The 66,679-nt window shown below is 38.0% G+C and overlaps 1 long non-coding RNA gene across 1 annotated transcript; it reads right to left on the bottom strand.

Moving 5' to 3' along the window:
• Positions 1–5,937: 5,937 nt before the first annotated feature.
• Positions 5,938–42,302, bottom strand: LOC117073031. Its single transcript, XR_004433069.1, has 5 exons — positions 42,157–42,302; positions 16,341–16,457; positions 14,498–14,586; positions 7,723–7,888; positions 5,938–7,371 (listed from the first exon to the last, which is right to left on the bottom strand). It is a non-coding gene; the product is annotated as an uncharacterized LOC117073031 (long non-coding RNA).
• Between the last annotated feature and the right edge of the window lie 24,377 nt (positions 42,303–66,679).

Here is a 66,679-nt window from a genome sequence, read left to right as displayed (position 1 = left end):
GTACCTTGTGTAAGTAGGAGGGAGCAGAAAGGTGGAAGGAAAGGTGCCTAGATGTCTCATACATGAGGGTGGTGAGAATACAGGTGAGACTGAGAGATGAGAGCAAGGACAAGAGAGGAGAAGAGTAGGTGACAATAACATAAATTACATCTATATTAAGATACTGAAATATTTAAACTAGTAGACCAACAGCAGAGAGGAATCAGTAGCATAGAGACCTTGAGAATAAAGAGCTCAGCATATTTCATTCTCTTGAAGTTAATTTAAGAAATGCAGAAATCACTCCATAAATATGAGGCCCCAGGTCAAAAGAATAGTTACTTATTGGATGCCTTATGGTAGTCCCCAAAATAGATGTAATCATTACCAGTGCATAAGTCACATAACCTCCTCCAGTCTATTTCCTCACATGTGAAATGGGGACAATAGTAGTATGTACTTAATAGAGTTATTGAGAGATTTTTAAGAGATGATATATGTAAAGCCTTTGGCATGGAATCTGTCATAGAGTGAGAACTCAGTATAGTTTAGTGATGATTATGGGAATGGTAATGAAGATGATGGAAGACATTGAAGAGGATGCCACAGGAATCAAGCTGATGAAATGAGTTTAAATGGAGCAAGAGATAATCAGATTTAAAAATTACTGGGACATTTTCCAGGCTGATGAAAGAGCTATATGATAGCTACAGTTTATTTGCAGATTAATTACCTCCCTTCTATTCCTACACTCTCCAAACATATGGATGAAATAGAAAGTAAAACTAGGAGAAAAGCCAGCACCTGTGTTTTTGGGCTATTCAGTTACAGTGTTGGAGGGAATATCAAGAAATTCTCTTTTATGGGGAATTGTATTTGAGCATCTAAGACAGGTGAGTGTCTATGTTGTTCTTAAAGACTTCTAAAGGTGTAGTTTTTCTCAATAGTTGGGTTCAGGGTCTAATTATCTGGATGTTTAACTTAAACACCATTTCAGTCTGGTTCCGGTCTTCCTGGCAATGCGGAACAGATGGAGTTCTATATAACCCATGACCCATAAGGTTGGAAGATAAGAATAACATCCATGCTACAACCTAGCTGTGCTAAACCAGGCTTAGCACAGATTCCTAAAGGTGAGCTAAAGGTTGTGTGTCATCTGCCTTCAATCAGGGATGTTTGTGGGGAAAATGAGAAGTATGTCATGGTACAATGCAGTCCAGCTGCCTGAAGAACCTCCAGGGAAGAGAATCCAGAGGCAATAATGTGAAGCAGGCAGAGTTCAAGGTGACTCACGTGGCAGCTCTGGATAGGTCCATTCTGACATCAAAATAGCCATCAAAGAGTGGAAGTTCTATGTGGAAGTCTAGTCTGCACAGTCCCTTTGGGACTATTTGGGGTTTGATCCATGGTAGAGCTGATTATAAATTCAGCTATAACGGGACCTCTCATTGCTTCCATTGGCTCCATCAGAGCCTTCTTTTCCAGGCCTTTGTCACTTTTGTGAATCTCCACTGCACTCTCCTGTATTCCTCATTCACCTCTTAAACTGTGAGGAACAAATCTGAACTTATACTTAGAGTCTGACTCAAAACCTGCAGCCCAAGGATCTGTCGCCAGGTGTTATATGCCAATGTCCTATTTCTCATAATTCATCCCAGGGAAATTCTCCCACAGATAAGAAAATAAATAAAACAAGAACACACTTTTCCTGACTCAAATGTATCATGTGTTCCAACATGTGAATGTTTTCCATTTTATTAGTGCTAAATCTCTCATGGTTTGGTTTTATAGTTTTGGGACCCTTAAGCACATAACTTGCACCTGAAAAACAGAGGCGATGTCTTTTTATCTGTATTTCTCTATTGTCTTAAACAATACTAACACTACAGGCAAATAGCAAATGCTTCTTGAGCAAATGAATAAATAAGGTATGAATAAAAGCAACCATCTTTTCGCTTATTCTGATTTTTATTTCAGATCCTAGATCAGAGGCTTGAATTCACCAATCTGTGTACACACAGCTGGATGCAATACCCTTGGTTTTCCCGGTACCATCTGCTCGCTAAATCATCCCCTGAAGGTCAAAAACACTGAACAAAAGAAGCACTGGGGAAAGGGGAAAAGAGGTGGTATGGAAACTGGACAGGTAGAGGTGTTTAAGGAAATGACAGACATTAGCAGATGTCACAGAGATTTATTTCTTTTTCTATGGGGATTTACTCTAGTGACCAAACTCTGTTTCAGTGTTGTTGTTGTTTTTTTTCCCCCTCAGAAAGCACTTGGAGCATTCATCATTTGCTACTTTGTGGGCAAAACTTTCTTTCCTTTCAGATCTTGGACTCAGGGTTTAGAGTTGAAATATTAAGAGGAACAACACCTTGAAGTTTCAGGGACAGAGAAAGTGCAAAGCCTAGGATGAGGAGTTGTCAAAATAAATTCTCAAGGTACCTTTCTCAAAAGCATTCTTTCTCCTACTCACTTCCGGAGCAACCACATCCAGGAAGTGTGAGGAGTGAAGGCCTCAGACCCTCTGTGTGGTGGGAAATACAAGAGATTTGAGCTCTTGGCATAGTGTTTGAGGCCATGTTTTGGAACCAGTGCCCAGAAAACAGGCACTATGTTTTCTTGAGGGAGCATCCTCAGGGTTAAGGCTTTTAGGGTTGCCAAGGAGCAGGGAAACCCATGCTAAGTCATACACTTAGGAAATTCAATAAATCCTCACTGATGAATTCCAGATCACCACTCCCTTCCCAGTCAGAGATGTGCATGTTCCTCAAAATTACTTTTGAAGATGGGAATTGCTTGGAAAGGTTTAAAAGAGGGAAGTCTTCTTAATTTTTTTGGTCATATATATATTTATTTTACAATTAACTATGCCATAATGGAGTTTTTATGATGATTTTGTTTGGATACCACAAATAGAAATATAAGGTAGAAATTATCATTCACCTTAAACAATGGAAAAGCAAGGGACAGAGAGGTCATTGGTAAAGCAACTCTCCACGATCATTTCCATTTAGCACAATTAAAATCAGTGGACTGGTAAATAAGTGTTATGGAGGTTTGTCAGAGAATAGCAGAAATCTGAATTTTTATCTCCATTATGAAATATGTTCATTTTAGTTAGAGTACTGCTAGTTGCTGTAACAGATAAACCCCACAATTTCAGTGGCCTTTACAAGAAACATTTGTTTTTGCTAATGTAACAGTTCATTGTGTATATCACTGGTTGACAGCAGAGTGATGACAGGCACAGTTGCCCCACTCTTATTTAGGGACAAAGGTACAGTGGCTTTGCCATCTTCAATGTGTACCTTCCTTTAGGGATTTTGATCTTTCCAGATTTCAGCATTTGGGATTGTGGTATTCAGTACTGTGTCTTTTGAAATTATGGCCCAAACCCCTCCCAAGGACATCCTGAAAGCTAACACAAGCCTGAGGGTAGGGAAAAAGAAAGGATGGAGGAGGCGTATCTTCTTCTGACACATAACCCTTCTGCTCATATTCCACTGATGAGTATTCATCACAGGGCTTCACCCAAATAGGCATGGAGCTGAGAATGTAGTCACTGTCCAAGCAGCCACCTTCTGGGTAGAACTCTGTACTCCTGAAGTGGGAATCTCGAACCCACTGAGAGATAGCTGGGGAACTCTGTCATGAAAAGAATTAGGAAATTTGTTGAAATGGAGGAAGCAATAAAGTCAAGTTTATGAAGCCATTTTTGAGTTCTGACTCTGCTACCGAAAAGTTGTATAATTTAGTCTTTTGATCAAGTTGCCTCATCTATAAAGTCAAATTCATAACAACAGCTGACAAGATTGCAGTGAAAACTAAATAAAACACTAAACGTGAGTTCTTTTTTTTTTTTTTAAATAAACCAGCTCCTGGTGCTGTGAATAAGCAGAGTAGTTAGTTAGTTGTTATTCTTTTTTAAATAGACTTACTACATATTTTTAGAGGCTTGCTTTTCAAGTCACTGGCTAATTAATAACAAGAAAAATATGTATTCCTTATGCTTATATGATATTTCTTAATTATTACATTAGGAAAGGAAACTGGATTTTTAAAAGTACAATTTGGAAATCTGGGGTTGGGATAATGGAAAGAAAGCCTGATCTCTAATTGCTGCTCTGATACTGGCCAGCTGACCAACTGCAATCTGGTCCCTTCATCTGTCTGGGCTCCAATTTCCTCAGAGGCAAAAAAAAAAAAAAAAAAGGTGGTTAGCTAAATAGTCCTTCCCGATCTGGAATGAGATAATACGAGGAGGAAATTCATCTCAATGACTCATCCACACTATCAGGTTTCAATCATGAGGAGGTCAGTGGAGAAATAACACCCAACATCTAAATTTGGAGATAACATCGTTTCACAATTTGAGGCAAAAAGTGATTCATTTTCTAACCTCTTAATGGAATAAGTAAACACTTATTTACTACTTTTAGACGGGTCTAGTGTTTCAAAAAGGTATTGTTTTCTCATTTGCTCCCCATTTTCTCCCTAGTTTTGTTTTTACATTTTTCTTTTTGAGTGAATAGGGGAAATAGTATATCAAATATGGGTATGGTTGAGTAGACATTATTTCAACAGCAAGTGAGCGTAAGACTTTGACAAAAAATTTTCGCCTTAATAAGTCTGATGTAAAAGATTTGGAAAGGAAGATTTAGGGCAGACAAGCCTCTTATGTGATTGAACTGATTTCTGTGTTCCATGAACAGTGAATAAATAGTGATGAGGACAGTAAAATATGTCAACAATTAACAATTACTAGTGATACTTTATTTTGGTTCTTGCTTTTCTAAACTGTTAACCACAAACATATAAGTATTTAAAACATATATTATTTATTAAATGTATGATCATGCTTATTTAACCAGCAGTATGGTTTCGGCTTAGTCTCATAGCCATAGCCTCTCTGACCATCATTTTCTTTCCTTTTTTTTTTTTTTTCCAAATATCCTTTTCATTGTAAAAATATAACATGACAAAAATTGTCTATTCCAAAAAAAAGAAACATAGACATATATATCTTAATGTATATTTTAAATACCTGAGCAGTCATTGCATAGGTCAAGAAATACAATATAGATATCTTGACATCCAATACAGCAAGTCTCCCAGCTTGTTCTTCAAGAATAGTGGTGTAAGTCTTCTCTGCCCTTTGTCATTCCATTTAAATTTTAGAAAGAGGTTTTTAAGTTCTAACAAAAATCCTGTTGGGACTTTGATTAGGATTGCCTTAAACTTACAGATCAATGTGAAGAGAATGTAATTCTTTATAATATTGGGTCTTCTAATCACAAACACAGAATATTTATCAATTATTTATTGAGGTCTTTGTCTTTTTCTCATAAAGTTTTATAATTATCTTTGTAGAAGTCTGGCATGTCTTTTGTCAGATCTTTTCCTTGGTACTTGATATTTTTTATTTTTATTTTTTTGATATTTTTTAATATTGTAAATTCTCTAAGTTTTGCTCTTTATATTTTGTCATCCAGAAATAAAATTGATTTTTGTATATTGCTTTCATTATCCTGAAAACTTGCCCAGCTATCTTTTTAATTCTAATAATGTAACTGTATATTATTTAGATTTTTTAATGTACAAAACCAAATATCTATAAATACGGGTAATTTTGGCTCTTCCTTTTAAATTCTTATCCCTTTTGGTTTTATTTTCTTGCCTTACAGCACCAGCTAGAACCCTCCATTTCTTGATCTGTTAAATTGGGATAATATTTTCTTTTGGGGTTGTTGTACAATTGTATTAATTAGAGACAGTGTATATAAAATGCCTGGTACAGGGTCAGGAACATGGAAGAGGAGCAATAAATGTCAGCTATTAACTACTCTCATTTTATGATTATTGATGACCTTTGTGCTTTCTGTATTATGCTAAGTAATGAAGATTAAAAAAGAACTAAGAAATGTTTTTTATTTGTAAGAAGCATATAGAGTAGTTGGAGAGACGGAGCAAGCTAATAAAAACACAAGCTAGTATTTGCAAGTCCCAAACCACTGTTAGTAATGGTGCCCTGCTTTAAAGACAGCCAGTGTGACTGGCAGATGTTTCACAATGTACACATCATAGTTAAATAACAGCTACTGCCCAAATTTGCATTTATGGATGGGGCCCTTTTATTTGCAAAAAGTTCTGTGGGAACTTTGTAATAGGTACCATGCTAATTATGTGGGACCAGCCAAACTCTCCCATTTTACGGCGTGAGAATCGAGATGAGAAAATCTGATGTTTTTGTAAGTTGTGCATGAAGGGCTTTGCAGAGGGAAGATAGATATCAGATGTGTTGATACCTATGCTAGTGTTCATCTTTCTGTGTCCCATTAGAGTTCAGGGGAATAAGATTCACCTATGAACTGAGTCTTATTTTTCTGTCTCTTAAAATTCAATTCACTTTTTCTAAAAAGATTGATGGCTCAAATGAACACTGGAAACTGCCTCCACCTTTTATCTCCTTGAATTCATGCCAGAAAAAGCCTCCAGCATGCTCAACTCTAGCTTATCTTTTCTAAAGTTTCTCCCTCCCTGGATGGTGGTAGTGAGTATCATAACTTGTTAACACACAGATGACTCCAGAAATTTCTGCACTTCAAAGTGAATCTTTTATTCACCTGAGTGTTTAACTATGTCAATGTGCTCTCATTATCAGATTTAATTGAATAATTCAACAAGGAAATGTGCCCAGTGCACACATTATACAGATGTGTTTGCCAACATTATCTTGGCTTGCGGGAGAGAGCAACCCTCTGATGCCCTGAGTTATTCAGAAAGGCCATCACAGATGTCAACATAAGATAGAAGAGACAGACATCTGTGGTAATATGTGAATACCAAAATTTGTCCCTAGTTTATTCTTTTATCACATTGACAGGAGGCTGCACTTGTGCTGCAATTGCATAAGTGAACAGCTGGTCATGAGGAAGTTGTACTTATCTTCCCACTGGATATAGTATGTTATTTTTGGCCAACACAAAGCCTGTCAAGAATGGCTATTCTCCAACATGAAGTAGAAGACTTTACATGTATGAAGACCTTGCTAGTTTCCTGGCCTGCTGGTGGAAAACAATTGTAATATTTCTGACCTAATGGGAAGATGCAGATTGCTGTTATATGCTGAAACTTAAACTCCAAGGTCATAATGTGAAGAGGTGAGGCCTTTGAAAAAGTGATCAAGTCATGAGGGCTAAAAAAAGTTTCGGAGAGCTTCCTGACCCTTTCTTCTCTTTTGCCATGTGAGGACACAGTCCTGTTCCCCTTAATTGCCTCTTCTACCATGTGAAGATGCAGTAAGAGGTGCCATCTTGAAGCAGAGAGTGTCTTCACCAGACACTAAATCAGTCGGGACCTTGATCTTGGACTTGCCAGTCTCCAGAACTGTGAAAAAATAATTTTTTTTTGTTTATAAATTATCCAGTCTGTGATATTTTGTTATAACAGCAGAAACAGACTAAGACACAGATAGATTTCCACTGCATTCATCCAAGTGTGGTTGAAAAAACTATATAGTACAAATTATTTTATGTTGTTAATTCATACAGACACTTGGTTGAACTGAACAACCAGATATATAATTTGAATTAAAACTGCTGTGAACCATGTAAAATATTGAGCATGCAAGACTAATTTACTATAAAACTGCTGTATTAGTCAGCTGTTTGCTTCAGTGATGCTGTGTAAAAAAACCACTTCCCAAATCTCAGTTGACTTATACAAACAAACACTTACTTGTTTGCTCTCAGGCCCATGAATTGGGTATGGCACAGCTGGACTTGGCTGGGATAGATTTGGCTAGACTTGGCACCAGGATACAGACTGGGTTTAGGTCTGTTTCATATGTCTCCTCATTCTGGTACTTGCATTGAAGAGGCTGTGGTTCCCTGGAACAGTATCTCTTCAGGATAAAATGCAAGAATGCAAGAGGGCAAACCAAACCATACATGAACATTTAAAGCCTCTGATTGAATGTGATTCACATTATATTCTTTAACATTCCATTAACCAAAGCAAGTCACCTGGTCAAACTAAGCCAGTGACATTGGAAGGTGTCCCTGCTAAAATATATGTCTGGGCTGAAGAGAGAAGAAAGAATGGTGAACAAATAATATAATTTACCATAACTGGTGACTATAAGCCACTGAATGAAGTTAGGCCAACTGGATCATAAGGAAATTCAATCTATCAGAATCAATTTGGTACTTTTTAATGTCAAGATTTTTTAATTCACTTAAAATTGTTATGCCATGTGATTTCCCTTCTATTGGATCAATAAGCTTCTGCGCTTCAGGACTAGAAAATATGTCTTCTAGAACAATAAAGATGCTGCTAGTGTCAAATTATGATTTCTGAATCTCTAGTAAGAAAATACTACAAGGTCAGGCTTTGGTGGGAGAGAAAATGGGTTTCTAAATTCCAAAATTCCCTTTTACTATCAAAAACAGAGCATAGGGGCTGGATGTGGTGGCTCAGGCCTGTAATCCCAGCAATTTGGGAGGCTGAGGCAGACAGATCACTTGAGGTCAGAGTTCAAGACCAGTCTGGTCAACGTCATGAAACTCTGTCTCTACCGAAAATACAAAAAAATTAGCTGGGCATGGTGGCAGATGCCTGCAATCCCCAGCTAATCAGAAGGCTGAGGCAGGAGAACCACTTGAACCTGGGAAGTGGAGATTGCAATGAGTGGAGATTGTGCCACTGCACTCCAGCCTGGGCAGCAGAGCGAGACTGTCTCAAAAATAAATAAATAAAATAAAAACAGATTATAGGAATCTGAATTTCAAATGTAAGATACAGATAGAAAGAGCTATGATAAAACGAAAAGTAAGTTATTAATTGCCTTGGAGGAAGTGACCACCTCTGGGTTTTAGAGGTGGGAGGAACCTAATGAAGGGCAAAGCATTATACAGGTAGGGTTTGGCAACCCCTCTATGTAAAGGGGTAGTGATAGAATCACCAGATGCACAGGGAAATTTTCAAACAGTGAAGCCTATCTTCTGATTTCAAGACCTTTTGAGACGCTTCATGTTCAGTTTGGTGCTAGAGCAACTTGTGTCAGGAAGTAGGTTAGTATATTCAGTGTTTCCCAGAGGAACAAAATCAGTAGGAGATACTCATATATGTATATACTCATGTGTGTTTGTATTAAGAGGTTTATTTCAAGGAATTGACATGTAATTTTGGAGACTGGCAAGTCCAAAATCTATAGGGCAGAATGGGAAGCTGCAAACTGTTAGGTAGGAGCTAATGCTGCAGTCTTGAGACAGAGTTCTTCATTTTTAGAGAAACTTCAAGGTCATCTATGACAAACCCACAGCCAACAAAATACTGAATGGGGAAAAGATGAAAGCATTCCCTCTGAGAACTGGAACAAGACAAGGATGCCCATTCTCATCACTTCTCTTCAACATAGAACTGGAAGTCCTAGCCAGAGCAATCAGACAAGAGAAGGAAATAAAGAGCATCTGATTAGGTAAAAAAGAAGTCAAACTGTCACTGTTTGCTGATGATATGATTGAAACACCTCAAAAACTCTAAAGACTCCTCCAGAAAGCTCCTAGAACTGATAAAAACATTTCAGCAAAGCTTCAGGATACAAAATTAATGTGCACAAATCAGTAGCTTTTCTGTACACCAACAATGACCAAGCAGTGAATCAAATTAAGAACGCAACCCCTTTTTCAATAGCTGCCAAAAATAAAAAATAAAATAATTAGGAATATACCTAACCAAGTTTGTGAAAGACCTCTATAAGGAAAATTACAAAACACTGCTGAAAGAAATCATAGATGACACAAACAAATGGAAACACAACCATGCTCATGGATGGATAGACTCAATATTGTGAAAATGACCACACTGACAAATGTAATCTACAAATTCAACACTATTCTCATCAGAATGCACCATCATTCTTCACAGAATTTTTAAAAAATTCTAAAATGTATATGGAACCAAAAAAGAGCCTGCATAGCCAAAACAAGACAAAGCCAAAAAGAACAAATCTGGAGGCATCACACTACCTGATTTCAAACTATACTATAAGGCCATAGTCACCAAAACAGCATGGTACTGGTATAAAAATAGGCACATAGACCAATGGAACAGAATAGAGAACCCAGAAATAAACCCAAATACTTGTAGCCAACTGATCTTCAAAGCAAACAAAAACATAAAGTGGGGAAAGGACACCCTTTTCAACAAATGGTGATGGGATAATTGGCTAGCCACATGTAGGAGAATAAACTGGATCCGCATCTCTCACCTTATATAAAAATCAACTCAAGATGAATTAAGGACTTAAATCTAAGACCTGACACTATAAAAATTCTAGAAGATAACATTGGAAAAACCCTTCTGGACATTGGCTTAGGGAAGGATTATATGACTAAGAACCCAAAGCAAATGCAATAAAAACAAAGATAAATAGCTGGGACTTAATTAAACTAAAGAGCTGTTGCATGGCAAAAAGAACAGTCAGCAGAGTAAACAGAAGAGTCTTTATAATCTATACATCTGACAAAGGACTAATATCCAGAATCTACAATGAACTCAGACAAATCAGCAAGTGAAAAACAAACAATCCCATCAAAAAATGGGCTAAGGACATGAATAGACAATTCTTAAAAGAAGATAAACAAATAACTGACAAACATATGAAAAAATGCTCAATATCACTAATGATCAGGAAAATGCAAATCAAAACCACAATGCAATATCATCTTGCTCCTGCAAGATGGCCATAATTAAAAAATCAAAAAACAGTAGATGTTGGTGTGGGTGCTGTAGTCAGGGAACATTTCTACACTGCTGGTGGAAATGTAAACTAGTACGGCTACTGTGAAAAACTGTGGCGATTCCTTAAAAAACTAAAAGTAAAACTACCATTTGGTACAGTAATCTCACTACTAGGTATCTGCCCAGAGGAAAAGAAGTCATTATATGAAAAAGATACTTGCACATGCATGTTTACAGCAGCACAATTTGCAATTGCAAAATTGTGGAACCAACCCAAATGCTCATCAATCAATGAATGGATAAAGAAACTGTGGCATACAGAAATACAAAATATCATCTGAGGATACTATAAACACTTCTACACAGATAAACTAGAAAATGTAGAAGAAATGGATAAATTCCTCGACACATACACCCTCCCAAGACTAAGCCAGGAAGAAGTCAAATTCCTGAATAGACCAATAACAAGTTCTGAAATTGAGGCAGTAATTAATAGCCTACCAACCAAAAAAAGCCCAGGACCAGATGGATTCACAGCTGAATTCTACCAGAGGTACAAAGAGGAGCTGGTACCATTCATTCAGAAACTATTCCAAACAATAGAAAAAGAGGGAATCCTCCCTCACTCATTTTAAGAGGCCAGTATCATTCTGATACCAACATCTGGCAGAGACACAACAACAACAAAAAAGAAAATTTCAGGCCTAATCCCTGATGAACATCGATGTGAAAATCCTCAATCAATTACTGGGAAACAGAATTCAGTAGCACATCAAAAAGCTTATCCACCACGATCAAGTTGGCTTCATTCCAGGGATGCAAGCCTGGTTCAACATATGCAAATCAGTAAACATAATCCATCACATAAACAGAACTAATGACAAAAACCACGTGCTTATCTCAATAGATGCAGAAAAGGCCTTTGATAAAATTCAACACCCCTTCATGCTAGAAACACTCAGTAAACTAGGTATTGATGGAACATATCTCAAAATAATAAGAGCTATTTATGACAAACCCACAGCCAATATCATACTGAATGGGCAAAAGTTGGAAGCATTCCCTTTGAAAACTGGCATAAGACAGGGATGCCCTCTCTCACCACTCTTATTCAGCATAGTGTTGGAAGTTCGGGCCAGGGCAATCTGGCAAGAGAATGAAAAAAAGGGTATTCAAATAGGAAAAGATGAAGTCAAATTATCTCTGTTTGCAGATGACATGATTGTATATTTAGAAAACCCCATTGTATCAGCCCCCAAACTCCTTAAGCTGATAAGCAACTTCAGCAAAGTCTCAGGACACAAAATCAATGTGCAAAAATCACAAGCATTCCTATATACCAATAATAGACAAACAGAGCCAAATCATGAGTGAACTCCCATTCACAATTGTTACAAACAGAATAAAATACCTAGGACTATAACTTACAAAAGATATGAAGGACCTCTTCAAGGAGAACTACAAACAACTGCTCAAGGAAATAAGAGAGGACACAAACAAATGGAAAAAACATTCCATGCTCATGGATAGGAAGAATCAATATCATTAAAATGGCCATATTGCCCAAAATAATTTATAGATTCAATGGTATTCCCATCAAGTTACCATTGACTTTCTTCACAGAATTAGAAAAAACTACCTTAAATTTCATATAGAACCAAAAAAGAGCTCGTATAGATAAGACAATCCTAAGCAAAAAGAGCAAAGCTGGAAGCATCATGCTACCTGACTTCAAACTACACTACAAGGCTACAGTAACTCAAACAGCATGGTACTGGTACCAAAACAGATATATAGAGCAAAGGAACAGAACAGAACCCTCAGAAATAACACCACACATCTACAACCATCTGATCTTTGACAAGAATGACAAAATCAAGCAATGGGGAAAGGATTTCCTATTTAATAAATGGTGCTGGGAAAATTAGCTAGCCATATGCAGAAAAGTGAAACTGGACCCCTTCCTTACACATTATACAAAAATTAACTCAAGATGGATTTAAGATTTAAACATAAGACCCCAAACCATAAAAACCCTAGAAGAAAACCTAGGCAATACCATTCAGGACATAGGCATAAGCAAAGACTTCATGACTAAAACACAAAAAGCAATTGCAATAAAAGCCAAAATTGACAAATGGGATCTAATTAACCTAAAGAGCTTCTGCACAGCAAAAGAAACTATCATCAGCATGAACAGGCAACTTACAGAATGGGAGAAAATTTTTGCAATCTTTCCATCTGACAAAAGGCTAATATCCAGAATCTACAATGAACTTAAACAAATTTACAAGAAAAAAAAAACCCCATCAAAAAGTGAGCAAAGGATATGAACAGACACTTTTCAAAAGAAGACATTTATGCAGCCAGCAAACATATGAAAAAAAAGCTCATCATCACTGGTCATTAGAGAAATGAACATCAAAACCACAATGAGATACCATCTCATGCCAGTTAGAATGGCCATCATTAAAAAGACAGGAAACAACAGATGCTGGAGAGGGTGTGGATAAATAGGAATGCTTTTACACTGTTGGTAGGAGTGTAAATTAGTTCAACCATTGTGGAAGACAGTGTGGCAATTCCTCAAGGATCTAGAACTAGAAATACCATTTGACCCAGCAATCCCATTACTGGGTATATACCCAAATAATTATAAATCATTATTCTATAAAGACACATTCACACATATGTTTATTGCAGCACTATTCACAATAGCAAACACTTGGAAGCAACCCAAACACCCATCATTGACAGACTGGATAAAGAAAATGTGACACTTATATATACACCATGGAATACTATGCAGCCATAAAAAAGGATGTGTTCATGTCCTTTGCAGGGATGTGGATGAAGCTGGAAACCATCATTCTCAGTAAACTAACACAGGCACACAAGACCAAACACCACATATTCTCATTCATAAGTGGGAGTTTAACAATGAGTATATGGGCACAGGTAGGGGAACATCACACACCGAGGCCTGTTGTGGGGTGGGGGGCAAGGGGAGGGATAGCATTAGAAGAAATACCTAATGTAGATGATGGGTTGATGGGTGCAGCAAACTACAATGGCACATGTATACCTATGTAACAAACCTGCACATGCTGCACATGTATCCCAGAACTTAAAGTATAATTAAAAAAAAAGAAACTGTTGCACGGTGGCGCATACACACACACACACATCCACACACACATACATATACATATATATGTATTATATATATGATGGAATACTACTCAGCCATAAAAAGGAATGAATTAACAGCATTTGCAGCGACCTGGATGAGATTGGAGACTATTATTCTAAGTGATGTAATTCAGGAATGGAAAACCAAACATCGTATGTTCTCACTGATACGTGGGAGCTAAGCTATGAGTATGTAAAGGCATAAGAATGATACAATGGACTTTGGGGGCTTGGGGGGAAGGGTGGGAGGGGGCAAGGGATAAAAGACTACAAATAGGGTGCAGTGTATACTGCTAGGGTGATGGGTGCACCAAAATCTCACAAATCACCACTAAAGAACTTACTCATGTAACCAAATACCACCTGCACCCCAATAACCTATGGAAAAATAAAATAATTTTCACCTTGAAAAAAGTTTTAATTTTGGGCTTTTCCATATTAAAAAAGTTGAATAATCACATGATTTAATACATAGTCTTTCTTTATTGTGTTTTCTGTATTAGTTTGTTCTCCCACTGCTATAAAAACATAACTGAGACTTGGTAATTTATTAAGAAAAGAGGTTTAATCTGCTCACGGTTCTGCAGGCTGTACAGGCTTCTGCTGCTGAGAAGGTCTCAGGACACTTACAGTCATGGTGGAAGGCAAAGGGGAAGCAGGCATGATCTTCACATAGCCGGCAGGAGAGAGAGAGAAAGTAAAAAGGGAAGTGGATCTCATGAAAACTATCATGAGACAGCACTCCGGGGTGGGGCTGAACCATTAGAAACCATCCCCATGATTCAATTACCTCCCACCAGGCCCCACCTTCAACACTCAGGATCACAATTCAACATGAGATTTGCGTGGAGACACAGAGCCAAACCACATCAGACTTTATAGTCAATGAGATGTAATTAGTAGGAAACTTTGTCTGCAGTTTTATTTACTATCAATAATAAGCACAGTATTAGAAGTACCCAGTTTTTGTATCTGACACATATTGAAGTGATTGCATCATTTGATTTTAGCATATATCACATTTAATTCTGATCACACAAATTTGTGAATGTAATTTTGAAATAAATGAAGATATGTCCAACAGATCTCACTGATAAAAATTATCAATATTTAAAGCAAACAATATAAAAATATATGCTCTATGTATGTGTGTGTGTATGTATAGGTGTACATACAGACACGAATATACATATACTTTAGATATATATGTACAGTGTTTTTATGTTTGTGTATAAATTGTATGTTGTGTATATATGTTGTATAACGTATATATGTTGTATATACATATGTCTAATGTGAATGTGGTATATCTATACAATGGAATATTATTCATCAATTCAAAAGAATAAAGTTCTTAAAAAAAAGACAAAGAACAGACCAATAGGGATATAAACAATGCTCAACATCCCTAATCATCAGGGAAATGCAAACTAAAATCACAATGAGATATAACCTCATACCTATTACAATGATTATAATCAGAAAGACAAAAGATAATGTGTTAGTGAAGATGTAGAGGAAAAGGAACGTTTTTACGTTGTTGGTGGGAATGTAAATGAGTACAGCTATTATGAAAAAAAGTATGGAGGCTCCTCAAGGAATCAAAAATAGAACTACCATATGATCTAGCAATCCTGCTACTGAGTATATATCCAAAGGACATGAAATCAGTAGTCAGACATCTGCACTCTCATGTTCATTGCAGTATTATTCATAATAGCTAAGATATGGAAACTGTGTCTATAAATGAGCAAATAGATAAATAAAATGGGGCATATATGTATAAAATGGAATACTATATATACCCTTTAAAAAATGAAATTCTATCATTTGCAAAGACATGGATGAACCTGGAGGACATTATGTTAAGGGAAATAAGCCAATCATTGAAAGACAAATATTTCATGATCTCACTTATGTGTGGAATCTAAAAAAGTGAAACTCATGGAAACATAAAGTAAAGTGGTGACTACCAGAGGTTGTGGGTAGAGAGATTAGGGAAATGTTGGTCAAAGATCACAAAATTTCAATTAGACAGGAATAATAAGTTCAAGAGATCTATGATACATCGTCTTGATTACTATTAATAGCAATGTATTGTATGCTTGAAAATTGCTAAGAGAGTAGATTTTAAATTTTCTTGTAATAAAAAAATAAGGATAGGAAGTAATGCATATATGTTAAATAGCTTGAGGTTTGGCCATTCTATAATGTATACATGTATCAAAACATCATGTTGTACACCATAAACACATACAATTTTTACTTGTCAATTAAACATTTAATTAAAAATAAAATAAAAACTCTTGTTAAAAAAGAAATCAATCTTATCTTTTCCCGTTCAACTATTGCACTACCCCAAAATGCAAAAAAAAGAATGAAATACTGAAACATGCTACAACGTGGATGACTTTGAAAACCTTATGCAAGGTGAAAAAAGCCAGACAGCGTCCACATATTGTATAGCTCCATTTATATGAAATGTCCAGAATCAGCAAGTTTATAGAGACAGGAAGTGGATCACTGGTTGCCAGGGTCTGCAGAGAGGAGAGAAAGGATAATGATTACTAATGGATAACAGGGTTTCTTTGGGGTGGAAATATTCTGAAATTAGAATTGCATATCTACTTAAATATCCTGAAAGTCTCTGAATTGTGTACTATAAAAGGATTAATTATATATTTTGAGAATTATCGATCCATGACAATAAATAAATAAATTATAGAACTGTAAGGATAAATTGAAAATCCACAATTGTAAAAGGAAATTCTATTTCACTTTCTTTAGAAATTGACTAGTTAGGAAGACAAATGATAGGTAAGAATGAGGAGGATTGCGATCACATAATCAACAAGATTGACCTGATAGATTTCTGTTTAACTTTGTGCCCCTCACAGTAGAGAATGTACATTTTTTCAAATACATACAGATTCATTCACAATGATTAACCATGTATTAGCATAAATAAGAAATATCCACAGTTTTCAATAGCTTTCCATATATGTGACATTCACTGAGCACAATACAGTAAAATTATAAAATTTACTGCATTAACTACAAATTAATGTTTTAGAAAGTATCTGTACCCTGGAAAAAATTTCCAAATAACTCTTGGGTTCAAGAAACAAAATAAGCTGCAAAATATTTAGAACCAAGCAGCAGCAAAAACGTATGCATATCAAATCTTATGAGATGCATCCAAAGAAAGACTCAAGGACAAATTTAAAGTCTTAAATACAGTATTTTAGAAAATAAGAAATAATGAACTGAAATTGATTAAGCTTTAAAGTTAGAAAAAGGAGCTAATAAAGATAAGAGAAGATAGTAAGAAAACAGAAAGCAAATTAAAATACTCATAGGAAAACACATAAAGATAGACATTGACAAGTATCAAGGAAAAGAGACACCCAAATAACAAGATAAGGAACAAAAATGAATCATACACAGAGGAATAAAAATATTAAAAGAAACACCAGATATTCATCCAGATGAAATGGACACTTTTCAATAAAACATGAGTCACTAAAATTGGCCCAGTAGGACACTTAAATAGACCAAAACCATAAAGGAAATAAAAATGGTACTTATTGCTCTGTCTCTACAAAAGGCACTAAAGTGACTGCTGTAAACTCCTTAAACAACAAGCACAGTGAATTCTCATTATCCACAATAGTTTTGTCCATAAAGTTGCTGCTAACACTGGATTAGTGAATACTGAACCATTGTTCCTAGGGGAAATATAGGGTTAGTTTTTTGTGAGCCTCTTGTCACAACATTTTCACTAACTGATCAATGCATAACTTTATTTTCTGTGTGTTTCTGTTTAAAGGCCCTGTAATATATATTGCTGATTCATTAACATTGAACTCACCTCCCAACAACACTACCTCCTAATGCCATCACATTAGTGATTAGGTTTCAACATAGAAAATTTGGGGAGATACAATACTGAGACCATAGTAGTATGTTAATTAACACTCTAAAAAATAGAACAGGATTACCTCAATAGCTGTAGAAAATGCATTTAATCATATTTAACATTCAATCATGATGAAGTTTCTACAAATTTATTAGCAAACCTGGACTGAAGCCTGAGGATTAAGCAACACTTGGCCAAAAGCCTGAGGATAAAGTCGATACAAGAAGATAGCAAAGCAAGGGGACTTTCATAAAAGCCGAGCTGGGGCTTCACATGCTCTACCTGAAGTGACTCTATCTTACAATTTCCTGGTATGTAAAATAATATATTCTTCTGTTATATAAGGTAATCTTAGAACTGTGTTTCAGTTACTTTGTAATAAATATAAAAAGAAAGACCAAAATTGTCAATGATTTTTAGATAATGTGATTATCTACCTAAAAAGTAAAAAAGAAAACAAGAATCTCATCTTATGAACTATTGGAACCAATAAGAAAGTTTAATAAGGTGACCAGATATAGGAATGGCATATAAAAATCAATAGCTTGAGTGTTATCATAAACCTGGAGTAGACAAGATTTTTAAAATTATACTTTAAGTTTGGGGGTACATGTGCACAGACAAGATTTTTTAAGCCAATCACAAAAAGCAATAACAATAAGGATAAAAATGATAAATTAGACTACAGCAAAAGACACTGTTAAGAAGGTGAATAAAGTCTATCCTCAAACGGAGAAAATATTAGCAATGCATACAACTGACAAAGAACTCATATCTAAAATATAAAAAGAATTCTTGCAAAGCAATAAAAAGATAGACAGAAAAGAAAAATGAATGGAAACTTGAGCAGGCACTCCCCAAATGATTTTCAAATGATTGGTACACATTTGAAAATGTGCCTGACTTCACTAGTTTTCGGGGAAATGCAAAATTAAAGCAAAGGCTGCTATTACATTAAATGACTAAATTAAAAATGAAAAATGTACTGAGTACCACATGTTGGCAAGGGTGCAGAACTGAAACACTGTGGGTTAAGTACTAATTCTCATACACTCCTGGTGGTACTATAAATTTGTTCATCCCCTGTAGATATCTGGCAGTATATATGAAATCTATTAATAAGCCATTCTGTTCCTGGATATGTAAACCAACAAAAATGCATAAATAAGTTTAAATGTACAAGACATGTTCAATAATGTTCATACAGGTACCATCCAATATCCATAAAATAGCATAGATAACTAAATTGTGGTATATTAGCAAAATAAAATACAAATACAATTCAGCATTAAGAATACATAAATGCCAACTATATACAATAAGGATGAATCTTGAAAGAGAAAACCAAACACCGCATGTTCTCACTCATAGGTGGGAACTGAACAATGAGATCACTTGGACTCGGAAAGGGGAACATCACACACTGGGGCCTATCATGGGGAGGGGGGAGGAGGGAGGGATTGCATTGGGGAGTTATACATGATATAAACATTATGCACATGTACCCTAGAACTTAAAGTATAATTTTAAAAAATAAATAAATAAATAAATAAATAAAATTTACTACAGATCAGAAAAAAAAAAAAGAAAACATCATGTGGGATGAAAGAAGTCAGACACAAAAAAGTTTGTAGTGTATGAGTTTATTTATATGAAATTTAAAGCAGGCAACATTATTGCATGGTGCTAGAAGTTAGGAATGTAGTTACCCTTGGGGTGAAGGCAGTTGTGGAAAGGGAATATGAGGCAAGCATCTTTTCTTGACCTGGTTGCTAGTCACAGGTATGAATTGAGTTTGTGAGCCTTTATTGAGCGAGGTTTTCTGCAGATAAACTTTTTCTTCAGTAAGATTATTTTCCAAAAGACTAAAAAATCAATCAAGAATTTTCCTATGCATGATCAATAACCAGTTAGTAAAAATATTAGAAGAAAATATTCCACTCAAAATAGCAATAAATAGTACAATGTACCTAGGAACAAAAACTTTTATAGACAACTTTGGAAATAATAGAGACTTTTTAGTAAATAAAGGTATACAGGCTGACATTCCTCATCTGAAAATCTGAAATCCAAAATGCTCCAAAATTCAAAACTTTTTGAGCACCAACATGATGCTACAAGGAGAACATTTTGCACCTGACCTCATGTGATGGGTGGCAGTCAACACATAGTTTGTTTCTTGTCCCCAAGGGAAAAAAAGACCTTCCCAGCCCTCTTCAGCTGTGCTATAGCTTTTTATGCACAGGCCGAGACTCCCCCCATGTAAGCACACCTACAAAGGCTGGTAAAGTGGCTCATATGCAGTCCAGACATATCAATGGTAGGTTCCCCATGGTGACCAGATGGGTCCAAGACCTACGTGGATTAGTCACTGTGGGTTCTTTGCTTAATCTCTGCTCTCCTCTGTGGTGTAAGGGTAAATGTATGGTGTTGGAATGACCACTATATATAACCTGAAGAAACAGATGAATAAACTGTTGAAATTCTATGCTGAAAGTGATAAACAGGATTTAATGAAAAATAGAAAAACATTGCATAAAGCTAAAAAAGATCTCAATTGTATATTGAAAGAATGAATCCACAGTATCATATTGAACACATGCTACTTGATGGGATACTGATCAAAAAACAAGCAAAGCGCTATCACAACGAACTGAAAATTAAGGGGAACTGTGAATATTCGATAGGTTGCAGAAATTTAAGGAAAGATATGACATTAAGTTTTTAAAGATTTGTGATGATAAGGCATCTGCTGATCACAAAGTAGCAAATTTATTGATGAGTTTGCCAAGGTCATCGCTGATGAAAATAAGATGCCAGAGCAAGTCCATGATACTAATGAAACATCACTGTTTTGGTGTTATTGCCCCATAAATCCACTCACTAAAACTGATGAGACAGCTATAGGGATTAAGAATGACAAGGATAACTGTGCGAGGATGTGCTAATGCAGCAGGCACCCATAAGTGTAAACTCGTTGTAGACAAAAGCTTGCATCCTGTTTTCAAGGATTGAATTTCTTATCAGTCCATTTTATGCTAACAAAAAGGCATGGATCACCAGGGACATCTTTTCTGATTGGTTTCACAAACGTTTTGTACTAGCAGCTCATGCTCACTGTAGGAAAGCTGGACTGCATGTCAACTGCAAGATTTTGTTATTCCTTGACAACTGTTCCTCTCATCCTCCAGCCAAAATCTCATTAAAACAATGTTTATATCATGCACTTTCTCCAAAATGTGACTTCATTAGTTCAGCCATGTGACTGGGTATCCTTACATCAATGAAGAGTAAATAGTAAAACACCTTCTTTAACAGCATGCTAGCACAGTGAACGTTGGTGTGGAAGGTTTGTGAAAGGAGTTTGGCATGAAGGATGTTGTATACATTGTGGCCAATGCTTGGAACACAATGGCTAAAGACATAGTTGTGCATGCCTGGCAAAACCTCTTGCTTGCAATTAGGTTCAGTGATAATGATGAACAAGATGGTAACTTTGAAAGATTTCATACATCAAGTGAGAAAAAATGATGTCTAACCTCCTTACATATGCAAAAAATATACCTTCAGAGTCCATCAATAAGTTGGAGGAAGTGGATATCAAAGAAGTTTTTAACCTTGATAATGAGGTTTTAGTTGTTCATTCATTGACTGATGGTGAAATAGCTGAAATGGTTCTGAATCAAGGTGATCATGATAATAGTAATGATGAAGGTGATGTTAACACTGTAGGAAAAAGTGCCTATAGATAACATGGTAAAAAGTGTGATGAGCATATTGAAGGACTAGAGAAGTGTGTATTCATAATAGAACAAGAAATCATGTCAGTTTATAAAATCAAAGAGAGACTTCTAAGACAAAAACCGTTGTTAATGAGGCAGATGACTCTGGAGGAAACATTTTAAAAAGCCATCCAGCAGAATGCCTCCTCATCCCTAGAGGACCCACTTCCTGGTCCCTCAACTGCTTCTGATGTTTCTTCTCATCTAAAAATAAAATAAAGTGTACAGTAACCTTTTAATCAAAACACAACATTGTAGGTGGAGAGTGAAAGGCTGCCATTGTTTGTTGTTGCTCTTGTTTAACAGCTGACACAGATATTCAGGTGATGCTACTGTGCTGCTTAGCTATTCTGAACCTTTATTTTTTCACTGGTATGTCATTTTTTTTTACTATTGCATACTTATGTGTAAATAAGTGTAAGAAAATGATTGCTTATCAGTAGCATATAAAATTCAGAGTCAGGATTGATAGTGATGCCAAAGACCTGCAGATTGTCCACATGGGTGGCTGAGATAATGACACCTTTGCTTTCTGATGATTCAATATACACACTTTGTTTTATGCACAAAATCATTAAAATATTGAAAAAAATTACCTTCAGCTATGTGTATACAGTGTATATGAAACGAAAATGAATTTTGTGTTTAGACTTGAGTCCCACTGCCAAGGTATCTCACATATGCAAATATTCCAAAATCTGAAAAAATCTGAAATCTGAAACACTTCTGGTGCCATGCATTTCAGATAAGAGGTACTCAAACTGTATGGAATGTTCATGAATGAGAAAAATCTCTATAATTCACAGTCCAGCCATGCCTGCAGAAACTTGGCTGCAAGTGTGGATAACACTTCAGTTGTTCCCTCTAGCATGGACAGTTTGGAGATTAACAAGAGATTAATGCCATCCCTGAGGCTCTGAACAGCTCATATTGTTGAAGAATCTCACATTTATTGGAGAATTGCAAGAAGAACAGGAAATATATGGGTACTGCCTGGCATTCTACTTGATAAGAAATAGAGGGAAATTGAAACTCTCTGACTAATGTCTGTGTTCTGATGTGTAATTTCCATTTTACTACATTTATTAAAAGGAATCAAAGTACAGGTAGTTCAGAAAAAAGAAACAGTTCTAATTTTGGCATCTACCCAAAATATAAGACTATGCCCTGCTAGATATCAAGACAGAATATAAAACTCTGGCAGTTAAAACAGTGTGGAATCATCACAGGAACTGATAAATTAACCAATGGAATGAAATAGAGAATTAAGAACAGACCTACATAATAGCCCCCAAACTTATGCTGGTGGAATTATTTACATATTAATTTCTCATAAATTCAATACTGTTGACTGAATAAGGTACAACATTATTATGTGTCATGCACACTCTTTCTACACTTACTCTCTGATTTCTGGAATTAGAATAATAGGGTTCAACAGAAGGAAAAATATACTGAATACTACACTCCCTCATAAACAACTTATATTGAATAAAATATTAATTGTCCCCCAAAACTATTTTGAATAAAATATTTATTGTACCCCAAAACTATATTCCAGTGTTTGAGGGCAACAAATATTTTTTCTATTGGTCTGTGTTACTTAAAAATAAAAAGTAATCTAATATCATATATGGTTTCTTAAAAAGATAATGGAAGGTAATCTTATTACAAAAACTGTATTTATAGTAGAAACTGAGATGAGTGAATACTGATGGGTAAAGCACTAAAGAGCTATTAGTCTGAAGGTGATGAAATGACAGTGTCACCTCATGAAGAAGCTTCTCTGATTTTGCTACTGGTCTTGCCAACTGACATCACACAGCCTTTCAAAGAAGGGCCTACACTTTGGCCTAATCACTAGATTCTGCTACTATTGTCTATTTGAATTTCCTGCTGTGCAGGGAATCATTAGAAACATATATTTACAAAATTCATTGAGTCTAATACATGTAAGGCAATGGGATACGTTAGAAAATCTTACTGACTGTGAAAATGTCCACAGTCTAATGAAAGAGGATAGAGACAAACAAAAGACTGTAGTCGGGTAGCTCTTCTTACAATAGTGCAAGTCAGAATTATCCTTTGGAATTCTGAGAAAGCCAGATCATTTTTCTTGAGATTTTTCAGGGCCCCACCTGTGGGAGGAAATCTGAAATTTCTCTCTAAGTAGTTCTGGGACATTGCAAATTGTCACGTTTTTCATTTCTGAATTTGACATGCAATGTCATGTTACTGTTTGTCATAAAACAGATCTAAATTATAGTCAACACACTTAAATGGTTCTTTCTTCGGATGGATGTGGAGGCCATTATCCTTAGCAAAGTAACGCAGGAACTGAAAACCAAGTACCGCATGTTCTCACTTATAAGTGGGAGTTAAATGATGGGAACACATGGACACACAGAGGGGAACAACACACACTGGGGCCATTTGGAGGGTGGAAGTTGGGAGGAGGGAGAGGATGAGGAAAAATAGCTAATGGGTACTAGGCTTGATACCTGGGTGATGAAATAATCTGTACAACAAACCCCATGACACACGTTTACCTATGTAACAAACCTGCACTTGTACCTCTGAACTTAAAATGAAAGTTAAAAAATTCCTTCTTGAGGTCAAAGAGGCAGGAATAATTTACATGCAAAAATGTGGAAAGCTCATCCCTTAGCTAAATACCAAGGAAAACTAGAAAACACAGCACAGTGGTAGCTGAGGTCCTATTCTCTGAGAACAAAGCTAGTGAGAAACAGGATGCAGGGTTCAGAATGTCAGGTATCATGCAGAACTGAATTTCTCAGGAGAAATTTAAGGTGTTTTGCAAACATAGACTAATCCTCATATTATTCTTGTGTGTGTGTTTTAAATCGGATTTTTAAAAAACTTGCTTATAGAGTAACATCTTATATTACAGAAAATAACAGAAAGAGTGCTGTCAGTGTCCCTGTTCTCAGCTCTGTTCTCAAGCTTAATTCTTTCAAAAAGAGGATCCATGTTTGATAACAATGTCAGAAGAAAAAAAAAGAAAGAGGCCTCCTCTTGCTTTTCCATTGCCATTTAAGTCCATACTTTATGATTTGATTTACATTTTATGACTTGAGTTTTTTCCCTTACTAAATTCACAGAGATTTTGAGATGATAAAACTTTCCTTATATCAGAACAAAGACAAGGCTTCAGAGAGAAAATATATTTGGATATTTCATTCCCATAACACTTTAATCCTTGCAGCTAATCTAATACAGCTGGATTTCCAACAATGTAAAAAGAAAGCAAGCACTGCTGAGCACCCTAAAGAGCTCCAGGTTGCCGAAGAGGGGAAATTTCTTTCTTTTTCCCAGAGGATCAATCATCCTGAAATGGCTGCTCCAAATACTGGTAGTGAAATAATCATTCACCTGAAATATTGCTTCTTAATGCTAGGGTATGTTTACTTTCTCCTTGAAGCCTGTTATCTAACTGTAAATCACATCTAAGAGATTCCAGGGCAGTAGCTAAATATTCTGATTGAAAAATTCTTCAAAAACTTACATTATATAATAATTTTATTGAAATTTTCTGGTTTTAAGTAATCTCTATTTCATTTTTTATCTGCTTATTTCAATGACTTTATGTTTTAAAAAATTACAATAGAATCCTATCAAAATCCACATGTCCAATTATTTTCTCATAACAGCACCTATCTATTTTTCATTACATTTTATTTTTTAATTTTCATTTAAAATGTACTTAAGTAATACATATCCATTGGGGAAAATTAGAAAATACAGAAACACAGGAAGAAAAAAGTAAGTACAATATCTGAAATGGTCAATTAAAGATAACCGTAATGGACTTCTGTGTAACTGTTTAGATGCTCTTCTGTTTGTGTGAATACATGTGTGTGAGGCATTTTAAAGAAATCCTTCTGTACAGAACTATATTTTGCAGATGGCCCTTTTCTTTTTAAACTTGATGTAATGTCAACATTAAAAAAATACATATATTTTCAGTTTATTTATTTATTTATTTACTTATTTTAGAGACAGGGTCTTGCTATGTTGCCAAGGCTGGTCTTGAACTCCCATGCTCAAGCAATCTGCCCACCTCAACCTCCCAAAGTGCTGGGATTATAGGCCACTGCACTGGGCCAACATTTTTCTATATCAATGAGTATACTTGCATATAAGTTTTAATGGTTATATTTAATCCATTAGAGCCCTTGGATCATGTTTTCATTCTCATTCATCTCGAAGTATTTTCTAATTTCCCATGTAATTTCTCCTTTGACCCATTAGTTGCTTAAGAGTGTGTTTATTTCCATATACTTGTGAATTCTCATTTCCTTTTGTTATTGATTTCTAATTTTATTCCATTGTGGTCACAGAAGATAATTTGTATAATTTCCTTTTTTTTCTTTCTCTTCTTTCTTTTTCTTTTGTTTTAACATAGAGTCTTGCTCTGTCACCCAGGCTGGAGTGCAGTGGTGCAATCTCGGCTCATTGCAAACTCCACCTCCCGGGTTCAAGTAATCCTTCACCTCAGCCTCCCAAGCAGCTGGGATTACAGGTGTCACCACCACACCTGGCTAATTTTCATATTTTCAGTAGAGATGGGATTTCACCATGTTGGCCAGGCTGGTCTTGAACTCCTGACCTCAAGTGATCCACCTGCCTCAGCCTCCCAAGGTGCTGGTATTACAGGTGTGAGCCATTGCACCCAGCCTATAATTTTAATCTTTTAAAATCTGTTAATATGCATTTTGCAGCCTAACATATGGTCTATCCTGGAGAATGTTGTATGTGCACATGTGTTTTTGTGTGAAATGTTCTGTATGTGTCTATTAGGTCTAGTTGGTTTATAGTGTTCTTCCAATCCTCTATATCCCTATTAATCTTCTGGCTAGTTGTTTCACCCGCTGTTGAAAGTGGGGAATTGAAGTCTCCAACTATCAGTAATACTTCCTATTTCTCTCTTCAATTATGTCAATTTTTGCTTAATGTATCTTGGGACTCTGTAGTTAGGTGGGTATAAATTTATAATCATTATATCTTCTTGATATATTGACACTTTTGTCTATATGTAATATCGTTCTTTGTCTCTTGCAACAATTTTGACCTAAAATAAATTTATCTGACATTAATATAAGAAGTCCCACTGTCTTTGGCTACTATTTGCAAGGAATATATTTCTTCCATCCTTTCACTTTCAACTATTTGTTCCTTTGAATCTAATGTGAGTATTTTGTAGACAGCACAAGTTGGGTCAGTTTTTTAAAATCCCTTCTGCCAATCTCTGTCTCTTAATTGGAGAGCTTAATCAATTTACATTTAAAATAATTGATGATAAGGAAGGATTTGCTTCGGCCATTTTGCTACTTGTCTTCTACATGTCTTATATCTTTTTTGTTCCTCAATTCCTCTATGACTAGCTACGTTTGTGTTTAGTTGATTTTTTTCTAGTGCACTGTTTTGATTTTACTTTTACTTTTCTTTATCTTTAAACAAGTATTTTCTTAGTGATTACCCTAGGGATTACAATTAAATCTTACGTGTGTAACAACATAGTTTTAATTAATATCAACTGAGCTTCAATCGGATAAAGAACTCTCCTATATACTTCTGTCCCTTACCCTTTGTCATCATCACAGATGACATCTTTGTATGTAGTGTATCTATGAACGTAGATTTATAATTATTGTTTTATGTATTTTTAAGTCATATAAAAAGGAGTTACAAACCAAAAATACAATAATACTAGCTTTTATATTTACATATTTAATTGTTTTTACTAGTGTTCTTTATATTGTATGGCTTCAAGTTACTATCTAGTGCCCTTCATTTCAGCCTGAAGGATTCATTTTATTTATTTATTTTTCCTTTGTTTCTGAACTTTAACTTTTGCGAAAAATTATTTATATTATTTATTTTTAGAAGTGTTTATTTTTTGTCTAACAATTTTTTTTTTTTTTTTTTTTTTGAGACAGAGTCTCGCTCTGTCGCCCAGGCTGGAGTGCAGTGGCTGGATCTCAGCTCACTGCAAGCTCCGCCTCCCGGATTTACACCATTCTCCTGCCTCAGCCTCCCGAGTAGCTGGGACTACAGGCGCCTGCCACCTCGCCCGGCTAGTTTTTTGTATTTTTTTTAGTAGAGACGGGGTTTCACCGTGTTAGCCAGGATGGTCTCCATCTCCTGGCCTCGTGATCCGCCCGTCTCGGCCTCCCAAAGTGCTGGGATTACAGGCTTGAGCCACCGCGCCCAGCCTGTCTAACAATTTTTAAGAAAGACTTTTAAGTTCAGGGGTACATGTGCAGGTGTTTTTTTCCAATACACTTTAAGTTCTAGGGTTCATGTGCACAACATGCAGGTTTGTTACATATGTATACATGTGCCATGTTGGTGTGCTGCACCCATTAATTCATTATTTACATTAGGTATATCTCCTAATGCTATCCCTCCCCACTCCCCCCACCCCACGACAGGCCCCAGTGTGTGATATTTCCCTTCCTGTGTCCAAGTGTTCTCATTGTTCAATTCTCACCTATGAGTGGGAACATGTGGTGTTTGGTTTTTTGTCCTTGTGACAGTTTGCTGAGAATGATGGTTTCCAGCTTCATCCATGTCCCTACAAAGGACATGAACTCATCCTTTTTTATGGCTGCATAGTATTCCATGGTGTATATGTGCAACATTTTCTTAATCCAGTCTATCACTGATGGACATTTGGGTTGGTTCCAAGTATTTGCTATTGCGAATAGTGCTGCAATAAACAATAAATAGTGCATGTGTCTTTATAGCAGCATGATTCATAACTCTTTGGGTATATACCCAGTAATGGGAGGGCTGAAAATTCTAAAAATCAGAGCACCTCTCCCCTCCAAAGGAATGCAGCTCCTCACCCGCAATGGAGCAAAGCTGGATGGAAAATTACTTTGATGAGTTGAGAGAAGAAGGCTTCAGACGTTCAAACTTCTCCGAGCTCAAGGAGGAAGTTCGAACCCATTGCAAAGAAGCTAAAAACCTCGAAAAAAGATTAGACGAATGGCTAACTAGAATAACCAGTGTAGAGAAGTCCTTAGATGACCTGATGGAGCTGAAAATCATGGCATTAGAACTATGTGACAAATGCACAAGCTTCAGTAGCCCATTCGATCAACTGGAAAAAAGGGTATCAGTTATTGAGGATCAAATGAATGAAATGAAGTGAGAAGAGAAGTCTAGAGAAAAAAGAGTAAAAAGAAATGAACAAAGTCTCCAAGAAATATGGGACTATGTGAAAAGACCAAATCTATGTCTGATTGGTGTACCTGAAAGTGATGGGGAGAATGGAACCGAGTTGGAAAACACTCTGCAGGATATTATCCAGGAGAACTTCCCCAACCTAGCAAGGCAGGCCAACATTCAAATTCAGGAAATACAGAGAATGCCACAAAGATATTCCTTGAGAAGAGCAACTCCAAGACATGTAATTGTCAGATTCGCCAAAGTTGAAATGAAGGAAAAAATGTTAAGGGCAGTCAGAGAGAAAGGTCGGGTTACCCACAAAGGGAAGCCCATCAGACTAACAGCGGATCTCTCAGCAGAAACTCCATAGAGGCCAGAAGAGAGTGGGGGCTGATACTCAACAATCTTAAAGAAAATAATTTTCAACCCAGAATTTCATATCCAGCCAAACTAAGTTTCATAAATGAAGGAGAAATAAAATCCTTTACAGAAAAGCAAATGCTTAGAGATTTTGTCACCACCAGGCCTGCCTTACAAGAGCTCATGAAGGAAGCACTCAACATGGAAAGGAACAACCAGTACCAGCCACTGCAAAATATGTCAAATTGTAAAGATCATCAATGCTAGGAAGAAACTGCATCAACTAACAAATAACCAGCTAACATCATAATGACAGGATCAAGTTCACACATAACAATATTAACCTTAAATGTAAATGGGCTAAATGGTCCAATTAAAAGACATAGACTGGCAAACTGGATAAAGAGTCAAGACCCATCAGTGTGCTGTATTCAGGAGACCCATCTCACTTGCAGAGACACATATAGGATCAAAACAAAGGGATGGAGGAAGATCTACTAAGCAAATGGAAAACAAAAAAAGGCAGGTGTAGCAATCCTAGTCTCTCATAACACAGACTTTAAGCCAACAAAGATCAAAAGAGATAAGAAGGCCATTACATAATGGTCAAGGGATCAATTCAACAAGAAGAGCTAACTATCCTAAATAGATATGCACCCAATACAGGAGCACTCAGATTCATCAAGCAAGTCCTTAGAGGCCTACAAAGAGACTTAGACTCTGACACAATAATAATGGGAGACTTTAATACCCCACTGTCAATATTAGATCAACGAGACAGAAAATTAACAAGGATATCCAGGAATTGAACTCAGCTCTGCACCAAGCAGACCTAACAGACATCTACAGAACTCTCCACTGCAAATCAACAGAATATACATTCTTCTCAGCACCACATCACACTTATTCCAAAACTGACCACATAGTTGGAAGTAAAGCACTCCTCCACAAATGTAAAAGAACAGAAATTATAACAAACTGTCTCTCAGACCACAGTGCAATCAAACTAGAACTCAGGATTAAGAAACTAACTCAAAACCACCCAACTAATGGAAACTGAACAACCTGCTCCTGAATGACTACTGGGTACATCACGAAATGAAGGCAGAAATAAAGATGTTCTTTGAAACCAATGAGAACAAAGATACAACATACCAGAATCTCTGGGACACATTTAAAGCAGTGTGTAGGGGGAAATTTATAGCACTAAATGCCCACAAGATAAAGCAGGAAAGATCTAAAATTGACACCCTAACATCACAATTAAAAGAACTAGAGAAGCAAGAGCAAACTCATTCAAAAGCGAGCAGACGGCAAGAAATGATGAAGATCAGAGCAGAACTGAAGGAGATAGAGACAAAAAAAACCCTCCAAAAAATCAATGAATCCAGGAGCTGGTTTTTTGAAAAGATCAACAAAATTGATAGACCTCTAGCAAGACTAATAAAGAAGAAAAGAGAGAAGAATCAAATAGACACAATAAAAAATGATAAAGGGGATATCACCACTGAGCCCACAGATATACAAACTACCATCAGAGAATACTATAAACACCTCTATGCAAATAAACTAGAAAATCTAGAAGAAATGGATAAATTCCTGGACACATACACCCTCCCAAGACTAAACCAGGAAGAAGTTGAATCCCTGAATAGACCAATAACAGGCAATGAAATTGAGGCCAAATAAAGTCCAGGATCAGAAGGATTCACAGCCGAATTCTACCAGAGGTACAAGGAGAAGCTGCTACCATTCCTTCTGAAACTATTCCAATCAATAGAAAAAGAGGGAGTCCTCCCTAACTCTTTATGAGGCCAGCATCATCCTGATACCAAAGCCTGGCAGAGACACACACACAAAAAAGAGAATTTCAGACCAATATCCCTGATGAACATTGATGCAAAAATCCTCTATAAAATACTGGCAAACGGAATCCTGAAGGACTCATTTTAGATTTTCTTGTAGGGCAGCTCTATAAGCAGAGTGATGAATTCCCTCAGCTTTTATCTGGAAATGCCCTAGTATATCCTTCACTTTTGAAGGATGGTTTTTCCAGATATGGCTCTCTTAGCTGTCAGTTTTTTTGTTTTTGTTTTTGTTTTTGTTTTTTTTTTCAGCACTTTAAATATCTCATTCCACTGCCTTCTGGCTGCCATGGTTTCTGATAAGATACCGGTTGTTGATCTTATGGAGGATCCCCAGTACACAACAAATTGATTGCCTCTTGATGCTTTAAAAAACACTCTTTGTCTTTGAACAGTTTGACTATAATGTATCTGACTGTGAAACTCTGAGCTTATTCTATTTAGAGTTTGTTCAGCTACATGGAGGTATAGATCTATGTCTTTCATCAACTTTGGCACATTTTTAGCCATTATTTTAAAAAATATTATTTTTGTTCCTTTCTCCCCTTACCCCGGTACATCATTATACTTATGTTGGTAAGCTTGATAGTGTCACATGGAACTCTGAGGTGCTGTTCATTTTTCCTTGTTTATTTTTTTCCCCTGCTTACCAACTGAATACTTTCCATTAACTTATTTTCAAATTTACTGATTTTTCTTTTGCTTGCTCAAATCTACTACTGAGCCTCTCTAGTGAATTTTTCATTTCAGTTATTGTACTTTACACCTCCAGAATTTCCATTTGGTTCCTTTTTATAAGCTTTATCTCTCCTTATTGATATTCTATGTTTATTGAGAATTATTCTCAATTTTTGTTAATTCTTAGTCCATGGCTTTCTTTAACTCTTTGGGCATATTTAAGACAATTGCTTTAAAAGCTTTGTGTATTAAGTCCAGTGTCTAGGCTTCCTCAAGGATAGTTTCTGTACATTTCTTTTGTTCCTGTGAATGGGCCATACTTTCCTGTTTCTTTGCATGCCTCATAATTTCAAAAAAATTGGGGCATTTTGAATATTATAATATGGGAAATCTAGAAATCAGACTCTCCCCCTTTCCCAGGGTTTCTTGTTGCTGCTTGTGGTGGGTTATAGTTATTTGTTTAGTCAATTTTCTAAACTATTTTTGTGAAGACTATATTCTTCGTCATGTGTGGTCTCTGAAATCTCCATTCTATTAACTTAGTGGTTAGCTAGTGATTTGACAGAGAGTTCCTTAAACACTTGGAATCACACATATGAACACAAAACAAACAAACAAATGAAGCCTTCTAGTCTTTTGGAACTGAGCTCTGTGTGTATTTGTGTTTATGTTGGGGCACACTTTAACTATTCAGCCAGGAAGTTTACAATTCTGCCTTTGCCTTCATTTCCTGCCTAGTGGAACTTGAAGGTCAGCCAGAGGTAAAAGCTTAGGACCTTTTCAGATATATTAGGAGTATGTGCCCATCCTGGGCATATGTATGACTAGATTTCCATAATTTTAAAAACCTTTTTGAAGGATTTATACTCTGAAATATCTCACTACCCAGCTTTTCTTTCCAGGCTTTTCAGCCTGGAAATTATCTTTACCCCAAATGATCTTCTTTGCCCTAAGTGACAGTAGCTGTTCAGTTTCATAGCCATTTCTCAACCCTGAGAGAGTTCCAAGTTTCTGTGTTAGTGTTTCAGAGAGCCACTTGATAGGTCAAAACTGACAAAGACAGTTATTTGAAAACAAAATTCACTTTGCTCCCACTATCACGAGGAACACACATCAGGAATTGGATTGCTATCTTCAACACCATTGCACTAGAGGGAGTGGAAAAAAAGGTAAGTTAAAATGCCACAAAGCTCTCTTATCAGGTTTTAGTTACCCCTTTTCTGGTTAAGCATTTGTTTGGCTGCTTTAAGTCTGATAAGTTTTCCGAGTTCTGACAAAGTTGATTCTGACAGTGTTTTCTAGTCTTTTCAGGGCTTCTATTGAGGGATGGGCCCTTGGAGTTTCCTACTACCATTTTTGCTGGCATTCTTTTCATTAAAAAAAAAAAAAAATCATCTCCCACATAAACCAGGCACAGAAAGACAAATAGCACACGTACTCACTTATACATGGAATCTAAGACAATCAGACTCAAATAAGCAGAGAGTAGGATGGTGGCTACCAGAGGCTGGGAGGGTGAGAGAGAAGGGGAGATGATGGTGAAAGGGTAGAAAGCCTCAAATAGGATTAATAAGGATTTTTTTCCTTTGAGGTATATTGCACAGCATGGTGAATATCATAAAACATGATGTATTATATATTCCACAATCACTAAGAGAGTAAATTTTAAATGTCACCACAAAAAATAAGCATTTGAGGTGATACATATGTTGATTAGTTTTATTTAATTATTCCACATTTATTCATAAATCACATTATACTCCACAAATATATACATCTATAATTTTTCAATTTAAAATTTAAAAAGTAAAAATTAATAATAATAAAAGGTCATCTCCCATTATATCTTATTTCAACTTTATTTATTTAACAAATATAACATTTGTGGGTATTTATGGTCCTTTAAATTTGGGAGTAATTATAAATAACATTATGGTGAACATCTTTTACAGCCAGAATTTATATCAGTTAATTTCCTGAGATAATTTCTAGACAAAGAATGAAAGGATGTAAGTTTAGAGTTTTATAGAAGACAATTGACTTTAGCAGACAGGAAAAAATATCCCACAACCTTGATAACTAGTATATCAAGAGTTGAATCTTACAACTATTTGAGCTTTATAATGAGCCACTTAAATGCATTAAAAATGTTAATTCAATTGCAACTTGTTTGGCTTTTCCTCAAAAATAGCCAGTTTTTGAACTTGAGTTAGCGTACATGAGTAAGCCCTTTAGTGTTCCAATTGATATGTAGACTGAAGTTGTCCACTAATCACCAAAGCCCCCAGTGCATTAAAGACAAGACAGGGAATATACCTCAATTCTTTTGACTTGCGGGGGGCTCTGTCCATTAGTTCCATTGGTCTGTTTGCCTATTTTTAAGCATAAAGTGGTGAAATGACAGCCTATTCAACAAATGGTGCTGTGATAATTGGCAAGCCAAATGTAGAAGAAGGAAACTGGGTCTTCATCTCTCACTGTACACACAAAACAACTCAAGATGGGTCAAAGACTTAAATCTAAGACCAGAACCATAAAAATTCTAGAAGATAACATGGGAAAAACTCTTCTAGAAATTGGCTTAAGCAAAGAGTTCATGACCAAGAACCCAAAAGCAAATGCAATAAAAACAAACATAAACAGATGGGACTTAATTAAACTAAAAAGCTTCTGCACAGCAAAAGAAATAAGCAACAGAGTAAACAGAAAACCCACAGATTAGGAGAAAATTTTTGCAAACTATGCATCCAACAAAGGACTAATATCCATAATCTCAAACAAATCTGCAAGAAAAAAGAAATAATTTCATTAAAAAGTGGTCAAAGGACATGGATAGACAATTCTCAAAAGAAGATATACAAATGGCTAACAAACATAGGAAAAAATGCTCAACATCACTAATTACTGGGGAAATGCAAATCAAAACCACAATGTGATACCACCTTGCTCCAGCAAGAATGGCCATAATTAAAAAATAAAATAGTAACAGATGTTGGCATGGATGTGGTGCAAAGGGAACACTTATACACTGCTGGTGGGAATGTCAACTAGTACAACCATGATGAAAAACAGTATAGAGATGTCTTAAAGTACTCAAAGTAGATCTAGCATTTGATCCAGCAATCCCATTACTGGGTACCTACCCAGAGGAAAAGAAGTCATTATATGAAAATGATATTTGCATATGCATGTTTATAGCAGTGTGATTTTCAATTTCAAAAATATGGAACCAGCCCTAATGCCCATCAATCAATGAATGTATAAAGAAAATATGGTATGTATATACTATGGAATACTACTCAGCCATAAAAAGGAATTAAATAATGGCATTCTCAGCAAACTGGATGGAGTTGGAGACCATTATTTTTAACTGAAGTAACTCAGGAATGGAAAACCAAACAGCATATGTTCTCACTTGTAAGTGGGAGCTAAGCTATGAGGACTCAAAGGCATAAAAATTATGAACTTTGGGGACTCAGGGGGAAGGATAGGAGGGGCATGAGGGATAAAAGGCTACATATTGGGTACAGTGTACACTGCTTGGGTGATGGGTGCACCAAAATTTCAGAAATTACCACTAAAGAACTTATCCAGGTAATGAAATACCACCTGTTTCCCCAAAACTACTGAAATTTTTAAAATGTTTTAAAAAATTAAAATGAGACAAAGCGTAGGCTTAACTGTGTTTATAAACAATTATATCTCTGTATAATTTGTTCTTGAACTATTAATACAGTGACTATAGTAGACCTGTAATAGGTATTTAGTAGATTTGGCAAATTCCTTTTTCTCTCCTAGCAGCCCTTCTCTGAGTCTCTCCAACCTCAATTACTACTAGCAATGACAAAAGCCTCACACCTAATTCTGTGTATAAAGCAAAACCATTGTTGTCAGTCACATATTATCCTACAATTAATAACTCTTGTCATACAGTAATCTATCTCTTTTTATTATCCAGAACTATTTATATTTTACTCCTCCCTCTTTGTTGTTGCTTGACCAGTCACAAACCTAATTTGGATAAGAAGACTCATTTCTATGTGCTTGAATTGTGACACTTAAGATCCATTAGATTCTTCCAATTTCTTATTTTAACATGATATAATTTACCTCTTAATTGATTCTAACAAGTTAGAAAATATTTGTAACTAGGAAGTCAAAGTAGAATAAAAATGTATTCCTTTCTTCTAAGTGTTTGGTGGGATCTGGGATTTTACATCTTACTTCTAGTCAAAATCCCTTTGAAGCCAATGGGAATTCTGCACATGGGGAGAGATCAGATGGGCTGGCAAATATTACCAAAGAGAGACTTTTATCTGCTGGGTATATAAAACCCTTCTGCAAACCTGCAAAAGTCCTTCTAACCCAGGATATAGTGTGCTTCTCTTCAACTTCAAAATGCTGTGAATCAAAATATTTCAAGACCAACTTTCAAATTCCAGAAAAGGGTTAAGGTCTAGGATTGTTTTGGTGTTGTTGTTGTTGTTGTTTCTTTTGGTTCATTTCATTTTAGTTTTTAAATGGCAGTTAAAGCATGAATTTCCTGTTATTTTTCCTTAAAGTGAACTAATGGGGAGACAAATTCCAAAGTAGGAATAGGAAATGACTACCAGTTTGGTTAAGGTATGACTAGCACTGTTTGCATCCTTCGCTCCACTTCTCCTAACTCTCATTTGACCATTAGCATCAAGCTCAAATTATTTTTTTCAAGGGCTCTCTGTATGCAAATGAATGGTTATGTCTCCCAAGAGAAGGAAGGTACAATTTATCAAACAGCAAACACTCTATTCCTATTTATTCATCCATTCATTGTTTATGAATTGCCCTATATACATCGGGAACTGGGCTGCATAATGGTGGGAGAGGTGTGTGCTATTTTCAGCGAATGAATGTCATATCAGCATTTCAGGGCCAGTATGCTGTTTCTCCCAGACACCATGGAAATATCCAAGTCTATGTCTAAACTTGTATACTGTTACAAGTAAATTCAATGAAAATAATAAGACACAAATCTTCTGAACTCATTCAGATTGTGCCCTGCATAACTGTTGAAACTTGTTTTCGTTTTTCACTTTTCATCAAGTATTTGGGAAAGAGCTTCAGTCTGAAATGTGGAAGCTGAGTGGCTTAGATGTGCTGATTGAGAATGAAATAATCTTATTCTTTTGCAAAAATCTATCCTATTAGATCAAGTGTTCCAGCAAGTAATTACTCAATGAAATGTGTACTTACCGATAATTATTCTAGATAACTATTTTTAAGGGTTTACAGTTTCTTCCTTTTATTCTTCAATTTCTGGCAGGAGTACCACAGTTTTCAAGGAAGGCTTGTAGAATCACAGCTTAACCAGAAAGGAAGCACTACAAGTCCTCCCAGGAAAAAATATTTTTGCAGATCCAGGAAATTTCAAAATTTGGCTCTTTGCATTTGTACCAAAATCTTATAGAGATTTTTTTGGAATTGAGTTTCTAAAACCTTGGGTGGCTCATTCATCTTCAATAATAACATTAAGAGTTACTGAATGGGTTTGCCAGAAATGGTGGAAGAAGTTGCCCACAATATGGTTTACCACTTTTGGAATGAACAAATGTCAAGTTAGAAAAACTGTCAGTTATGAAGTTTGCAGCATGCTTTTTCTCCACAAAGTAAGCCCAGTGTGACATTTTATGTAAGCTGCATTTCAGGAAATAAGGAGATGGCATCTTTTATCTTTAACTAGGTTCTGGAATTAATTTGCTCTTTTTCACTTGCATCAATATATTTGTCCTCCAGGGGCATATGTTTCATCAGGGCAACCATGTGGAAAACTCAGACACAAAGAAGTATTTGTTTCTTGCAAGAGCAATGTGAATAGAGTATTAATGTAATTTTGATGCCAGATAAAGTACTTTGTGATAGCAGAGACATAATAATGAAGAGACTTACAGAGGGCCTGGGTTTCTTGGTCTTTGGATTTCTTCCATGGCAGAATACTAAAGTTGGCTCAACCATTTCAAAAATCTGGGTATGGTGTGGATACATTTTATTATTTCCTCCTTTCTGAATGGGGTAGTTTATAGCAATTTCAGATTATAAAGATTTTATAAGGAATTTTCATGCAGACTTGTCCTAATAGGGTAACAATAAGGCATGCAGTGGAGAGATGATCTCCACGATGAAGCTCATCAGCCTTTGGGAAGCAGGATAAATCTATTGAATAATTTATAGCAACACTAAAGAGATATCATGCCTAGAAATGGGAATTTATGTGATGATTCAGTTCTTACAGAGACAGTACAGGAAGATAAAGATGATAGTGACAATATTTTAACATAAATGAGTTAGGTGAGGGATAATCCACACATATTTCAGGATTGTAAGAAAGTTACAATGATGGAGAAAAAAGATCAATGGATGAAAAATCAAGAGACTGGATTCTAATGTCAGTTAAACAGCTGAGCCACCAAGGGCAAGTGACAACGGTGGCGATAATAATGCTTTTCCAAGTTATTTCATAGGGCAGTTGTGAGCATTCGATGTAATAATAAAATTCCTTGAAAATTAGAAATTACCCATGAGTTACTATTTCAGAGCAACTTTAACAACCAGAATAACAGATGGAGAGATCTTGCCTAATATAAAAAAGAAAACATATGATCTGGCATTCCACTAAAATGTAAGTGACACCACCTACTAAATCTAGAACTGTTTCCTGTGATATCTTGATTTTCATATTAAACTTCAGCATTAATTAATCCTTTTATGCAATTTATGAAACCACAGCTTCAGTGTAGGTCCCTGACAAGGATGGCTGAGAGTTATCGATGGAAGGCTGAAAATGTAAACTAAAGAAAAACCCACATTTTCCTCTGTACTCTCTTTGTGAATTCAGCAGCAGGAAAATGTGATGGGGATATTTTAGTAGATCTTCACTGCGAAACTGCCTTCTGAGAGCTGACTGACCATGTTCACATGATGCTTTATAGACTGACTCAGACCCCTGGCTAACATAGACCTAAATGGAAGAGTACTAAAACTGAATAAGTAAAATTACCTTTAAAAATGCATTCTTTTTAATTTCTATGAGGATCTTTCAATTCCAAGGCTTTAGGAATTTAGAGTAATCATCAATCACCAACAATGGATTCATCTAAATGTTGTCACCTCAAGACCCTAATGAGTTTACTTTAATAAGGAAAATTGCTAATTTATAATCAGCTTATTAATTTTCATTTGTTTGTATTCAAAAAGTTTGTCATCTGTCAAATACAATATCATAAAATCTTAGTTTTACTATGAATTTTCTTTTTAAAAAATTTTTGGGGTACAGGGTGTATTAGTTTGTTTTCACAATGCTAATAAAGACATACCCAAGACTGGGTAATTTATAAAGAGGTTTAATTGATTCACAGTTCCATGTGGGTGAGGAGGCCTCACAACCATGGTGGAAGATAAAGAAGGAGCAAAGTCAAGTCTTACATGGTGAGCAGGCAAGAAGGCTTTTACAGGGAAACTCTCATTTATAAAACCATCAGATCTCATGAGACTTATTCACTACCACAAGAACAGTATCAGGGAAACCACCTCCATGATTCAATTATCTCCACCTGGCCCCACCCTTAACAGGTGGAGATTATTACAATTCAACATGAGATTTGGGTGGGGGCACAGCAAACCATATCACAGGGTCTCATTCTGTCACCCAGGCTGGAATGCAATGAATGGCATAATCACAGCTCACCGCAGTCTTGACCTTCCAGGCTCAAGCAATCATCCTACCTCAGCCTCCCAGGTCGCTGGGACTACAGATGTGTGCCACCATGCCCAGCTAATTTTTATACTTTTGGTGGAAACAGGGTTTTGCCGTATTACCCAGACTGGTCTCCAACTCCTAACCTCAAGCAATCCATCCACCTCAGGCTCCCAAAGTACTGGGATTACAGGCATGAGCCACTGCCCCCGGTCACCGAATTTTCTTAAAAACTTATATTGTTGGTCAAAGATCGACTTCTACCTAGCTTCTGCTTATCCTAAGTCCCAAATAGTGGAGTTCAAAGCTTTTTTTATAATCTGGTGAACTTCAGAATATTGGAAAGTTAATGCATTATTATTTCTTATTCTTACAAAATTTGATTCCATTTTCTCTTCCCTTTCAATTTATAAAGAGAGTTACCTAAGAACCAAGAGAAAAATTGTTTTGACAATACTTTAGCCCAACAGGAAGCTCTGTAAGTATCTAAAGAAACCTCACTGCTCAAATATTGCCAAGTCGTTTTTTGCAGATACAAGACATTTAGATAGTTCTAACCAGCTCAATTTCCTTACCCTTTGGCATTTAGATCTCTCACTGTCAAAAATAAAATGTAATAAAAATAAAAAATAATTTTAAACAGTAGGAAAAGAGAAATAATGAATCATCAGCTGGGGATGGAAAAGCTGAGTTGTTTATCCTGCTGAAGCCGCTGTACTTTTTATTTTTCTTGAATAGTTAGGTGGGGACAGCAGACTGAAAGACTATTGTGAGTCAATATTCTAGGCTCTATTTTTATTTCCGTGTTCTTGCATCTAGGTAAATTTTCCCATCAACCAAATACTGAGATTCTGAGTGTATTGTTGAGTGAATGTTTATATAGGCTTAAGATTCTTGGATTAAAGGTGCTATTTTAAAAAGAATATTATTGTTATTACTCACGAAAAATAGTTTTAGTGCTGATTTTGGCAGGGACTGGCAACCTTCATATTGGCTAGCAAAAAAAAAACTCAACGCATTCATCAATTCATTTTTCTGCACAAGAAACTAATGACATAAGAGTTATTAGGCTTGGAATTAAGAATACTTCCATTAGAAACTAATAATCCAGTATGAACAATCTTTCTCATGAAAAAATGCAAATAATTTATCTACGCGATTAAGTTTTGGGTAAAATACTGGGCACAAGCAGACACTTAATAGACTTGTTGATTGACTCTTCTAATACCTGAACTAATTCTATCCTTTATCCAACCCACCTGAAGCAGAGTAGATTATCCAGGAAGGGTCTTTATAAATAATTTTTATTTCTGTGTTCTGAGAGTCACATTTCCTTAGAGAGAAATTCACAGAAAATGGCCATGTATAAGCAAACTACATTTTTCAAAGCATTTTCAGAGATGAAGGTGTGAGGGTGGGTTATCAAGGATAAAGTTAGAATTTCTGTCACCCACATTTTCAATTAGGATGCCTTCAGCTGCAGTTAACAGAAAACCTCTATTAAACAGGTTAAAATAATTAATTATTTCCCAAAGACACAGTTTCTCAGGGCTCTGTCTCTACCTCTCCAACACCCACTTTGGCTCTACAATGCTTTCTGGCCGGGTTCATTCTCAGGCAGACATCAGGATGGCTGCAGCAGTTCTGGGCATCACATCCAGACATAACTGTCTAGAGAAAGAAAAGGGGCCATGTCTTCCTTGTTAACTTTTTAGGAGCAAGGAAATCTTTCCCATAATTCCCAACCCCACCTAGCAGACCTTCCTTCATGGATCATTGGTTACAATCAGATCATATGCTTTTCCTAAACCAGGCACTGGCAGGGTGAACAGGTTTAGCAGGATTGGTAGACTAATTGGATAAGGAAGAAATTATGTTGGGAGACCTCCATCATGATACCTTCACCTGGGGAGTATTTAGTTCAAATTTCCATAACATAAATCCCCTTAAGTACAAATTCCATAATGTGTAAGTCCAGGGTATACTTTGAGTAGAGTCTTGAAGTTGCTAATTTAAAAGAAAATAACAACCTAACCACTAAAAGCATCTGGCATTAAGAGTTTCTCTTCATAGAATCTGTGTTTTATGGATTCCAAATAATGAGCTAAAGGACAAAACAGGGAACTGCAGAGTTCATAGCTTTAAATATCTTCACTACAGGTTCTGAGACTTCACATTCAAAGTCACCTATCAAATACCCAGGCAAAGATGATAGAAAGGACAGGGCAAAATGATTACCGCCACTTCAACTAAGGCCTTCAACTGCTCTATACCAAAAGCATCTTTACCAGTCAACTTAATTAGACTGGAGATATGAAAAGGGCACTGGATAGGGAGCTGGGAAATACTCAGCTTTGCTATATGCAGATGTGGTCTCTCATGACCAAGGAACTTTTCTCTGTGTGATCTTATGCTTAGGTAACAGGACGGTCTGTGCTGAGGTCCCTAATGCCTTTTTTAAAAACTCTAAGAAAATATGATATTGGTGTTCTTTAATTTCTGCTCTGTCTCCTTAGAAAGAGTTGCTAATATAGAGAAAAATTGCTTCACGACAAATAGCCCAAGAGAGAGCAAACCTAGCTAAACAGTACTGGGTCTAATTGACTCTGGAATAATTGAGTACAACCTCTCTGAGCGACCTCAGGACCAAAAGCATGGCTTATTTATAAAGTCCAGAAAAAAACACAGTGCCTGGATCTCAAATACCTTTAGCAGTTGTGCAGAATTTTTCTCGGAGCCACTTCACCAGCTGGAGACCTCCGTGGCCAGTGATGCCCCTACCTGTGCCTGGCTCAGCCCCGGACTCACCACAGGAGGTACCCTCTCCACCCAGCCCAGTGAACTGCACTTGGCTTGTGCTCCTGCCCAGATCCCAGACTCGTCACGGGATCCACTCGCCACGGGATCTATGCTCAGCCCTCAGCTGGGCTGGGCATGCCACAACCTGCTTTTGCCTTGGGTGCGGCGTCTGGACCAGGGGAAAGCTGTGGCTCCCGAACAGGGATGCCAGCAACCCTGAAGCCCAGAGGGGTGTTTTACAGTGTGCTAACAGCTCTTTTAGTCCCGTTGCCCTGTTCTGGCCCATGGCTCTGGGGCTGGCCTAGCCCCGCCACGGCTTTCTGTGATGTGGGGTGGCTTCCCGCATCTGGCAGAGAGTGGAGGGCTACAGTGTTACAGCCTTTCTCGTACTCAATTATGGCAGGTCCCGAGTTCTTGTTTCACAACCAAGAATAATGAGGTTACACTGACAACCGAAGGTGAGGAGAGTTTTACTGATCAGCAGAGAGGGGATCCCAGATCTCCGAAGTTGGGTGGTCTCGTCCCACCTAAAGGCGGGCAGTCCCAGAGTGTGGATGAATCCGGGGTTTTAGGGGCTCAGAATAAGGGAGTACATGCTGATTGATTTGTGAGTATGCATAAAAGTCTAAAACAAAGGCACCACCCAAAGATGGGTATGATAGTGTAAAAACCCAACTAGGGAAGGGTAGGTATATATGTAAAATAGGAGAAGGGCAGAGATCTATCAGCGGAAAGCGTGTCAAACAGGAAGAGAGGTTCTGAATCTAGTCCATGGATTTATCAAGACTTATAACTTGGCTTTCAGGCTTTAAAGTGTCTTTGGTTTGAAGGTGAGGTTTCACCAGAAACCCGCCTCATCTGCCTAGAGATATGTCTGCCTCCTGCCCTTATCAGCAGTATTTATGTGGGAGACAAACAGGAGAAAAGGGAGTACGTAGGAAAACATAAATAGAAAATATAGAAAACACTACATCTTACAAGTCTCTCCAGTTTCTGAGACATTGCTATTTGCTCAGGTGATCTTCACCACAACTTAGTGATGTAGAAAAAAATATGCCGTGGCCCCTATATTACGGATTAAAAAAAATAAGAGGCAGAGAGCCCAGAAGAACGATATTAGCTGAGCCAAGAACAGAGTTGGATCTTTTCAATGAAGTAGTCTTTAGGGGATTCCACATATTTTTTAAACCATGATTCTCATATTTGTAAGATAAATTTACAATCTAGTAGCTGTTCAACAACTGACTTCTAATAAAGTTTTGATTGGTGGTGTTTTCATATATTCATTCAATAAATATTATTGATAGCTGCCATGTGCTACATATGCTTAATGATGTCTCCATATTGAAGTATGTTTATTCCTATCTTCTGAATAGTCCCTCTGGGTTGAAAAACCTCCTGGTTAGCTGAGATATTTTGTCCTTGAGTTTAAGTCTCTTTTTTGTATTTATTAAAAGAGAAAATAGAATGACTGAAGAGCTAAGAGAAAGGCTTTTGCCCCATTCCATATTTAATGCCTTCTTGGCTAAGCACAAAGTGAAACTTTTCCTAAAACTACCTGCACAGTCAGAAACAGGAGCAGTTTATGTTACTTCAAGGTCTTTCAAAATTGCTGCACCTACTTAGCTATAAAGTTTCTGGGGCAGATTAACACTGCTTTTCCCAGTTAACTTAAGCACCATTATTCCTAATCTTTTAAACTGTAGTCATTTTGGCTAAGTAAACTCATCAATTTGTTCCATTATTATGAATCCATGATCATGCCAGGCACTTAAGTAGCAAAGGAAATTTCAGAATGATGATTTAACTCCCCCTGGTCCAAGAAAAAAAATGCCCTGGTAAAGGATGGAAACAAGTCCTGGCAGGTAACAGTAAAACCAATGTTTTCTCTACAGACCGTGATGATACTTGTAATTACTGTCACCTAAATCAAAATGATTAAAGTAAAATCATGTCCTTCCAGATGCTCATCATACACTTCCGCACAGTAAATTAAAGTCACCATTAAACATCTGCAATGGCTATAATTTGAACCACAGCTGCAAGAAAAGTCACTCAATTGTGAATTTGTTAGACCATATATTATTGCACCAAGTGTAGGCTTTCCTTCCAAAGACCAGTATTGCCCCCACTGGAATAATTTTTTAAAGAATGACATTGGCTGTGCTCATAGCTACTCCATGACTAAGAGGTAGCATGTTAAACAGGAGAAAAAATGTCTACTTTGACACGTAACAGTTTTTAAAAATAGAACTAGTTGTATGTTTTATGTTCAACCTATTGAGTCTACTGTTTATCATAACCATTTCTCTTTCCTCCCCAACCCCAACATACACACCCCCTACATCAATAGTGTCAAGATATGAAGCGTGTCATAAAAGGCCGAGACGGGCGGATCACGAGGTCAGCAGATCGAGACCATCCTGGCTAACACTGTGAAACCCCGTCTCTACTAAAAAAAATACAAAAAACTAGCCGGGCGATGTGGCGGGCGCCTATAGTCCCAGCTACTTGGGAGGCTGAGGCAGGAGAATGGCGAGAACCCGGAAGGCGGAGCTTGCAGTGAGCTGAGATCCGGCCACTGCACTCCAGCCCGGGCGACAGAGCGAGACTCCGCCTCAAAAAAAAAAAAAAAAAAAAAAATTTTAAGATCCTAAAACCATTATTTAAACTACAGTGTTCATTTCTCCCCACAAATTGAGTTATTTGTCAAGTAAACAGATTTGCTTTACTATGACCTGGTTTCCTTCTAGTGTCCAAACCTCTTTTCCAATGGAGAAATAGACAAGTGGGGGTAAAATAACCAAAGAATAAGAGAAACAGAAAAGCTATATAATTCACAAAGAGGATAATCACTCTTTCAATTACCACATCGGATTGCACTTTTGAATAGCTTTGAAATGTTAAAAGAAACTCATGAGTCTTCCTGGTGATTCACTGAGAACTAGCACAGAAGATTCTTCTATAACTTCATCAATCATTTCAAGAGCCTAGAAATTAAAGAAAATTGTCTCTTGGATAGGCCATCAAGAAAGAAACAGCTCCCTAACTAGTTAGATCTATTATGTAAAAATGAAAATTTGTACAAGTACAATTCAAAGTGGATTTAAAATTTTTGAAATTCAAGTATATTTTGATTACTTTTTGATCTTAGAAGGCAGTTTCCAGAAGGTGGATAATATATCTCTTATATCCATCTAGTCCAGGATAATAGTGGGGAAAGCTGGAACTGGTTATTCAACACTTATTCTTCATAGAAAATGACTCTTCATCTAATACTTTGGCAAAATGTTTTCTTTTCTGGGTAAATGATGAAGAGTAGAGCTGCTCAGTTACATGGGAAATTCATATTTGACTACAGTCATAGGCCACCACACGATGTTTTGGTCATTAATGAAATGCATATAGGATGGTGGTCCCATAAGTTTACATGGGAGCTGAAAATTTCCTATTGCCCCATGATGTCTTGATGATCCTGACCCTATGTAGGCCTAGGCTAATATGTGTGTTTGTGTCTTAGTTTGTAATAAAAAAGCTTTAAAAGTGAAAAAGAAACATTTTAAAAATGGAATAAGGATATAAAGAAAGAAAATATTTTTGTATAGCTGTACAACGTAGTTTGTGTTTTAAGCTAAGTGTTATTGCAAAAGAGTCTAAAAGTTAAAAAAATTAAAAAGTTTATAAAGTAAAAATGTTACAGTGAGCTAAGGTTAATATGCTATTGAAGAAATAACTTCTTTTTTTGTTGTTGTTTGTTTGTTTGTTTTGAGACAGGGTCTTGCTCTTTCACCCAGGCTGGAGTGCAGTGTCATGATCATAGCTCACTGCTATGATCAAGCTCAAACTCCTGGACTTGCAGGATCTTTTCACCTCAGTCTCTCCAGTATCTGGCACTACAGGCAAGCGCCAACCACGCCTGTCTAATTCTTTTATTTTTAGTAGACATGAGGTCTCATTATGTTGTTCAGGCTGGTCTCAAATTCCTGGCCTTTAGCAACCCTCCTGCTTTGGCCTCCCAAAGTGCTGAGATAACAGGCATGAGTCACCATGCTGGGCCCGAAATTTAAAAAAAAAAGATGTAATGCAGGCTAAGTGTACAGTATTTATAAAGTCTCTGTAGCGTACAGTGAAGTCCTAGGCCTTCATATTTATTCACCAGTCACTCACTGACTTACCCAGAGCAACTGCCCAGTCCTGCAAGCTCTGTTCATGGTAAGTGCCCTATACAGGTACACCATCTTTAAAACTTTATACTTGCAGTTTTACTGTACTTTTTCTATGTTTAGGTGTACCATTTAGCCTAGGTGGGTAGTAGGTTATATCATCTAGGTGTGTACATACATACACTCTATGATGTTCTCACAATAAGGAAACCACCTGATGATATATTTCTCAGAATGTATTCCCATTAAGTGACATATAACTGTATATTTAAAATTGTCACACTATTTTCAAAAGTGGTTTTACACACTCCCAATAGAATCTAGGAGACTTCCACCTGTTACATATTGTTACTAGCACTTAGAATTGTCAATCTTTTTAATTTTAGCTATTATGGTGGGTATGAACTGGTATGATTTTTGGTTGTAATTTACACTTAGAGGAATGGCTAACAATACTGAGCAACATTTTGTATGCTTATTGGAATTCTGAAAGAGTTGATGTAAAATTGGTGTTATATATTCTGGCTGGGAATTTTGGATGTAGCAGAGCAGCTCCCTTGCCATCGTCTATTGTAAGTCAGCCCTACTTGACACAAGGGTTTGTGAAAAGGGTCCTGACTGTTAGAAGGAAAACTAAGAAACAGAAAGAACACCCACACCAAAACCCCATCAGTACATCAACATCATCAAAGACCAAAGGCAGATAAAACCACAAAGATGGGGGGAAAGCAGTGCAGAAAAGCTGGAAACTCAAAAATCAGAGCGCATCTGCCCCTCCAAAGGAACACAGCTCATCACCAGCAACATATCAAGACTGGACAGAGAATGACTTTGACGAGTTGAGAGAAGAAGGCTTCAGTCCATCAAACTTCTCAGAGCTAAACGAGGAATTACGTACCCAGTGTAAAGAAACTAAAAATCTTGAAAAAAGAATGGAAGAATGGATACCTAGAATAATCAATGCAGAGAAGGCCATAAACGAACTGACAGAGATAAAAACCATGACACGAGAAATATGTGACAAATGCACAAGCTTCAGTAACTGACTCGATCAACTGGAAGAAAGAGTATCAGCGATTGAAGATCAAATGAATGAAATGAAGCAAGAAGAAAAGTCTAGAGAAAAAAGAGGAAAAAGAAATGAACAAAGCCTCCAAGAAATATGGGACTATGTGAAAAGACCAAATCTATGTCTGATTGGTGTGCCTGAAAGTGACGGGGAAAATGGAACCAAGTTGGAAAACACTCTGCAGAATATCATCCAGGAGAACTTCCCCAACCTAGTAAGGCAGGCCAACATTCAAATTCAGGAAATACAGAGAATGCCACAAAGATACTCCTTGAGAAGAGCAACTCCAAGACATGTAATTGTCAGATTCACCAAAGTTGAAATGAAGGAAAAAATGTTAAGGGCAGCCAGAGAGAAAGGTTGGGTTACACACAAAGGGAAGCCCATCAGACTAAGAGCAGATCTCTTGGCAGAAACTCTTCAAGCCAGAAGAGAGTGGGGGCCAATATTCAACATTCTTAAAGAAAAGAATTTTCAACCCAGAATTTCATATCCAGCCAAATTAAGTTTCATAAATGAAGGAGAAATAAAATCCTTTATAGAAGAGCAAATGCTTAGAGATTTTGTCACCACCAGGCCTGCCCTACAAGAAATCCTGAAGGAAGCACTAAACATGGAAAGGAACAGCAGGTACCAGCCATTGCAAAAACATGTCAAAATGTAGAGTCCATCAATGCTAGGAAGAAACTGCATCAACTAGTGAGCAAAATAACCAGCTAATATCATAATGACAGGATCAAGTTCACACATAACAATATTAACCTTAAATGTAAATGGACTAAATGGTCCAATTAAAAGACACAGACTGGCAAATTGGATAAAGAGTCAAGACCCATCAGTTTGCTGTATTCAGGAGACCCATCTCACATGCAGAGACACACATAGGCTCAAAATAAAGGGATGGAGGAAGGTCTACCAAGCAAATGGACAACAACAAAAAAAGCAGGGGTTGCAATCCTAGTCTCTGATAAAACAGACTTTAAACCATCAAAGATCAAAAGAGACAAAGAAGGCCATTACATAATGGTAAAGGGATCAATTCAACAGGAAGAGCTAACTATCCTAAATATATATGCACCCAATACAGGAGCACCCAGATTCATAACGCAAGTCCTTAGAGACTTACAAAGAGACTTAGACTCCCATACAATAATAATGGGAGACTTTAACACCCCACTGTCAACATTAGACAGATCAATGAGACAGAAAGTTAACAAGGACATCCAGGAATTGAACTCATCTCTGCACCAAGTGGACTAATAGACATCTACAGAACTCTCCACCCCAAATCAACAGAATATACATTCTTCTCAGTACCACATCTCACTTATTCCAAAATTGACCATGTAATTGGAAGTAAAGCATTCCTTAGCAAATGTAAAAGAACAGAAATTATAACAAACTGTCTCTCAGACCACAGTGCAATCAAACTGGAACTCAGGACTAAGAAACTCAATCAAAACCACTCAACTACATGGAAACTGAACAACCTGCTCCTGAATGACTACTGGGTACATCACGAAATGAAGGCAGAAATAAAGATGTTCTTTGAAACCAATGAGAACAAAGATACAACATACCAGAATCTCTGGGACACATTTAAAGCAGTGTGTAGGGGGAAATTTATAGCACTAAATGCACACAAGAGAAAGCAGGAAAGATCTAAAATTGACACCCTAACATCACAATTAAAAGAACTGGAGAAGCAAGAGCAAACACATTCAGAAGCTAGCAGAAGGCAAGAAATGATGAAGATCAGAGCAGAACTGAAGGAGATAGAGACACAAAAAACCCTCCAAAAAATCAATGAATCCAGGAGCTGGTTTTTTGAAAAATCAACAAAACTGATAGACCACTAGCAAGACTAACAAAGAAGAAAAGAGAGAAGAATCAAATAGATGCAATAAAAAATGATAAAGAGGATATCACCACTGAGCCCACAGATATACAAACTACTATCAGAGAATACTATAAACATCTCTACGCAAATAAACTAGAAAACCTAGAAGAAATGGATAACTTCCTGGACACTTACACTCTCCCAAGACTAAACCAGGAAGAAGTTGAATCCCCAAATAGAGCAATAGCAGGCTCTGAAATTGAGGCAATAATTAATAGCCTACCAACCAAAAAAAGTCCAGGACCAGATGGATTCACAGCCGAATTCTACCAGAGGTATAAGGAGGAGTTGGTACCAATCCTTCCGAAACTATTCCAATCAATAGAAAAAGAGAGAATCCTCCCTAACTCATTTTATGAGGCCAACATCATCCTGATACCAAAGCCTGACAGAGATACAACAACAAAAAAAAGAGAATTTTAGATCAATATCCCTGATGAACATTGATGCAAAAATCCTCAACAAAATATTGGCAAACTGAATCCAGCAGCACATCAAAAAGCTTATCCACCATGATCAAGAGGGCTTCATCCCTGGGATGCAAGGCTGCTTCAATATACGCAAAACAATAAACGTAATCCAGCATATAAACAGAACCAAAGACAAAAACCACATGATTATCTCAATAGATGCAGAAAAGGCCTTTGACAAAAGTCAACAGCCCTTCATGCTAAACACTCTCAATAAATTCGGTATTGATGGAACGTATCTCAAAATAATAAGAGCTATTTATGACAAACCCACAGCCAATATCATACTGAATGGGCAAAAACTGGAAGCATTCCCTTTGAAAACTGGCACAAGACAGGGATGCCCTCTCTCACACTCCTATTCAGTATAGTGTTGGAAGTTCTGGATAGGACAATCACGCAAGAGAAGGAAATCAAGGGTATTCAGTTAGGAAAAGAAGAAAAATTGTCCCTGTTTGCAGATGACATGATTGTATATTTAGAAAACCCCATCGTCTCAGCCCCAAATCTCCTTAAGCTGATAAGCAACTTCAGCAAAGTCTCAGGATACAAAATTAATGTGCAAAAATCCCAAGCATTCTTATACACCAGTAACAGACAAACAGAGAGCCAAATCAGGAATGAACTTCCATTCACAATTGCTTCAAAGACAATAAAATACCTAGGAATCCAGCTTACAAGGGATGTAAAGGACCTCTTCAAGGAGAACTACAAACCACTGCTCAGTGAAATCAAAGAGGACACAAACAAATGGAAGAACATACCATGCTCATGGATAGGAAGAATCAATTTCGTGAAAATGGCCATACTGCCCAAGGTGATTTATAGATTCAATGCCATCCCCATCAAGCTACCAATGACTTTCTTCACAGAATTGGAAAAAACGGCTTTAAAGTTCATATAGAACCAAAAAAGAGCCTGCATTGCCAAGACAATGCTAAGTCAAAAGGACAAAGCTGGAGGCGTCACGCTAACTGACTTCAAACTATACTACAAGGCTACAGTAACCAAAACAGCATGGTACTGGTACCAAAACAGAGATATAGACCAATGGAACAGAACAGAGTCCTCAGAAATAATACCACACATCTACAGCCATCTGATCTTTGACAAACCTGAGAGAAACAAGAAATGGGGAAAGGATTCCCTATTCAATAAATAGTGCTGGGAAAATTGGCTAGCCATAAGTAGAAAGCTGAAACTGGATCCTTCCTTACCCCTTATACGAAGATTAATTCAAGATGGATTAGAGACTTAAATGTTAGACCTAATACCATAAAAACCCTAGAAGAAAATCTAGGGAGTACCATTCAGGACATAGGCATGGGCAAGGACTTCATGTCTAAAACACCAAAAGCAACGGCAGCAAAAGCCAAAATTGACAAATGGGATCTAATTAAACTAAAGAGCTTCTGCACAGCAAAAGAAACTACCATCAGAGTGAATAGGCAACCTACAGAATGGGAGAAAATTTTTGCAATCTACTCATCTGACAAAGGGCTAATATCCAGAATCTACAAAGAACTCAAACAAATATACAAGAAAAAAAAAAAAACAACCCCATCAAAAAGTTGGGAAAGGATATGAACAGACATTTCTCAAAAGAAGACATTCATACAGCCAACAGACACATGAAAAAATGCTCATCATCACTGGCCATCAGAGAAATGCAAATCAAAACCACAATGAGATACCATCTCACACCAGTTAGAATGGCAATCATTAAGAAGTCAGGAAACAACAGGTGTTGGAGAGGATGTGGAGAAATAGGAACACTTTTACACTGTTGGTGGGATTGTAAACTAGTTCAACCATTATGGAAAACAGTATGGCAATTCCTCAAGGATCTAGAACTAAATGTACCATATGACCCAGCCATCCCACTACTGGTTATATACCCAAAGGATTATAAATTATTCTACTACAAAGACATATGCACACGTATGTTTATTGCGGCACTATTCACAATAGCAAAGACTTGGAATCAACCCAAATGTCCATCTGTGACAGACTGGATTAAGAAAATGTGGCACTTAAACACCATGGAATACTATGCAGCCATAAAAAAGGATGAGTTTGCGTCCTTTGTAGGGACATGGATGCAGCTGGAGACCATCATTCTTAGCAAACTATCACAAGAAGAGAAAACCAAACACCGCATGTTCTCACTCATAGGTGGGAACTGAACAATGAGATCACTTGGACTCAGGAAGGGGAACACCACACACTGGGGCCTATCATGGGGAGGGGGGAGGAGGGAGGGATTGCATTGGGGAGTTATACATGATGTAAATGATGAATTGATGGGTGCTGACGAGTTGATGGGTGCAGCACACCAACATGGCATAAGTATACATATGTAACAAACCTGCACGTTATGCACATGTACCCTAGAACTTAAAGTATAATTAAAAAAAGAAAAACAAAAAACAAAAACAAAACAAAACAAAACAAAAAAGAACATAAACATCATAAAAAAAAAAAAAAAAGAAAACCCCATCATCTCAGCCCAAAATCTCCTTAAGCTGATAAGCAACTTCAGCAAAGTCTCAGGATACAAAATTGATGTGCAAAAATCACATGCATTCTTATACACCAGTAACAGACAAACAGAGAGCCAAATCATGAATGAACTCCCATTCACAATAGCTCCAAAGAGAATAAAATACCTAGGAATCCAACTTACAAGGGATGTAAAGGGCTTCTTCAAGGAGAACTACAAACCACTGCTCAGTGAAATAAAAGAGGACACAAACAAATGGAAGAACATACCATGCTCATGGATAGGAAGAATCAATATTGTGAAAATGGCCATACTCCAACGTAATTTATAGATTCAATGTCATCCCAATTAAGCTACTAATGACTTTCTTCACAGAATTGGAAAAAACTGCTTTAAAGTTCATATGGAACCAAAAAAGAGCCCGCATTGCCAAGACAATCCTAAGTCAAAAGAACAAAGATGGAGGCATCATGCTACCTGACTTCAAACTATACTACAAGGCTACAGTAAGCAAAACAGCATGGTACTGGTACCAAAACAGAGATATAGACCAATGGAACAGAACAGAGCCCTCAGAAATAATACCACACATCTACAGTCATCTGATCTTTGACAAACCTGACAAAAACAAGAAATGGGGAAAGGATTCCCTATGTAAAAAATGGTGCTGGGAAAATTGGTTAGCCATAAGTAGAAAGCTGAAACTGGATCCTTTCCTTACTCCTTATATGAAAATTAATTCAAGGTGGATTAGAGACTTAAATGTTAGACCTAATACCATAAAAGCCCTAGAAAAAAATCCTAGGTAATACCATTCAGGTCGTAGCCATGGGCAAGGACTTCACGTCTAAAACACCAAAAGCAATGGCAACAAAAGCCAAAATTGACAAATAGGATCTAATTAAACTAAAGAGTTTCTGCACAGCAAAAGAAACACCATCAGAGTGAATAGGCAACCTACAGAATGGGAGAAAATTTTTGCGATCTACTCATCTGACAAAGGGCTAATAACCAGAACCTACAAAGAACTCAATCAAATTTACAAGATAAAAACAAACAATCCCATCAAAAAGTGGGCAAAGGATATGAACAGACACTTCTCAAAAGAAGACATTCATACAGCCAACAGACACATGAAAAAATGCTTATCATCACTTGCCATCAAAGAAATGCTAATGAAAACCACAATGAGATAGCATCTCACACCAGTTACAATGGCAATCATTAAAAAATCAGGAAACAACAGGTGCTGGAGAGGATGTGGAGAAATAGGAACACTTTTACACTGTTGGTGGGACTGTAAACTCATTTAGCCATTGTGGAAAACAGTGTGGCGATTCCTCAAGGTTCTAGAACTAGAAATACCATTTGACCCAGCCATCCCATTACTGGTGATATACCCAAAGGATTATAAGTCATGCTGCTATAAAGACACAGGCACACGTATGTTTATTGCAGCACTATTCACAATAGCAAAGACTTGGAATCAATCCAAATGTCCATCAATGACAGACTGGATTAAGAAAATGTGGCACATATACACCATGGAATACTATGCAGCCATATAAAAGGATGAGTTTGTGTCCTTTGTGGGGACATGGATGCAGCTGGAAACCATCATTCTCAGCAAACTATCGCAAGAACAGAAAACCAAATACCGCATGTTCTCACTCATAGTTCGGAATTGAACAATGAGATCACTTGGACACAGGAAGGGAATCATCACACACTGGGTCCTATTGTGGGGAGGGGGCAGGGGGGAAGGATAGCATTAGGAGATAAACCTAAAGTAAATGACGAGTTAATGGGTGCAGCACACCAACATGGCACATGTATACATATGTAACAAACCTGCACGTTGTGCACATGTACCCTAGAACTTAAAGTATTTTAAAAAATTGGTGTTATTGATAGAAATTTTATTATTAAAATACCAATGTTCAAAAATAAATTAGAAGGTTTTAAATTGTGAATTTTAATATATGCTTATAATTTTAATTATGAATTTAATTTATTCATAGATACAGGGCTATTTACATTTTTTATTTTTTGAGTCAAATGGGGTGAGATGTGTTTTTCAAGGTATTTCACTATTTTATGTTGGTGATATTTTCCTATTACTTTTCATTAGCATCTGTAGTATACTTCTCTTTCATTTCTGATATTGAAAATCTATGTTCCCTCTCTCTCTCGGGTGAGTCTGTTTTTCTATTTCCTTCTTTTTGCCCTTGTCATTATTATGTCCTCTTTATTATTTATTTTGCTCTCCTTTTTCTAGTTTTTAAAAGTTGAAATAGATTTTTTAAACTTTATTTTTTAGAATAAGCACAAAAGCAATACATTTATCAGTACTGCATTAAATATCTTACAGATTTTGATATTTTGTGTTTTCGTTATCTTTCACTTTCATTTTCTAATTTCCCTTTTCATTACTTCTTTAACCCATGGGTTACTGAAACGTGTGTAATTTTATTTCCATTTTTGTGACAACTTATCTATAGTTATTAATGTAATTTCTATCTAGTCAGAGAACATGCTTTGTTGAAATGTATTGAGAATTATTTTATGGCCCAGTATATCTTGGTGAATATTTCATGTGTATTATAAATTAATATATTTTTTCATTTATTTGGTATAGTGTTCTATAAAAGTTAATTAGGTAAATTTGCTTAATAGTTTGTTCAGGTCTTTCATGTCTGAATATTTTTGTCTACTTGTCTCTTCAATTACCAAGAGATTTGCGTTAGTCTCTAATTATGATTGCAAATGTGCTTATTTCTCTCCCTTGATTCCGTCAGTTTTTGTTTTATAAATTTTGAAGCTCTCATTCAGTGGAAGAATATTTAGGGGCATGAGGAAGTCATATCATTATAAAATGCCCTTTTTATCTCTTATAACATCCTAATACCTTTTCTCTTAAAGTCTGAAATTAATATTTTCATATGAATTTCCTTATGCTTACTATTTGCATAACACACATTTTTACCATTGTTTTACTTTAAAATTTTTATATAGCTATATGCATTTATTATAGGCTGCATCTTGTTTGGTCTTGTTGTTTTTGTCCAGCTCAGTAATCTCTTCCTTTTAATTGAATGGTTCAGTCCATTTACATTTAATGTAATTTTTATGTGGTTGGGTTTAAGTCTACCCTTTTGTTGTTGGTTTTCCATTTGTCTCTTGGGTTTTTTTTTTTTTTTTTTAGTCTTCTATGGTTCATTTCTTGTCTTCTTTTGGGTTAATCAAATATTTTTAGTGCCCCATCTTCTATTTGTGTCTTGGCTAAACATCTTTTTATTATTCTGTTTTTACATAGTTGCTCTAGGACTAACAAAGTATATTCTTACCTTAATCAAAGCCCATTTATAGTTGATAACAGACAATTTTATACTTCCTACTTCATATCTGAAACTTTCTACTTCTTACTTCACAAGTTACAATATTGTGAAACAATATTACAAGTAACATACTGTTAATTGTGTAACTGTACATAATTCCATATACCTACTGTGTTAGTTTTCTATTGCTGTCATAATAATTTACCATAAGTTTAGAGGCTAAAACAATACAAATGTATTATCTTACAGTTCTGTAAGCCAGAATTCTGACATAGATCTCACTAGGCTAAAACCAAAGTGTTGGCAGGGCTGTGTTCCTTTCTGGAGGCTCTAGGGGAGAATCCATTTCCCACTCCTTCAGGTTGTTGGCAGAATTCAGTTACTTGAGATTTTGGGATGAAGACTCTCATTTTCTTGCTGGCTGTAAAGCGAGGATCATTCTTAGTTTCTAGAGGCCACTACATTTCTTGGCTTGTAGCCACCTTCATTCATATTCAAAGCCAGCAACCACTGGTGAGTTAAGTTATTTTCACAACACATTTCTGACCCATTCTTCTGCTTTATTCTTTCACTTATAAGAGCTCATATGATTAGATTGAGCCCATCTAGGATAACCTTCCTGTTTCAGAGTCAGCTGATTCACAGCCTTAATTCCATCTGCAACCTGAATTCCCCTTTGTCATGATATGTAACGTATTCACAGATCCCAGAGATTAGAATGTGGACATCTTTGTGGGATCATATTCTGCCTATCACCCTCCCCTCCTCACTCTAAATATTTATGGTATTATTGTTATTCCTTTTACTTTTTTTTTTTTTTTTTTTTTGATGGAGTCTTGCTCTTTTGCCAGGCTGGAGTGCAGTGGTGCTGAGAGGTGAAGCCGGCTGGGCTTCTCAGTCAGGTGGGGACTTGGAGAACTTTTCTGTCTAGCTAAAGGATTTTAAACACACCAATAAGTGCTCTGTGTCTAGCTAAAGGTTTGTAAACTCACCAATCAGCACTCTGTAAAAATGCACCAATCAGTGCTCTGTGTCTAGCCAAAGATTTGTAAATGCCCCAATCAGCACTCTGTAAAAATGGACCAATCAGCACTCTGTAAAATGGACCAATGAGCACTCTGTAAAATAGACCTATCAGCAGGACGTGGGCAGGGTCAAATAAGGGAATAAAAGCTGGCCACTCAAGCCAGCAGTGGCAACCTGCTCAGATCCCCTTCCACACTGTGGAAGCTTTGTTCTTTTGCTCTTCACAATAAATCTTGCTGCTGCTCACTCTTTGGGTCCACACTACATTTATGAGCTGTAACACTCACTGCAAAGGTGTGCGGCTTTACTCCTGAAGTCAGTGAGACCAGGAACCCACCAGGAGGAACAAACAACTCCGGATGCACCAACTTTAAGAGCTGTAATGCTCACTGCAAAGGTCTGCTGCTTCATTCCTGAAGTCAAGCGAGACCATGAACCCACCGGAAGGAAGAAACTCTGTACACATTTGAACATCTGAAGGAACAAACTCCAGACACACCATCTGTAAGAACTGTAACACTCACTGTGAGGGTCCGCTGCTTCATTCTCGAGTCAGCGAGACCAAGAACCCACTGGAAGGAACCAATTCTGGACACATTTTGGTGACGCAGATGGGACTATTGCCTACTGCCAAGCAGTGCATACCATTGGACCCCTTTCACTTGCTATTCTGTCCTGTTTTTCCTTAGAATTTGGGGACTAAATACTGGGCACCTGTCGGCCAGTTAGAAGCGACTAGCACAGCCGCTGGACTAAAAACATAGGTGTCAGGCTTTCTGGGAAAGGGATCTCTAACAACCCCCGACTCTTCAGAGTTGGAAGCATTGGTTTGCCTGGAACCAGCTTCCGCTTTTCCTGTACTTCTGGGCTGAGCTGAGGGTCAACAGAGAGGAAAGCCATTCAGCTCCGGGGTCCCAACAAAAAGTTGGTTGACCCTGGGCCATGAGCAGAACTCTCAAAGTCATGTCACCCAAGTGAGACTCGCCCATCTATCCTATCTATCCTGACCCTTACCTCCTGGGTCCTAATGCCTGTCAGACAAACTTCCTCTCACCTCTCTTCTCTGAGGCTAGTCCCGCTTCTAAAAACCACTCCCTGTCTCTGGTGCTTTTCCAGTTTTTCCTACAAGAATGATTTCTAGTATAAACTCCAGGACTCTATACCCTTCTTTAGGCACCCGGGCTCACCAATCAGAAAGACATAATTTTTTCCCAAAGTCCTGTCGTAGTGGGGGTACTATCTGGAATTTTAGGATCCCTCCTCAGACAAGCAGGCCTAACAAAAGCTAGTCCTGAAGCTAGGATATGGGGAACCTCAGAAATTGTATCCCTCCTATTCATATAAGTGAGGACAAAAGGCATCACTCTTCCAACTCTGGAGATCCCTTCCCTCCCTCAGGGTATGGCCCTTCACTTCATTCTGGGGGCATAATATCCTTATAGGACACAAGTAAAGTCCCAATACTAACAGGAGAATGCTTAGGACTCTAGCAGGTTTTTGAGAATGTGTCAGTAAGGGCCACTAAATCCAATTTTTTTCGGTCCTCTTTGTGGTCTAGGAGGACAGGCAAGGGTGCAGATTTTCAAGAATGTGTCGGTAAGGGCCACTAAATCTGATTTTTCTCAGTCCTCTTTGTGGTCTACGAGGACAGGCAAGCGTGGAGATTTTCAAGAATGCATCAGTAAAGGCCACTAAATCCAACATTTCTCAGTCCTCTTTGTGGTCTAGGAGGAAAACTAGTGCTTCTGCTGCTGCATCGGTGAGCGCAACTATTCTGATCAGCAGGGTCCAGGGACTGTTGTTAGTTCTTGGGCAAGAGGTGTTTCTGCTGCTGTGTTAGTGAGTGCAACTATTCCAATCAGCAGGGTCCAGGGACCAGTTGCAGGTTCTTCAGCAGGGGGAGAAACAAACAAACCAAAACTACAGGTGGTTTTGTTTTTCAGATGGGAAACACTCAGGCTTCAACAGGCTCACCCTTGAAATGCATGCTAAGCCATTGGGACCAATTTGACCCGCAAACCCTGAAAAAGAGTCAGCACAATTTTTTCTGCACTATGGCCTGGACCCAATATTCTCTCTCTAATGGGGAAAAATGGCTACCTGAGGGAAGTAGAAATTACAATGCTATCCTGCAGCGTGACCTTTTCTGTAAGAGGAAAGGCAAATGGAGTGAAATACCTTAGGTCCAAGCTTTCTTTTCATTGAAGGAGGATACACAACCATGCAAAGCTTCCAATTTACATCCCACAGGAGGACTTCTCAGCTTACCCCCATATCCTAGCCTCCCTATAGCTCCCCTTCCTATTAATGATAAGCCTCCTCTAATTTCCCCTGTCCAGAAGGAAATAAGCAAAGAAATCTCCAAAGGACCGCAAAAACCCCTGGGCTATTGGTTATGTCCCCTTCAAGCTGTAGGGAGAGAGGAATTTGGCCCAACCCAGGTACATGCCCCTTTCTCCCTCTCTGATTTAAAGCAGATCAAGGTAGACCTGGGGAAGTTTTCAGATGATCCTGATAGGTACATAGATGTCCTACAGGGTCCAGGGCAAACCTTCGATCTCACTTGGAGAGATGTCATGCTATTGTTAGATCAAACCCTGGCCTTTAATGAAAAGAATGTGGCTTTAGCTACAGCCTGAGAATTTGGAGATACCTGGTATCTTAGTCAAGTAAATGATAGAATGACAGCTGAAGAAAGAGACAAATTCCCTACCAGTCAGCAAGTCGTCCCCAGTATGGATCCCCACTGGGACCTCAACTCAGATCATGGGGACTGGAGTTGTAAACATCTGTTGACCTGTGTTCTAGAAGGACTAAGGAGAATTAAGAAAAAGCCAATGAATTATTCAATGATGTCTACCATAACTCAGGGAAAGGAAGAAAATCCTTTTGCTTTCCTTGAGCACCTATGGGAAGCCTTCAGAAAATATACTCCGATGTCACCTGACTCACTAGAGGGTCAGTCGATTCTAAAAGATAAGTTTATTACCCTATCAGCCGCAGATATCAGGAGAAAGCTCCAAAAGCGAATCTTGGGCCCTGAACAAAATCTGGAGGCATTATTAAACCTGGCAACCTCGGTATTCTATATTAGGGACCAAGAGGAACAGGCCCAAAGGAAAAGTGAGATCAGAGAAAGGCTGCAGCCTTAGTCATGGCCCTCAGACAAACAAACCTTGGTGGTTCAGAGAGGACAGAAAATGGAGCAGGTCAATCACCCAGTAGGGCTTTTTATCAGTGTGGTTCACAAGGACAATTTAAAAAAGATTGTCCATTGAGAAACAAGCCGCCCCCTTGTCCATGTCCGCTATGCTGAGGCAATCACTGGAAGGTGCACTGCCCCAGAGTGCAATGTTTCTCTGGGCCAGAAGCCCCCTATCAGATGATCCAACAACAGGATTGAGGGTGCCTGGGGCAAGTGCCAGCTCATGTCATCACTCTCACTGAGCCCCGGGTACATTTCACCATTGAGGGCCAGGAAATTGACTTCCTCCTGACACTGGCGTGGCCTTCTCAGTGTTAATCTCCTGTCCTGGACAACTGTCCTCAAGGTTCATTACCATCCGAGGAATCCTGGGACAGTCTGCAACCAGGTATTTCTCCCACCACCTCAGTTGCAATTGGGAGACTGCTCTTTTCACATGACTTTCTTGTTATGCCTGAAAGTCCCACACCCTTATTAGGGAGGGAATTTTTAGCTAAAGCTGCAGCTATTATCTACATGAATATGGGGAACAAGTTACCCATTTGTTGTCCCCTACTTGTGGAGGGAATCAACCCTGAAGTCTGGGCATTGGAAGGACAGTTTGGAAGGGCAAAAAATGCCCGCCCAGTCCAAATCAGGCTAAAAGACCCCACCACTTTTCCTTATCAAAGGCCTTAAGGCCTGAAGCTCATGAAGGATTACAGGATATTGTTAAACATTTAAAAGTTCAAGGCTTAGTAAGGAAATACAGCAGTCCCTGCAACACCCCAATTCTAGGAGTACAAAAAACAAATGGTCAGTGGAGACTAGTGTAAGATCTTAGACTCATCAATGAGGCAGTAATTCCTATATATCCAGATGTACCCGACCCCTATACCCTGCTCTCCAAACTACCAGAGGAAGCAGAATTGTTCATTGTTCTGGACCTCAAGGATGCCTTCTTCTGTATTCGCCTGCACTCTGACTCCTAGTTTCTCTTTGCCTTTGAGGATCCCACAGACCACACATCCCAACTTATGTGGATGGTCTTACCCCAAGGGTTTAAGGATAGCCCTCATCTGTTTGGTCGGGCGCTGGCCCAAGATCTAGGCCACTTCTCAAGTCCAGACACCCTGGTCCTTCAGTATGTGGATCATGTACTTTTGGCTACCAGTTCGGAAGTCTCATGCCAGCAGGCTACTCTAGATCTCTTGAACTTTCTAGCCAATTAAGGGTACAAGGCATCTAGGTTGAAGGCCCAGCTTTGCCTACAGCAGGTCAAATACCTAGGCCTAATCTTAGCCAGAGGGACCAGGGCCCTCAGCAAGGAATGAATACAGCCTATACTGGCATATCCTCACCCTAAAACATTAAAACAGTTGTGGGGGTTCCTTGGAATCACCGGCTTTTCCCGACTATGGATCCCTGGATACAGCGATATGGCCAGACCACTCTATACTCTAATCAAGGAGACCCAGAGGGCAAATACTCATCCAGTAGAATGGGACCCAGGGGCAGAAACAGCCTTCAGAACCTTAAGCAAGCCCTAGTACAAGCTCCAGCTTTAAGCCTTCCCACAGGACAAAACTTCTCTCTATATGTCACAGAGACAGCAGGGATAGCTCTTGGAGTCCTCACTCAGATTCATGGGACAACCCCACAACCAGTGGCATATCTAAATAAGGAAATTGATACAGTAGCAAAAGACTAGCTTCACTATTTAAAGGTAGTTGTGGCGGTGGCCGTCTTAATGTCAGAGGCTATCAAAATAATACAAGGAAAGGATCTCACTGTCTGGACTACTCATGATGTAAATGGCATACTAGGTGTCAAAGGAAGTTTATGGCTATCAGACAACTGCCTACTTAGTTACCAGGTGCTACTGCTTGATGGACTGGTGCTTCAAATATGTACATGCATGGTCCTCAACCCTGCCACTTTTCTCCCAGAGGATGGGGAACCAATCGAGCATGACTGCCAACAAATTATAGTCCAGATTTATGCTGTCTGAGATGATCTCTTAGAAGTCCCCTTAGCTAATCCTGACCTTAACCTATATACCGATGGAAGTTCATTTGTGGAGAATGGGATACAAAGGGCAGGTTATGCCATAGTTAGTGATGTAACTGTACTTGAAAGTAAGCCTCTTCCCCCAGGGACCAGCACCCAGTTAGCAGAACTAGTGGCATTTACTTGAGCCTTAGAACTGGGAAAGGGAAAAAGAATAAATGTGTACACCGACAGGAAGTATGCTTATCTAATCCTATATGCCCATGCTGCAATATGGAAAGAAAGGGAGATCCTAACCTCTGGGGGAAGCCCCATTAAATACTACAAGGAAATTATGGAATTATTGCATGCAATGCAAAAACCCAAGGAGGTAGCAGTCGTACACTGCCAAAGCCATCAGAAAGGTGAAGGAGAAAAGGCAGCAGGAAACAGTCAGGCAGATGCTGAGGTCAAAATTGCTGCCAGGTGGAACCTCCCATTAGAAATACCTACAGAAGGACCCTTCGTATGGAACAACTCCCTCCAAGAGATTAAACTCCAGTATTCCCCGACTGAAACAGAATGGGGACTTTCACGGGGGCATAATTTTCTCCCCTCGGGGTGGTTAAAGACAGAAGAAGGAAAGGTACTTATACCTGAAGCCAGCCAGTGGAAAATACTTAAAACCCTCCACCAAACTTTTCATATGGGTATTGAAAACACTCATCAAATGGCCAAATCTGTATTTACAGGGCCAAATCTCCTCCAGACCATTCAACAGGTAGTCAAAGCCTGTGAGGAGTGCAAAGGAATAATCCCTTGGTCCATTGTAAGGCCCCTTTGGGGGAACCAAGAATAGGTCACCATCCTGGAAAGACTGGCAGTTAGACTTCACCCATATGCCTAAGTCAAAGAGATTTCAATACTTGTTGGTCTGTGTTGATACTTTTACAAATTGGATAGAAGCTTTCCCCTGCAAGACAGAGAAGGCTCAGGAAGTGATTAAAGTCCTAATTCATGATATAATTCCTAGATTTGGGCTTCCCCAAAGCTAACAGAGCAACAATGATCTGGCTTTTAAAGCCACAGTAACTCAGGGAATTTCCAGGGCACTAAGGATACAATATTACCTTCACTGTGCCTGGAGGCCACAATCCTCAGGGAAGGTCGAGAAGGCAAATGAAACACTCAAGAGGCACTTAAGGAAACTAACACAAGAAACTCATCTCCCATGGCCTACTCTTTTGCCCATGGCCTTGTTAAGAATATGAAATTCTCCTTACAGAATGGGGCTCAGTTCATATGAAATGCTGTATGAACGACCTTTTCTCACAAATGACCTCCTACTTGATCAGGAAATGGCCAAGTTGGTCAAAGATATAACTTCTTTGGCAAAATATCAACAAAACCTTAAAAACCTACCTGAAGGATGTCACAGAGAAAAGGGAGCAGAGTTGTTTCAACCAGGAGATCTAGTGTTGTTCAAATCTCTCCCCTCTACCTCCCCATCTACAGACTCTTTGCGCAAAGGACCATACTCAGTAATCCTCTCTACCCCCACTGCAGTTAAAGTGGCAGGAGTGAAATCTCGGATTTACCACAGCTGAGTTAAATTTTGGACAACCCCTGAGGAACCTGCGGGACCATCAGCTCAGGAGTCCCAAGATCAGTCAGACTAGCCTCGATACACCTGCAAACCATTGTAAGACTTGTATCTCCTATTTTGGAAGGAAACATCCCAGACTAAAAAGGCTCCTATCACTGATGCTGAAGAAAAACTCCTTCCTCCTTAAAAAGGATAAGTGAAAACCTACCTAATCTTTATCTTTAACACCTCTCCTTGCCCCTTTAATGGAATCCTTTTACTGTTTCATCATATTATTAAGCAGCATACTAACCATACTCTTTGTGATAGGACTATATACTATGGCTCCTGCCAGGATGAAAATCCTAATCACAACAACCTTCTTTCTATCTTCCTTCCTTCTGACAGCAATTTACTCCTACCTTTAATTCAGACTGGATAAGATGATCTCGTCTTCCAGAGCACCCCCTTTACCTTCCTATTTACTCTTTGCCTATCTATCCCACTTGCCTCGTTGGATACCTCATACAATCACCCCACCTCTTCCACTAGCCCCTAATTACCTCTACAAGACTCTCAATTTAACCCACTCTCTGTTAAACCAATCCAATCCTTCCCTGGCAATGACTGTTGGCTTTGTGTCCTTTATCAACTTCTGCTTATGTTGCTACTCCCATTCCCACAAAAAACTGGGTCTTTACCAACTTAACTTACCACCCTTGTTATGAAGGAAAAGACTCTTTCTGACTTCTAAATATGCAATCATTAGCTGACTTCCCCATCTCTGATAGGACCAAGAATACCCTAATAGGACATGCAATCCAACTTTTATGTTCTTACATTTCCAACCTCACCTATTACACAAGCAATGAAAAGCCCATATGCAGCCCTGTAACTACAAATACCATCTTAACTTTCCAAGCCCCTTTATGCATCCAACGCGACCCATTATCAGGCCTACCCCTGGGGCACCTACTACCCCATCAGTGTAATTACACCCTACAACTTCAAGCCCCAACTGATCACAGTAACTTCTGAGTCACCCAAACAGCTCCATTCAGATGGTTTGTCTGCTTCTCAGGGCCCCCAAAAATCATCACCTCCTCCCTGCTTAACAAACAGTCCAGGTTTTGTAATGGCAAACATACTCCCTGCATGACCATTCACCCCAGACTCCCTGCTACAGCGCCCCCACCACTAGTGAATGCCTTCTCATCCCCTCTTTCAATCACTCTCTCTAATGGTTCCTAGTAGATACAAAACTATTTCTTCTCCAATGGGAAAACAGAACACAGAGAGCCACTCAGTTTGCTCCCAACACCCCTCTCCAGTCACTCACCGGAGCTACCTTGGCAAATATTCTAGGAGTATAGGAAAATGAAAACAACAAACTCACAACACCTTTTTAACATACACAACCAGTTCTGTCTACCCAGTCAAGGTATATTCTTCTTATGTGGAACGTCGACCTATATCTGCCTCCCCACTAACTGGACAGGCACCTGCACCTTAGTCTTTCTAAGTCTCAACATTAACATTGCCCCAGGAAATCAGACCCTATCAGTACCCCTCAAAGCTCAAGTCCATCAGCACAGAGCCATACAACTAATACCTCTACTTATAGGGTTAGGAATGGCTACTGCTACAGGAACTGGAATAGCCAGTTTATCTACTTCATTATCCTACTACCACACACTCTCAAAGGATTTCTCAGACAATTTGCAAGAAATAACGAAATCTATCCTTACTCTACAATCCCAAATAGATTCTTTGACAGCAGTGACTCTCCAAAATCGCCAAGGCCTAAACCTCCTCACTGCTGAGAAAGGAGGACTCTGCACCTTCTTAGGTGAAGAGTGTTGTTTTTACACTAACCAGTTAGGGATAGTATAAGATGCTGCCTGGCGTTTATAGGAAAAGGCTTCTGAAATCAGACAACGCCTTTCAAACTCTTATACCAACCTCTGGAGTTGGGCAACATGGCTTTTCCCCTTTCTAGGTCCCATGGCAGCCATCTTGCTATTAATCACCTTCAGGCCCTGTATTCTTAACCTCCCTGTCAAATTTGTTTCCTCTAGAATCGAGGCCATCAAGCTACAGATGGTCTTACAAATGGAACCCCAAATGAGCTCAACTAACAACTTCTACCAAGGACCCCTGGACCGACCTGCTGGCCCTTTCACTAGTCTAAAGAGTTCCCCCCCAGAGAATACTACAACTGCAGGGCCCCTTCTTCACTGCTCTCCAGCAGGAAGTAGCTAGAGTGGTCATTGCCCAATTCCCAACAGCAGTTGGGATGTCCTGTTTAGAGGGGGGATTGAGAGGTGAAGCTGGCTGGGCTTCTGAGTCAAGTGGGGACTTGGAGAACTTTTCTGTCTAGCTAAAGGATTGTAAACACACCAATCAGTGCTCTGTGTCTAGCTAAAGGTTTGTAAACGCACCAATCAGAACTCTGTAGAAACGGACCAATCAGCACTCTGTAAAATGGACCAATCAGCAGGATGTGGGCAGGGTCAAATAAGGGACTAAAAGCTGGCCACCGAGCCAGCAGGGGCAACCCACTGGGGTCCGCTTCTATGCTGTGGAAGTTTTGTTCTTTCGCTCGTCACAATAAATCTTGCTGCTGCTCACTCTTTTGGTCCGCACTACCTTTATGAGCTGTAACACTCACTGTGAAGGTCTGTGGCTCCACTCCTGAAGTCAGCGAGACCATAAACCCACCAGAAGGAACAAACAACTCCAGATGCACCATCTTTAAGAGGTGTAATGCTCACTGCGAAGGTCTGTGGCTTCACTCCTGAAGTCAAGCGAGACCATGAACCCACCAGAAGGAAGAAACTCTGTACATATCTGAACATCGGAAGGAACAAACTCCGGACACACCATCTTTAAGAACTGTAACACTCACTGTGAGAGTCTATGGCTTCATTCTTGAAGTCAGTGAGACCAAGAACCCACTGGAAGGAACCATTCCAGACACAGTGAGATCTCAGCTCACTGCAACCTCTGCCTCCCAGGTTCAAGTGATTCCTCTGCCTCAGCCTCCCAAGTAGCTGGAATTACAGGCATGAGCCACCATGCCTGGCTAATTTTTAGTATTTTAGTAGAGATGGGGTTACACCATGTTGGCTAAGATGGTCTTGATCTCCTGACCTTGTGATCCACCCACCTCGGCCTCCGAAAATGCTGGGATTACAGGCTTG

Source organism: Trachypithecus francoisi, unplaced genomic scaffold, assembly GCF_009764315.1.
Source record: "Trachypithecus francoisi isolate TF-2019V2 unplaced genomic scaffold, Tfra_2.0 Lachesis_group4, whole genome shotgun sequence".
Lineage (NCBI taxonomy): Eukaryota > Metazoa > Chordata > Mammalia > Primates > Cercopithecidae > Trachypithecus > Trachypithecus francoisi.
This window is presented reverse-complemented; position numbering and strand designations above follow the sequence as displayed.